We start from the raw sequence: 72,089 nt of genomic DNA, 5'->3' as shown, positions 1-72,089 counted from the left end.
TTTTCCCCTATGTTTTCTTCTAGTAGTTTATTAGTTTATGGTCTTACATTTAGTTCTTTAATCCATTTGAAGTTAATTTTTTCAGCAGTGAGAGATAGCAATCTAGTTTCATTCTCCTGCATATGGCTATTCAGTTTTCCCAGCAATGTTTATTAAAGAGACTGTCCTTTCCCCATGTGTGCTCTTGGCAATGTGTGTGTTGGCTATAAAAATGTGGATTTCTTTTTTAATTTTAAATTTTTATTGATAATAATTGAACCTCTTTATAAGGCACATGTGATATTTTTTTACATGCATTTATTGTGTCATGATTGAATCAGGGTAATAAGGGATATCCATTGCCTCAAACATTTATCACTTCTTTGTGTTGGAAACATTTCAAATCTTCTCTTCTGGCTATTTTGAAGTATTATACAATGAATTATTGTTAATTACTGTCACCCTGCAGTGCTATCAAACACTAGAATTTATTCCCATTATCTAACTGTATTTTTGTACCCATTAGCCAACCTCTCTTGTATGAATTTACTTCTAGATTACCTATTCTGTTCTATTGATCCATGTGACTGTTTTTATGCCAGTGGCAGTGGCCTGTCTGTAGCAGCCGCTGAGGGGGTGCCACTTGTCATAGGGGTGGCATGGCAGGGGCTATGCACAGAGCTTTGTGGAGCTAGCAGGGGTGGAACGGGGGGAGCCCCACCCCTTACTGAGCTAAAGGGATGGAAGTCCCATGCTCCCTGTCACAGCTGCAGCCATCCAACCAAAGCTTCAGACCTGGGCCTCCCTGCATTCTCAGGGGCCTGGGAAGACCCCCTGCCCCTGCAGGCTTGGAAGTACCTGCCCCCTTTCCCTGTCCTCCCCCAGCTCCCTATACCCACTCTGATTTCAAAGCAAAGTTATGGCCCAGCCTGGGCACTGTCACAACCTGGCTGGGTGTGCATGGACTCAGGGTGGTGCTAACACTCCGGCCTCCTGCTGCCTCAGCCACCTCTGGACTTTGGGCACTGATGAGCACAGGACAGAGACTGAGGGGGGCTGAAGGCAAATTGGCATGGGGCTACTGGAGCCCCTCTGCATGAACAGCCTGGGTACCAGAGACAACCTGCAGATGGCAACAGGAGGCAGACAGGCTCCTAGGTGGAAAGGGGTGGGTCCCTAGTGAAGCTCCACCTTCAAGTCAGGGCCCACCTGAAGCCTGGGTGCTGGGCTATCAGTTCCAGGTGGAGTCCATGGCCTGGAGTGAGAACTTATGTGCTTTTCCAGGCCTGCCCATGGCTATCCATGGATCAATAAGCATGCACTTCCTCCCTTCTGAGCCCATAAAAACCCCAAACCCAGTCAGACTCTCACAGACATTGAGACAACCTGCCTGCAGAAAGGAGCTACCCACTGTGTGTCTCCTCTCCACCGAGAGCTGGACACTTATAGGGACAACCTGCCTGCAGAAAGGACCTACTGACTTTGGGTCTCCTGAGAGCTGTTCTGTCACTCAACAAAGCTCTTCTCTGCCTTGCTCACTCTCCAGTTGTTTGTGTACTCATTCTTCCTGGATATGGGACAATTAGGACCTGCCAAATAATGGGACTAGAAAGAGCTGTAACACAAACGGGGCTGAAACAGACCCCTGGCTTGCCATGTTGCAGTCACCAAGAAGGACAGAAGAGCTGTAACCCTTTGGGGAGCCCAGACCCAGGGGCTTCCAAGCCAGGGATGTAACACCCTCTTTGGGGCTCTGCAGTTCCTGGCATCTCCAAGCTTCTGGGCACCACCATATTTCCTGGTCCCCACAGTGGAACCCTTTTGCTGTACACCTGCTCCAGCCTCAGCCTAGCACAGAGACAATGCTTGCGCTAGCACATGGAGCTGCCTGCCCCACCGCAGCTAGCACACTTGCTCTCACTCACAGTGGCTGGACCCTGCACTCACTCACACACCCCTTGCTGCTCCATACCTGGCCCACCCTTGAAAGGCATGGGATCCAGGCCAGTAGCAGTCCTGAGTGCAGCCTGCTGGGCCGAGTGAGTGAAACGACACCAGCAGGCCCAAGCAAAACTCAGGCAAAGGTGCACCAGCCACAGAGGTTTCCAGGTGGAAAAGTGACATCCTACAGATCCTGTGACACCAATGCCATGCTATTTTGATTACTATTGCTTTGTAGTATATTTTAAAGTCTGATAGTATGAGGCCTCTCATACTTTGTTCTTTTTGTTCAGGATTGCTTTGGCTATTCAGGATCTTTTGTGGTTCCATATGAATTTCAGGATTGTTTTTTCTATTTCTGTGAAAAATGTCATTTGGTAATTTGATAGGATTTGCACTGAATCTGTAGGTCACTTTGGGTAGTATAGACATTTTAACATGTTAATTCTGCGAATTCATGAACACAGGATATCTTTCCATTTATTAGTATCCTCTTAAATTTCTTTCATCAATGTTTTATAGTTTTTATTGTAGAGAACAAATTGTCTTATTGGCCACATAAATTGAATACAGTGGTTACTATCACTCTCATCTTTGTATTGTATATCTTTGGGATATGTAGACACATTTCTTATAGCTCTTCAAAAGTACCCAATATTGAGAAAATTCCCAAAATTGTAAACCTCAATGCTTGAGAGGTAAGGCATGTCATATAATGTGAATGAGTAACAGTAGCTAGATCAGGGAGCGGTGGGGACTGCGTGAAATTGAGCTCTCATGCTTCATCCAAGTGGGCATCTGCTGCTCAGTCCTTATCATTTGTTTTGTGTAGAAATAAAAGCCAGGTCTTATTTTTCAAGACAAACAATGTTTCTCATTTTTACATAAAAGTGATAAGCAATCAAATAAAGCAAACGAAAAGTTCCCATTGTATGGACCAACATTAAGGGTTTTATGCATGTGAGCTAGATTCTATACTCAGTCCTCCTGGGCACAAACTCCAGGGTATTCCTGAATCTTCTCACTTCTCATCTCCTCCTTAGCGGAAGGCTTAATGAAGAGAGAGGTTAAAGCAGCCTTTCTCTTCCCCAGCAGTAATATAAGCAAGGCTTCAAGACACCACCTCTTCTACTAGCTTTCCAAATCGAAATCTTACTTCCATAGCTCCATGTCCTTGTATTTTTGGTCATTTTGTTTCATCTTCTTTTATCAACCCCACTCTGCCTGACCGTATCTTACTCTTCCTTATAAACCCCTTTCCAGGATCACCTCCTTCTGGAAGCCTTTCCTGATTGCATCTCCTTCCCCAATCCTCCTCAACTCATTCACCTTAGGTTATGTGTCCCATAGCACCCAGGGATAATATTCCCAGCACTTAAAAAACAGTGTCTCAGCCCCAATTCTCTAGAAAAAAAAAAGATAAAGTCTATGCAAACATATTTACAGGGGTTAAAATCCCAGGACAGCAAAATTGAGAGAAAGAAAATGAGGCAGGAAAGGACAAATAGCAAATACAGCTCAAGCAAATATTTTGTTACCAAGTAGGCCATAGTCTCTGGAGAAAAGTCAGCTGCTCAGTCCTGTGTAATACATCTCAAGAGGTAATATGAAATCCCTGTACCTCAAAAGAGCCACTTGGGAGAAGGAGCGAGGCATTGATTTCTTGGCTCCTTCTTGTTTTCAACCTCCCATTGGCCAAAATTGGAACTATGGTATGGTAATGCCCCCATACCAGAATAAGTACCCTGGTGCACACAGGCCTAACAGCAGGTTTGCCTACACCATAGCACCTTCCATGTTGTAGGAAATGATGCTTGTACGTCTTTTTCACCAATGATGCAATCAGTGATATCAATAATGACTTTATCATTTACATTGTTAGAATCTGCATAGTGCCCAGAACATAGTAGGCAGGTATGCAGGTAAGTTTGGTTTAATTCAGCAGACATTTACAGGACACCTGGAGGTTACCAAGTGGAATGAAATGCAGAAGAGAGTTAAAATAACTTTGAAATACCAAACCCATCTTTCAATTCAATAGTACAGCTATAGAGAACTTTGCCAATCCAAGATGCACTGACTTCTGGTCCTCACCTCTATTCCAAACACCCTCAGGCACCTTGATTATGGACCACAGGACACCCTCACCTTGGGTGGTTGTCCTATACACAATATCACCAAATGAAAAATCCAGCAGTGGGTTGGGTGCCATGGCTCAAGCCTGTAATCCCAGCACTTTGGGAAGCTGAGACGGGTGGATCACCTGAGGTCAAGAGTTCGAGACCAGCTTGACCAATATAGAAAAACCGCATCTCTACTAAAAATACAAAATTAGCCAGGTGTGGTGGCGCATGCCTGTCATCCCAGCTGGCCAGGAGGGTGAGGTAGGAGAATTGCTTGAACCCAGAAGGTGAAGTTTGCAGTGAGCCAAGATCGTGCCATTGCACTCCAGCATGACCAAAAAGAGCAAAACTCCATTTCAAAAAAAAAAAAAAAAAAAAAAAAAAAATATATATATATATATATATATATCCAGCAGCGTAATGATATCTATAACTAGGCCACTGAGGCTTTAATATTTTTGGTGTTAAGCAATGTTCACATGTCTACACAATGCAGCTGAATTTTGTACAAGAAGGTTTTTGCATATCTTCTCAACCAAATAAAAATGTTCATTTTAACTTAATGATCTTTATCACACTAATTAGTTTTAAACAAACTTTGCCTTAATAGGGGTCCTTCTAGCCCCAGAATGCTCCTAATGACACTGAACCAAGAATAAATGAATATCATGAATGTATTTAGCAGAAAAGGAGTCCCTGAGGCTTATCTACATTGTCACAAATAGCAGGATCTCCTTCTTTTTTAAGGCGAACTAACGCCCTATTTTTTATGCACATACATGTATGCCGCAGTCTCTTTATCCAGTCATCCATCAATGGATACTTCGTTTTTTCCATATCCTGGCTGTTGATAGTAATGCTGCAATGAACGTGCGAATGCAGATATCACAGAGTGAAATGAGCCAGACAGAGAGAGAAAAATACTGCATGATCTCACTTATGTGTGGAATCTTTTAAAAAGTCAAATACACAGAAACAGGGAGCAGAGCATGGTTACCAGAGGTGAAGGGGTGAAGGGAATGGGGAGACATAGGTCAAATTGTACAAACTTGCAATTACGTAGGATCAATAAGTCTAGAGATCTAATGTACAACAGGAGGGCCACAATTAATAACATCATATTGTATCCTGGAAATTTGCTAAGAAAGTAGATTTTAGGTGCTCTTAACACACACACACACACACACACACACACACGCACACACAAAGGTAACTGTTAGATGAGATGATCATATGTTAATTTGCTTCACTGTAGTAATCATTTCTCTGGTACATGTAATTCAAAACATAATGTTGTGTACCTTATGTATATAGAATTAAAAAAAAAAAGAAAAAAAAAGAAAAGAAGGCCAGGCATGGTGGCTCCTTGCCTGTAATCCTAGCACTTTGGTAGGCAGAGGCAGGTGGATCACTTGGGATCAGGAGTTCGATACCAGCCTGGCTAACATGGTGAAACTCTGTCTCTACAAAAATACAAATATTAGCCAGGTATAGGGGTGCATGCTTGTAATCCCAGCTACTCGGGAGGCTGAGGCAGGAGAATTGCTTGAACCCAGGAAGCAGAGGTTGCAGTGAGCCAAGATCATGCCACTGCACTCCACCTAGGCAACAGAGCAAGACTCCATCCCCCCGGCCCCCCCAAAAAAGAAAAAGAAAAGGAGTCCTCATTTACATGGGGATTTTTATATTTGCTAGGAGGAAAAGGGTACCTTTTCAATTTTTTGTTGTGATTTACCTAGGTGTAGATACCATGCCTTTTCAATTTCTTATCCCTGTTCATTTTGTGCATCCACTGAGCACGGGATTACTTTTTTGTGTGTGTTTGTTTTCTTAGCTGTCTACTCAACACCTGCTGGGACACAGCACCCAGCTAGGTATCACTGATGGTTTAAGAGGCTTCAGGTTTTCTAACTACTTAACACACACCTCGAACGTAATATGGAAAATCTTTAACTTGCTCTTCTCAGGGAGCTGACAAGCCTATGACTGGGATAAAAAGGAGAATTTTTAAAATAAATTCAGGGAAAGAAAATAAGTCACTGGATCTAAATTATTTGGTTTGTGTGAAAGTAACTGAAATTTTCACCATTATTTTCAATGGCAAAAAGCACAATTACTTTTGCACCAAACTAATAATTTTACTTTCTAGTAATTCTTGATTCCATTTCTCACAAGAATTCCATCCCTAAAAGTAGTCTTGACTTCCAGGAAAGTTTAGGAAGTCTTAGTTATCTGTTAAGAAGTGAAGGCGGCTGGGCGCAGTGGCTCACGCCTGTAAACCCAGCATTTTGGGAGGCCAAGGCAGGCGGATCACAAGGTCAGGAGTTCAAGATCAGCCTGACCAGCACGGTGAAATCCCGTCTCTACTAAAAATACAAAACTTAGCTGGGTGTGGTGGCATGCACCTGTAATCCTAGCTACTCAGGAGGCTGAGGTAAGAGAATTGCTTGAATTTGGAGGCAGAGATTGCCCTGAGCCAAGATGGTGCCACTATGCTCCAGCCTGGTGACAGAGTGAGACTCGTCTCAAAATAAAAAGTGATGGTGACCTTTATCACTTTGCCATTCAGCAGCTACATTTCCCCAGGGCGTGTTAGTCAGCTGATTATTCATTAGCTTCCTGTACTATTAATCATTTATCTGCTATGAGTACACATGACTTAAGCTATTAATACAATTTTCTACAATTTTTACTACCTATTTAAAGATAGTTTGGAAGTATTCATGAGGGCTGAAGCAAACTGAAAAAAAGCTTTTCTGGAACTGCACTTCTGGGTCTTTACCTTTGCCATGTGTAGATCATCAAAGTTTAGTCTGACTCCTGAGTGTGGCCCACATGGCCTGGTGACAAATCACTTTCAAAGTGTACCTTCTTGATAGGAAGTTCAGATCTTGAAGTTGGCCAGTACCATAGAGCCAAAATATGCGGAATTTCAAAAGACAAGGAAGTCTTATCGTAGGCGTCTTGGTCGTAATGTACCCTCATAAAGTAAAACTTAATTTATAACACTGAACAGGCTTTAAGATGCCATTAAAACAATAGCAGTCTAAAAATAGGGATCTTGCATCTTGCTACTGACACTGCTTTGCCTGGAATCATGAAAAGTCAGAAATGAATTTTTTTTTTTCACATTAAGGAAGGCAACATGAACCTTAAGCAACCTTTTGGAACCAAAACCAAGTTGTTGGGTTTTTTTTAATTGATGTTAGTAAATTTTAATAAGAAAAGACTAGATAAATGCTTCTAGCTAGGATCATAGAATCAGAGTAGCCTTAAGATGGAAGGGAATTTACAAGCAGTCTGGTCTACTCCCCGCTGTAGAGTTATAAAAATGGAAGCCTGTGAAAAGGAAGGGGCTTGCTCAGTCATCATCCAGCTAATTACAGAGAAGCAGAGTCATGTAGTGAGGTGGACAGGGGGACCTAGAGGTCCCTGAGTGACAGCTGTCTGTTCTCCCTCATTCCAATCAGGCTGACTCTGATTCTAATCAAATGTCTTTGCACCTTTTCTTTTTTTTTTTTTTTTACCCAGGCTGCTTTGGCCTCACAAAGTGCTGGGATTATAGGCGTGAGCCACCGTGCCCAGCCAAGACCCCATTCTCTACAAAAATATTGTTTGGAAAATCAGCCAGGTGTGATGCATGCCTGTAGTCCCAGCTACTTGTGACGTGGGGGACTGAGGCTGGAGGATCAATTGAGCCCAGGACTTCAAGTCTGCAGAGAGCTACAATTGTGCCATTTCACTCCATCCTGGGTGACAGTGAGGCTGTCTTAAAAAAAAAAAAGTCCAAAATCAAGGTGTTGGCAGGGCCATGCTCCCTCTGAAACCTGCAGGGGGAAATTCTTTCTCGCCTCTTCCAGGCTTCTTGTGGCTGCTGGCAGTCCTTGGCATCCCCTGGCTTGCAGCTGCAGCATGCCCATCTCTGCCTCCATTGCCACACGGCCTTCTCCCTCTGTGCCTGTGTCTTCATAACACATTTCCCCCTTCTTCTAAGGACGTTCATGCAACCATTCTGTTTCTCATTTTCAGTACAGTATTCAGTAAATTACATGAGATATTCAACACTTCATTATAAAATAGGCTTTGTTAGATGATTTTGCCCATCTATACACTGATATAAGTGTTCTGAGCATGTTTAAGGTAGGCTAGGCTAGGTTATGATGTTTAGTAAATTAGGTGTGTCCAGTGCATTTCCAACTTAATGGTATTTTCAATTTATGATGAGTTTAACAGATGTAGCGGCATCATATCGTAAGTTGAAGAACATCCTGTAGTATGTGATCTCATCCCACCATCCTTTCTACTAACTAGCAGGCTGATGTTGGGTGAGATATGGTAGCTTTCCAGGACTGGAGTTTCCTAATCTATAGAATGAAGAAGTTGGTCCAAGTGATTTGTCTCTTCTGGTCCCACTTGTCCATTTACATGTTCTCCATCTTTCATACCTTTCCAGTTGTCACAATTAAGCTCATAGCATTGCAACTTCAAATTATACAGACTTTTTTTTTTTTTTTTTTTGAGACAGAGTCTTACTCTGTAGCCCAGGCTCGAGTGTAGTGGCACAATCTTGGCTCACTGCAACCTCCACCTCCTGGATTCAAGTGATTCTCCTGCCTCAGCCTTCCAAGTAACTGGGATTACGGGCGCATGCCACCATGCCCAGCTAATTTTTATATTTTTAGTAGAGACGGGGTTTCACCATATTGGCCAGGCTGGTCTTGAACTCCTGACCTCGTGATCTGCCCGCCTCAGCCTCCCAAAGGGCTAGGATTACAGGTATGAGCCACCTCGCCCAGCCAGATTTTACAGATTTTTAAGACCCAGGAGCACTGCAGAAGTTCATAAACTCGTCTGCCAATAGAGCCCTTCGTAAAAGGAAGGTGGGAAAGACAGAAGTGGGAGTGGGGCGCCATCGGCTTGAGGACTGGACAATTCTTTGTTGTGTGGGACCGTCCCATGCAGTGCAGGATGTTTATTACCCCTGGGTTGGGCTCCAATCCCCACTCAATCACGCATTCTGGCCACCCAGACACTCCCACACACATTGCCAACTGCCCTCTTAGTGGGCAACATCATGACTTTGAGAACCAAAAACCAAGAGATGTAAAAAGTAGATGTAGCCCAGTCGACTAGAGGAACCTATTACACAGCACCTGTTATAATTTATAATTGCTAAATATTTACAATAATACAAAAACCCCTCCCACCCGTCTTGTGCCCTCTCTTCACCCAGATTGGGTCTTCTCATTCTTCCCTCCCAGATGGTTTTCCTCCTTCTCCCCTCTGGGCCTCCAAGCATTACATCCTTCCAGAAATTGCCTGAGGTCATGGGAATGTCCCTTCCTTCCCCACTGCTGCTGTTGATGGTAATTATCCTAGCCACTTTCCCAATTATCCATTCACCTCGGGAAGGAGAAAAGGAGGGACACTAGGGATAGCTCCATCTGTGTCAAATCAAAATATGACTATGATCAAGTCTAAATAATCAAGAGGTGCCTATGCTGGTGGTGATGTCAAAAAGTAAAAAGACACTTCCGCTTCTCAGCTGTCTAGCTTGCATCTCCCTGGAACCATAAACTGTATCTCTTCTTTAACTAGGCATTTCTTGTGCTCAGTAACTCAGCACCCTTGAACAGCACTTATCTCTACAGTCAGCACTGCACATCAAATTGCCCTGCCCCTCTTGACCTTTGAGACGTCACTGATCAGGAGTTCCTGGCAGGTGTGGTTAGTGACACAGAGGTGTGGCAGAGAGGACATGGCCCTGAGAAGTCTGGGCTGGCAAAAGGAGACAGTGGACAATAAAACAAAAACTCAACACTAAAGAAAAAGTAACAGTGAGTGTTTGAAGCAGCAGTCATTAACCTACACCTCCTTGTCTTCTCCCCCATTCTGCGGTCAATTCCTGAAGGAAGGAGTTTGTCTTGTTCACCACTGTATTTCCACACCTGCCACCCTGTGTGGCACCCAATAGTCTCCAGTCTCATTGGCATCTATTATGTTCTCCAATTCACAAAGCTCTTTCCTATTTTGAGCCTTAGCACAAGCTAAGAACATCCGATTTGGAGCACTTTCTCATTTTAAATGATGAATTCCTTCTTACCTTTTAATTCACAGCTTCAATGTGAGCTCCTTAAAGAGCCCTAACTCCATTTAAAGCAAAGTACACACACACACACACACACACACACACACGGGTCAGTTTATTCTAGCGTCCTGCTTATCCTCTCCATAGCCCATATGACAATTTATAATTACTTATTTGTTTGTTTCCTATGTAGAAATTTGACTGCAAGTTCTAGGAAAGGAAAATTTATATCCATCCTGTCCATCTTTCCAGCATTTAGCATATCCAAAGCACTCAATAATTAAAAGAAAAAAATAATAAATATATAAAATCAGAATTTAATAAACCCTATACAAAATTTTACATGGGAAATTAGCTTTATGTTATATGGGAATGTAGCTTTAAATAAAAGTGGCATCTTAGACCAATAGAGGAAAAGTATATTATCCAATATTCATCTAGGTTTCACTGAACAACAAAAACTAAGCTGACTCCTTTTGATATAGTTTGGATGCATGTCCCCTCCCTATCTCCTGCTGAAATGTAATTCTCAATACTGGATGTTGGGCCTGGCAGGAGGTGTTGGATCATGGGGGCAGATCCCTCATGAATGGCTTGGTGCCATCCCTTTGGTGATAAGAGAGCTCTTATGCTGAGTTCAACAAGCTTTGGTTGTTGAGAAATGTGTGGCACCTCTGCGCTTCCTCTCTTGCTCCTGCTCTTTCCAGGTGACATACTGGTTCTCCATTGCCTTCTGCCATGATTGTAAGCTCCCTGAGACCCTCCAGAAGGAGATGCTGACACCAAGCTTCCTGTACAGTGCAGAACCATATTCCAAAATAAAACCCCTTTTCCTTATAATCTACCCAGCCTCAGGTATTTCTTTATAGCTATAGAAGAACAGCCTAACACACCCTTCCTTCCTTAATCTAAATCAAAATCAATTCCAAATGAATCAAAGATATAAGCCTTAAAAAAATTAAGCCATTAAAAGAACTTGAAGGAACACTTGTATAAGAAATTTAAGCACCTTAATGCTGAAATGGTTTTTCTAAGCAAGTCAAAGAATAAAAGATTGATATAGTTGAATACATCAGAGCTAATACTTTCTTCACACATATACCCTCAAAACATAAACAAGGACAAAAGATAACAAACTGTGGAAAAATAATTGTCACACTTCACAAAAGCCTAGATTTGATTACAAATAAAGTGTTTTATAAACAAATAATGAAAATACTAATAATTCAACAGAAAAATAAAGGACACAAGCAAACCACAGGAAAAAAAATCACACAAATGATTTTAAAGAAATGGGAAAAATTTCAAGGATATCAAATAAAAGAAATGTAAATTTAATAAAATACCATAGTTTTATCTTTGAAATTGGCAGACATGAAAAAGTTTGAAAATATTTAGTGTTAGCCAATATGTGGGGAAAAGTACACTGGTATATTAATAAAGTAAGAATGAAATTTTCATCTTTTGAAAGTCAGCCTCATGGATCAGCTGGCCTTTGAGAGTGGTCCAGCATTTTATGTCAGTGTGGAGGACACCTTGGCAACATCTATTGGAATTTTCAGTGCACATAGCCTTTAGCCAGTAACTCTATTTTAAGATTTTATTCTACAGATGAGAAAGCATAAGTGAAGATGTATATGAAAGATTCACGCAAAAGACCAAAAACAATCTAAATGACCTTTAATGGTGGACTGATGAAATAAGCTTTGGTTAGTATCCATAACAGATTACTACATAGCCGCAGAAAAAGAAATGTGCCAATGTCATATATCTCTTTAGTATATGAAACGTACAAGCCATGAGACCACTATATTAAGTGAAACAAGCCAGGCACAAAAAGACAAATATCACATGTTCTCCCTTATATGTGGGAGCTAAAAAATTTGATCACATGAAAGTAGAGATGGGGTAGATGGAGAACAGACACAGGGCAGGGTGAGTTGTGGGGGTGAGGGGAAGAAGACACGTGAGTGAAAGGGTACAAACACACACTAAGATGGAAGGAATAAATTCAATGTTGGATAGTAGAGGAGGGTGGCTGTACTTAACAGAAATCTATTGTACTCAGGTGAACCCCTCAATACCCTGACTTGATCAGTACTCATTATATACATGTAACAAAATGTCTTATGCTCCCCATAAATTTGTACAAATAAAAAAAGGAACATGTTATAATAACCTTCTCAGAAAAAGAGGAAAGAAAAGAAAAGGCATGGAAGAGAATGCATTGTATAAATCCACTTGATGAGGGAAAAAAGACAAGTCAGATAAAGATAAACAGAGAGATAGGTAACTAGACAGACAGACATGGATGAATATGCATGGACCACTTCTAGAAGGACTCACAGAAAACCTCTGAGGAAGGGATAAAAGGTATGCAGATTGACTTTTCATGGGACCTTTTTGTATTATTAGAAACAAATTTACCATCTGCACATATTACTTTTTTAATTAAAAACTCAGTAAAATTTTTAAAATGATCTAGCATAATGCAATGTAGCCTCTAAAAAATTCTCTGTAATAATAATAACAATGTTAGTTAAAAAAAAATAGTAAGATTTTTCTATCTGGTTAATGCTGTCATTATTAAAAGGCATAATATTTTAAACAAACACCCAAAATATGAAAGAATAACTCTCTCAACAATTCAGTAGTGAGGCAGATTTAGTCTTTTAGGTGATAAGAAGCTATTCAACTTTAAAAGCCTAAACTTTATTTATTTAGAAGTATATTATTTTAAAAACGTGGCTAAGGAAACTTGGGCAGTCTAAGTTCATCTGCAGCCAGAGCCACTCCCTACCCATCCCCAACAATGTATTCAAATTCAATGCCATAAGTTACTTATTAAACACAAGAGATATTATGCCCTGGGAAAACCATTGTAAACTTTGCCTGTAGGAGAGCTAATCTCTTAATAAAATACAGAAAAACCATCTCAGAAAAAGGAAAATGGGCAATCGTCATGTAAGTATTCATTGCCTTTGGGAATTGGCTTTAATTTTGGTTAGCATGTGGAAGAATTTAAATTATAAAATCATGACTGATACTTGTATACTTTATCATTATGATTACCCTGTAATATTGGTTTTAGAAACAGCATACCATGCTTTTAAAATGTATTGAGGCCAGGCGCAGTGGCTCACACCTGTAATCCCAGCACTTTGGGAGGCCAGCTAAAAAAAATATATATATATATGTATATAAAATATAAAATATATTTTATAAATATAAAAATATATATATATAAAATATAAAATATATATATATATACAAAAATTAGCCAGGCTTGGTGGCACATGACTGTAGTCCCAGCTACTCAGGAGGCTGAGGCAGGAGAATCATTTTAACCTAGGAGGCGGAAGTTGCAATGAGCTGAGATTACACCACTGCACTTCAGCGTGGGCTACAAGAGTGAAACTCTGTCTCAAAAAAAAAAAAAAAAAAAGTGCATTGGGAATATATTTTTCCCTCATTGGCCAAAAGTCTCTTAAGAGGGCTAAAGGGAAAGAAGTATATATAATAAGGCAGTAAATAGTACCTTGCAGAGAGCAAATGGTTAATATGTACCTGTAGAATGTATAACTAAAGCTGTTAGTTGGTAGCAAATTCGTATAAAACTTCATAAACTGAGCAAAATCAGAGTTATGTGGGAAAGTTAGGTTCATGTTGCAAATATTAATAGACCAAGGTAAATACTCCTATAAATCCATACAACTTGGATTGAAAGGTGAAAATATTCCAGTATTATTTCTAAACATCCAGATATTTGCAAATATCCATGGAATGGACTTCATATCTTTAGGCTCCTGAATGGTGTGTCTGTAAGTTGTTAATGACTAAAAGCTGACTAAAACACAACTTTTTGGAACCAACTACACACAAGACAGATCAGAATTGAATCCTGATTTTTTTTTTTTTGCATTGAAGTATATCTAAAGCTATTCCAATACAAATCTTTAAAAGGTTTTACACACCTGCTGTAACTTCCCACAGCAAGAATGATACATTTTGTGCACACTATGGGCAGAGAATAAAACTCTAAAATGCTCTGAAAACTGTTACTTTGTCTATACAGTTTTTCCTTTGCTATATATTAAAGCTGCACTCAGATGTTTACAATCGTACAAATATAGTCTTAGAAAAGGCATTGTTTTTTAAGTTATCTACAAATAGCATTTTAATATTAGAAGAGATTATGAACCATCCATTCAGTGTATCTTTCAGAGAAACTGAAGCCTACTTTTCAAATACTTCTGATAGATGCAGAGGACCCCAGGAATAATAATTGGCCCCTACCCTCACAGCTGAGGAGGACAATTTTGTCTTTTGAAAGTCAACCCCAGGGAGCAGCTGGCCTTTAGAAAGAGACCAGCATTTTTATTTATTTATTTATTTTTAATCCTCAGAGCCAGTCGTATACCCTCTCAGAAGGCAGTCAGCAGTTGCCCAAAGGGAACACCCAACCCTCGACAGCCGTGCAGCCTCTCAGCCACCCATCAGGAAATGGAGAGCCAGAGGCCCCACAGCCTGTAAGCACTTTATTTTCCCTCCAAATCGTAGGTATGACCTCTGCTCTCTCATGGGTGCAATGTAAGTCCCCAGTGACCTGTCATGTTGGAGCCTCCAACAGCCACCAGCCATCATCAGGCATGATTTCCAAGCAGGGAAATTTTTCCCTGCAAAATGTTCATTACTGTATTTGCAGGTAATGTAAAAATGAAATCTTACCTATGGGCTTTGTTTCTATTCCCAACAATGTCTCATTAACAACCTCTTGAAATCGAGCACATGAGGCTAGACCAGGGCCACTATGACATTTCGGAAAATAGGAAAGGAACTTAACATGTGCCTGAGGAATGAATAAATGCTAAAAAGTAAATACAAAATATTTTCAAAGAACCAAAAATTATCCCAGTAATGGCTTCACTTATTTGCCTTAGAAAGTTACTAGTGCAACTTACTAAAGAATATGTACAGACATAAAACTAGAATGCTGGTGGTTTTGAAACAACTATACAGCCAAAACAAACATATAAATTAAATGATAATAAAATACAAGTCAATGCTGTTTAAATGTAAGTTATCAACATAGTATAATAGACAAGATTATTTTGTTGAGATTAAATGGCTGTGCTCAACATGAAACGGTCCCAGTCGCTATAATGCTGGGATTTTGGAGTTTTTTTGGGTTTTTGTTTTGTTTTGTTTTGTTTTCTGAGTCACAGCAAATCTAAAATATGATGTGGTATGTGACCTCTGAGTTCCTCTATCATATTTCTCTTATTGAACCAACTGAGAAATTTGTTTGTAAGTCTCCCTGTAATGCTGTGGGACCTTCTTTTGGCTCACACACGTGATGTTTCTATTAAACCTCCCTCTGTTCTCTCTTCTTTCATCATTAGCTGCAATAATTGAAGTATGGCTATTTGGCATATAAACAATCATAAACACAAACAGAAATGCAGACATTGAAGTCATGAGCCAAGACTTATTCATCTTGAAAATCTAGTATGCTTTATATTAATTTTTAAGTTGTTATCAGCATGAAATACACTATTTCAAAAGACTCCTAGAAAAGTTTTGATTCCCCAAGAATATGTCCACAGACCAGGGCCCATGATAACTGACAAATATTATCACAGAACCGGTAGAATATTGGCCAGGAAATTGCATTTTTCAAGGTACTGTCATCTAAAATCGTAACCAATCCTGAAACAAAAATTACTTTTGTGCTATCCTCTAACCTTTGGTCACTATTAATGATTTTTCTGAACTGAAGACCTAGTGTTTGTGAGTAATCTATTTGGAGCAGCAGTAACCAAGATACTGGGTCATTATCATTCACCAAATCACACAATTTTCAAAGAATTTCCTTATCCTGGAGGACATGTCCTTGTGTTCAATGAGCTTTGCAGATGGAGTGTACCTAGAGAGAAAGACCAGATCAGTGGAAAAATCTGCTTAGGTTTAGCTAGATGACTCTTCTACTGTCTGAGTTGTTCTAACAAGAATCACTATCTAGAGAAAAATAGAAAAGTGAGATCAATATTAAGATTACTTTACCACGGGAGTGTGGCTATAGGATATGGGCAGAACGAAGAGGGAGCGAGACCTAGTGGAGCCACTGATAAATGTGGACATAATCACAAACTCAAATGGACTCATGGGTCCCTGGATTCATGGCAGCATCCATATTGCCTGGGCACTTGTTAGAAATGCAGATGTTTAGCCCACTCAAATCTATGGCCTCATAGTCTGCATTTTGACAGACTCTTCAAGGGATTTTCAAGCACATTAAATCTTAGAAGCATTGGGCTAGGGAATGCTTTCTCAAACTTGCCTGCATTGAGATCACCTGAGGAGTTCTCAAAGCCACCGATGCCTGGGTGCCACCCTAGAGTCTGAATTAATTGGTCTGGTGGCTGTCCTGGGCATCAGGGTTTGTAAATGCTCCCCAGGTGGCTCTAATGTGCAGCAGAGTTTGAGAAGCACTGAAGTGGAGAATACGACTAACCTTACAAGAAGAGCTTGGCACACCGGAGACACAGGCAGATGGTCATTGCCCATGCTCATAACTGAAAACCAATTTGTAAATGTTAGAACATCTGTTCAGCGGTCTGCCACGTTGTTTGTGAACATGCCCAGTTTATGACTTGCTTGTGCCAATATTTAGCCAACATATATATTGTCTCCAGTGGAAAATAGTTTGGGACTTGTGGCAGGTAAATACCAGGCGAGCTCAGATGAAGGTGGACCAAGAACACCGTGCATGACAGGTGGGGTTCCTGAGAAAAGAAGAGAGGCTCTGAAGGCAGGTAAAATATGGCTGGGAATTTGAAATTAAAATAAGTGTGCTCTGAACCAAGGATGTGCATTAAACTGTGATCCCAAATCCAGAAGACCCATGGTCAAGCCTTAGCAGAAAGCAGTCTAGATCATGCAGTCATACCTCCTCTTAAATAAATAAATACGATCAGGAAATATTACTTTTCTTTTTGAGACAGAGCCTTGCTCTGTTGCCCAGCTGGAGTGCAGTGGCTCAATCATGGCTCATTGCAGCCTCGACCTCCCTGGCTCAAGCAATCCTTCCACCTCAGACTTCCAAGTAGGAGGGACTACAGGCATGTGCCACCATGCCCAGCTAATTTTTTGTAACAACAAGTCTTCCTGTGTTGCCCAGGCTGTTCTCAAATTCCTGGGCTCAAGTGATCCTCCCACCTTAGCCTCCCAAAGTTCTGGGATTACGGGTGTGAGCCATTGCACTTGACCTCGGGAAATCTTTTAACCCAGAAAGTTGGTCCTTCAGAACACCACTGCAAAAGTTCAGTTCAGTATTCTTTTAGAGAAACTGCCTCAAGCCAGATGCTCTTTGAGGATCTGCAAATAAGAAGAATAATTAGACAAAAGGCCATGGTTCATGCTCTCAAAATATCTCAGTCTTATGAGAGAGGCAGACACATACATAATTACAATGATGTGTAATGGATGCTCTCATAGAAACATGGCCATCATCACACAGTTCAGAAATAGGACAGTGGAGGGAGTGATTCTGCACAGGAGAAATGAGTAGAAGCAGATTCTTAAAGTGGATTGTTTGCAGAGCAGGAACACTTGCAAAGGAAGTATAGAGAAGCAAGTACATTCATAGAGCTACAAGAAGACAAGTGCTGCTGGCATGTGTATCTTTAAGCACTTAGTACATCATAGGGCAATTGCCTATGCAGCTGTTATCCTCTCCTGCTAGGCCGAAAGTGTCTACAGGGCAGACACTGTGCCTTAGTCATTGCTGCATCCTTTGGACTTGACACATAACAGGGGTGCCATAAATATTTTAGATAGAAAGATCTATGAACAAGGAGATAGACTAGTAGATAGATGCACAGGGGTGAGACCCAAAAACCCTTGTATGCTATGCCAAGTGTGTTAGTTTCCTAGGGCTACCACACAAAATACCACAAACTGGATAGCTTAAGCCAAAGAAACATATACTCTCAAAGTTCTGAAGTCTAGGAGTTCCAAACCAAGGTGTTGGCAGGGCCAGGCTCCTTCTGCAGGTTTTCAGGAAGTATCCTTTCTTGCCTCTTCCAGCTTCTGGTGGCTCCAGGTGTTCCTTGGCATGTGGCAGCATAACCAACCTCCGCCTCCATCTTCACATGGCCTTTTCCTCTGTGTGTGTCTCTAGGTTCTTTTCTTATAAGGATATTGATATGGTTTGGCTGTGTCCCCACCCAAATCTCATCTCGAATTGTAGCTCTCAGAATTTCCAATGTCATGGGAGGGACTCAGTGGGAGGTAATTGAATAACAGGGGTGGGTTTTTCCCATGCTGTTCTCATGATAGTGACTATGTCTCAGGAGATCTGATGGTTTTATAAAGGGAATTTCCTCTGCACACACTCTCTTGCCTGCTGCCATGTAAGACGTGCCTTTGCTCCTCCTTCACCTTCTGCCGTGATTGTGAAGCCTCCTCAGACATGTGAAACTGTGAGTCCATTAAGCCTCTTTTTCTTTATAAATTACCCAGTCTGGGGTGTGTCTTTATTAGCAGCATAACAAGCTGATAGAGACACCAATCATTGGGTTTAGGACACACTCTAAATCCAGGATGATTTCATTTTGAAATCCTGAAGTAATTACCATCTGCTAAGACTCTCTTTCCAAATAAGGTGACTTCTGAGGCTGTGAGTAGACATGAGTTGGGATGAGTGGGTGGGATGGTACTGTTCAAACTATGATAAGGAAATAAGGTTTTATTACCTAAGGCTAGTAGTGATTTTAAACTTTAGCACATTAGATTTCCTTGGAAGACTTACTTAAATAGAGAGCTGGATCCAACCCCCCAAAGTGTTGATTCAGTAAACACTCCAAGGTGGAGCCTGAAAATTTGCATTTCTGAGTTCCCTGGTGATGTTGATACTGCTAATCTAGAAGCTACACTTTGAGAACTGCTTCCTTAGGCATAGGAAAACCCTAATCAGGATCAGACAAAGGAATAACAACTTCAGAGCTGCTTTTAGCTAGACCATGCTGGAAGCTGGTGGAGAGGGGCTTGGAGAGAAACATGACCAGAGGCAAATCAAGCATTTGGGAAGCAGTGGCCCTGGAGAGAAATGAGGACCCTCTGCCACCTCCACCCTCATCAGCTGAAATAGCAACAGTGGCATTGGGGAGAAGGAGACAGATGAGAGTCAAATGAACATAACTTGCTAAGTGGGTGTGCAAGGTAAGGGAAAGGAAGATGACAGAGTGACTCCAGGTGTCTTGTCTAGATCGTGTGCCCAGGTGGATGGTGGCACATCCCAGGGATGTAAGGCAGTGACAGGTTCACTTTGGTTTGGGGATCTACAGAGTTTGAGATATCTTTGGGAAGTATGAGTTCACAGTTGTTTTCGTTTGTTTGTTGAACAATTAGTATGTGTTTGATCACAAGTAGCACACCACAGGACTCACTTTGGCTTAAATAACAAAGACATTTGTCAATTCTAACAGGAGCTCTGAAGGGAGCTGATTCCAGTGTTGGTTCAGCAGTTCAGTCACATCATTAAGGACCCAAGCTATGTCTACTTTCTGTCCTGCCGTCCTGGATGTATTATCAATGTCTTCCCTCATAGGCGCAAGATAATGGTCATGTGTTCAAGTTAATGATCTCTCAAGGTAGTCACAAGCAAGAAGGAAGGAGATAGAGGAAAAAACACCTCCTTACTTATGTACCACTCCCCTATAAGGGAGGAAAATCTTTCTGCAAGGCTCCAAGCAGCAGACATCACTTTCCATCTCACCAGCCAGATCTGATCAAAAGCCCAACCTAAGACTGGCAAAGAGGGAGAGGAGAGCCTTGAATCATAATTCATCCCTGAGGCTGAGCAAATAATCTTCTCAGTTCTCTATATATCTGTCTGTCTCTTTCTTTCCATGTGTTGGCCTCTTTCTCTCCTACTAAAAATAAGCCTTTTCTTTTCATGGTGTGAGAAGCAAAGGGTTTGGTAAGAGGGAGGCATGACCAGAGATAGTTCGGGCACCAAGAGAGCTCCATCGCCTCACATAGCTCCAGATTAGCAGCCTCAAGGAAAATCTCTTCTTTTTCTAAGTATCTATAAGATTTCAGGGAAGAATTCTGGTTGGCTTGGGTCATGTACCTACCCCATGTATAATCATAGTAATTAAGGTTGGCCTTATCTATCCTTGGGGATGGGGTATATTGCTTTATCATCACTACTTTCTTGTAACTATTCTATTTATTAATATTACTACTGCCATTACTACTACCATGACTAATACTAATACTACTAGATGGACTGAAACAGAAAGAGAATGCAAACTTCAAGATCAGATAGAAAGGCAGAAAAATAATTCTCTTTCCAAATAATGGGGGCTTAGATGGTTATAGCAGGAAAGAAAAGGAAGATAAAAATGTTAAAGAGAATTTTAAAGAAAGAATTAATAGGTTTGGATCCAACGCATATTTAAACTCTCTACCAGGGGAAATAACATTCATTGTTTGGATACCGATGGAGACAGAAATTTGCTCAAAGCAAATTGAGCTATTTCACCTTGTTTCCTTTTCAGCAAATCAGAACTTGTCCACATTCTGTTGATTGCACTTTTGATGCCATGAAGGCCCTGCTCAGCCCCCAATATTTTCGCTTTTCAATTCCATCTTCCCACTTAATACTGACTCTTGAGGATTCCAGAGCACGCTTGCCACTTTTTTTCCTGCAAGTAATGAATCCCAAGTTCATACTCTCACTGAATTGGCAAAAGACGACCTTTGGCAATATAAGAAGGAAATGGATAATTCTTTTCTAATGAGAAATGTGCTTCATTTTTCATAACTCCTGAAGGCATGGTTCCTTTCACGGTTGAGAAATAGCCATCATCTCCCCACAACCACTTTATCCTCCAAGTTCTCTTTTGTTGCTGCAATACAGCAGTAATTGGATATCTGGAAGTTCAGCACTCTTCAGAGGTCTCTAACTCCCCAAACAATCTGTGGACAACCTCAAAGCAGACAGTCATTTTCCCCAGGACACAAAATCTTGTTTCCAGATAATGAATGTTATTCCACCTCTACTAGAAACTCCAAGTTCTCCAGCCCAACATAGCACTCAAGGGCCCCTAAGAATGAGTCAACAGAGAGATGTCACTTAGCCACATCGCCCTGCCAGGGTAGGCTGGGATGTTCACAACAATCTTGTTGCAGACAAAGAAGCAGGAAGTGACAACAGGTTTCTCACTTTGAACTGACCTCAGCTCACACTCTTCCTCCTAGTTACCTTATCCCAGCACTCATCTTTCAGATTTGTCATCTGGGTTACTTTGTAAAAAAATAAAATTAAAGGAAGTAAGACATCATGGTCCACTTCTAATCTTCCCTTTTAAGTCACCATGGCAGTTTGCCCTTGGTGACTGGAGGCCTTGCTTTAGTCAGTACCTATGTGCTGTTTACCAGCAGAGGCTTGGCCTTCTCCACACTTTTTAAAGAGACCCGTCAACAGAATTGTTACAACCATTCAGTCAGGGTTGCAGACCCTCGGCACATTGTCCTTGGCACTGCTGACATTTGGGCCAGGTAATTCTTTATTGTGGCGGGGAAGGGTGCTGTCTGTTCTGTGCATTATTGCAGGATGTTTAGCGGAATCCTGGCCTCTATCGCTAGATATTCCAGTAACACTCCCCTACGCGTGCCAACCGAAAATGTCTCCAGACATTGCCAACTGTCTCCTGGGAGACAAAAATTGCTCCTGGTTGATTAAGAACCAATGCTGAAAGGGGAAGACAAGGCTGGAGGGCAGATGTCCTCAGAGTGTCTTTACGTCTCTGAATCTCCACCAGCGATCACCATTCCTGCCCTTCTGGCCCAGGCACATCCTGACACTGATTCCCTCTCTAATAGCAGGGGAAAGTCAGTTTCTCTTGAGGACTGACCCTTGTCCTCCTGTTGATAACAGCAGCAGCCAAGAGGCAGATGTTTTTCTCAAAACTGGTAGCCCACAAGTAACATCTTTTCTAAAAAAATTTTTTATTTCCATAGGTTTTTGGGGAACCAGTGGTATTTGGTGACATGAGTAAGTTCTTCAGTGGTGATTTGTGAGCTTTTGTTGCACCCATCACCCGAACAGTAGACACTGAACCCTATTTGCAGTTTTTTATCCCTCACCCTCTCCCACTCTTTCTCCCAAGTCCCCAAAATCCATTGTGTCTTTCTTATGCCTTTGCCTCCTCATAGCTTAGCTCCCACTTAGGAGTGAAGACATGTGATGTTTGGTTTTCCATTCCTGAGTTACTCCACTTAGAACAGTCATCTCCAGTCCCATCCAGGTTGCTGCACATGCCATTAATTCATTCCTTGTTAGGACTGAGTAGTATTCTATTGTATGTATATTACATACCACAGTTTCTTCATCCACTCATTGATTGATGGGCATTTGGGTTGGTTCCATATTTTTGTAGTTGTGAATTGTGCTGCTATAAATATGCATGTGCAAGTATCTTTTTCTTACAATGACTTCTTTTCCTCTGGGTAAATACTCAGTAGTGAGATTGCTGGATCAAATGGTAGTTCTGATACCAGAATGACAAGAGTTTCACTGCAGAAACCCTCAGTAACAAGGCTGCTGGGGTGCTGGGCTACTGAATTTCCTGCCTAGATGAGCAGTACGCCCCTGGAAGGACACAGGCTGGAACCATCAGGAGCTGATTGGCTCGCCTCTCCTCTGATTGGGCATAGCCCCCAAAAGGGCTACCCCACTTGGACCAGAGCCCAGAGCATGGCAGGATGACCACGTTGTTTATACTCCTGAAGATGCCATCAGTACCTTCAGGGACAATGGTGCCCACCACTTTAAGGCACAACATATTGAAGGGCCTTCAAGTAAGATCTCCCAGCTCCTACTCAGCCCTGCAGTCACCTTTGACAGGTAAATATCACATCAACGCATGTAACCCAGACAGCAAAGCCTAAGGAAGTTTGTCTTTCTGGACAATGATCTAACTATAACAATCTTCATTGAAAAGCACTAAAATGCCAACATGGAAGCAATCCTAAATGTAAGAGAAAGGTCATGTTTTAATCTAAAGAATTACACTCGTTTTTCAGAACGTATAGTCAACATATGTAAGCAAATCATGTTGAGCTGTGATCCAAATGGATGTTTCCCTAGCTTTAGTTTTGTCAAATGATACAAATATTTCTGCCCATTTAGAGTGATAGCCAAACACTTAATCACCATGTATGTCACTATAAAACTGCATCTTGGAAAGGTGGTGTTAACAGCAACGAACAACTCTGTAACATTCCAGCACCCTACTAAGGTGGGCAGAGCTCAAGTTTCCTAACACACTTTCCCAGGAGTTCTCTGGTCGACCCCCACAGATTAATAAACTTCTAATGTGGGAAGAGGTTCTAGGCAGGAAGGAATTAGCTTTAATTTTAGCTGGTGTGAGATCATGGAGAATTTTAATGAAAACAGCAATAACTACATGATGAAATACCAAATATTCTTATAAGATTCAAACTGTGCTTAAATACACCCAACAGAGCATACCGCAAAATATATGTCTTTTTCGGTTAAGCAGTTTTGCTTTTTGCCCTGGCAAACATTTAAGTGGATTCTGATTTTTTTTTTTTTTTTAAAAAAAGCAAGTCTTTTTAAAAATCAAATTTATTGTTCCAAGGAAATCGTGCCCAAGAAGGAAGCAACTTAATGAAACCAATATGTCACTAATCACCCAAGATTCACGTTTAAGATGTGAATGGCCCCTCTATTTTGTTTCGAATTGCTCATCAATGTCTGTGGAAATGTAACCATGACTGTGGAAATGTCACCAAGATATTTTCTGGCTCTGTATTCGTGAACGTGAAAAGCACCACAATTTCCATTCATACTAACTGGCTTCAAAGTGCAAATGAGTAACCAGTTAGAGGTAAAAACAGTGTTCTGAGAGAGACAAGGGACGGGTTTTTCCATAAAGTGACCCTGGGCAGGTGACTTAACAACCAAGCTTCAGTTTCTTTCTTCGTAAATGAGGAGATTGGATACCTTCAATGTTTTCCAAACTTCAGATTTAAGTACAATCTTCATGAGTGTTGCCAAATATATGTGCCACCTCTTCTACTCATCATTCTATTAATTATTTTTAAATATCCACTTTTTAATATAAATTTATCTTAAAAGGAAATTCTATACTGGTACTATAAATGAAAAACTAATATCAGTTGACATAAATGTAGATAACTAAATGAAAGCAAAAGAATGTATTAAATTCTAACTAAATTTGGTGTTGCCAGTTGAAGACTAAGGTCCTATTCTCTGACTAAAAAGGGACCTATCTACATCATCTACATGGGATACAGTGGGAGTCCACAAAGTACATAATGAGGCTTTGTGGGCCACAGAGCCTCTGGTGCAAGTAGGTAACTCTGCCATTGTAGCATAAAAGCAGCCATAGGCCAAATGTAAATGAATGAGTTGGCTATGTTCCAATAAAACTTTATTTACAAAAATAAGTAATGGGCCAGATATGGCCCTCAGTCTGTAGCTTGCCAAGCCCTGGATTAGATGAGTGTGAAAGACACACTATCACTAAGCAAAGACTTAATCAGAAGAGTTGAGAGAGAATTATAAAAGGAGTTCCTTTCCCAGTTGAAGATCCAATGGCTTTAAAGCTTTTAGCATTCCATGTCACCCGTTTGGAAAAACCCGGGTTGAATTTTCAATCTAAGATTTCATGCTAAACCTCGTCTCTTTATCTTTAGCATCTTGGATAAGGTCACGGATTTCTTACTTGTGTAAACCCTCAGCATGTTTTTAAGTTGTCTTCCTCCTTTACTGGGATGTCAATGGGGAAAGGATCTAATTTTTCTCAGACTAAAGGTTCCCAACCCTGGTAGTTTGTTAAAATGGTCTGGGGAGTTTTAGAAATATTTATACCTGATATATCCCTATACCTCAGAGATTCTGATTTTGTAGAATCAGATTGGGATCCCAAATAATTTTAAGTGCAACCAGGGTTGAAAGGCTGCTAAACTATATCTTGGCCAGGTCACCTTCCTCAGAGTCCATTATTTCCTCCATTTGGTATTAAATTCTAAGAGCACCAAACTATATTTAGCTCAAACCGTTTCACACCTGAAGGTCTTAGGGCTTCACTTTCGTTTGTGATTCCTGTTATTTCTCCAGCTGAGGTCTGATTGAGCCCTCCCAGGCACCTTGGTTAAATTTACTGTTCCTCTTTTCATTCTCTCTGCTTCATCATCCTAGAAGACTTGACACTATTCTCAGCTCAAGATTTCTAGCCAAATAAGTCTCCTGTTCCATTCTTCTGTCCCTACCACTGCCAGTGACCTTGACATTAATACAAACTGGACACAAGACCAGGATGCAAAGGGAAAGGCATTCAGTGTATTCTGTAACATACAAAGAAAGAAGATTCCTCGTCCCCTGGAAGGGAAGAGAACATTTCCCAAGTACCTACAATGTGTGAGGCACCGTGCTAGATGCTGGGGATATGAGAGTGAACATGACATACGCCTAACCTCCAAAAGGCTTACAGTCTAGGGAAGGAAATAGACTAGTAAAAAAATATGCTAATGTATCTGTAAAAGCACCTGATAGAACACTCTAGAATGTAGTGTAGCACAAAAAAGAAAGTCAGTGGTGTGCTAGAAAATGTCTCACCACCAGCTCTCTAGGAGAAAACAAAAGCCTAATTTATGGTACTTGCCAATTTCCATGGTGTAAATACTTTCCCCTTGGCTGATTTCAAGTTATCAGCATGACCTCCCTGAATGGAGTTGGGAAGAGATCACACAATTGGCTCTTGCCAGCATGCAAAGTCAGCTCCAGCTAGCGGGGCCAACCATCCTGGTTTCCCTGGAACTGTCTCAGTTTTAGCACTTAAAGACGCACATTCCAGGGAACCCCTCTGTCCTGGGCAATCAAACAGTTCAGCATCAGCACACCACTGGAAGAATTCAATTCTTCCCAAGAGGATAGGAATGGTTTCAGAAAGGGGAGGCTTCAGCTTATTTGCTGAAGTAGAAACATTCTCCACAGTTGCCAATGGAATCAATGGAAACCAAATGTTTAAAAAAATGGAGGGTCACAAGGCTCTGTGCTGTCAATCCCAAATTTCTTTGGTTCTCTGAGGACTCGGGAAGTGGCAGGGAGGAATCCACTTGGAACATTCCCCTTTTTCCTCCCCTACCTCACACTGATAGGCACCTTAGGAATAAAACAACTCAGCAATCCATTTGCATTGATTCTGTCAGGCAGGGAGAAGTGATGTTTTACCTACAGATATATTTGGCAATTTATCAGGCTGAAAAGCAGGCACCCATAAGAAGTAAGCATATTGAAGCCGGGCGCAGTGGCTCATGCCTGTAATCCCAGCACTTTGGGAAGCCGAGGCAGGTGGATAACCTGAGTCGGGAGTTCGAGACCAGCCTGACCAACATGGAGGAACCCCCATCTCTACTAAAAATACAAAAAATTAGCCTGGCATGGTGGTGCATGCCTGTAATCCCAGCTACTCATGAGGCTGAGGCAGGAGAATCTCTTGAATGCAGGAGGCGGAGGTTGCGGTGAGCCGGGATCATGCCATTGCACTCCAGCCTGGGCAAAAAGAGTGAAACTCTATCTCAAAAAACAAAAACAGAAACAAAGAGGTAAGCATATTGGAAACCTTGGCCATCCCACTGGCTCCATCTCTTTTCAGTCTTCAAAACGTGTCTGCTAAAATTCAGTCCCCTGGCACACTGTCGTCATTTAGCTATGATCCCTCCCCTACCTGAAAGAAAAGATACTTTAGGAAAGGGAGAACTGGAAGGCTTGGTGTGAAATGAGGAGGAGAGGAGAAGAAAGAAGCTTCCTACGGGCCTTTGAAGGGCAGAAAGGCCGCTTCCTCCCCTGCCAGCCCTGAGTCATCATAATGAAATCTCCCTGTCCAGCACTCTGACATTGTCTTATTTAATCTTCCTGAGATGCTTCAGGGTGGGCAGGTATTAGAACCAGTTTACAAATGAGAGGCAGAAAGCATGATTCCATCAGCATTGGAAGGAATATTGTGAGCAGAATGTGACAGCAGTGCCTGTCCTGCATACACACTTTGCCCCCGCGGGAGATGGTTGTCTGTTTTGCCTTGCAAATAGTGGTAACTTCGTTTTTCATTTTACTTTCTAGTTTCTCATCATTAAGAACATTTATTGATCCTACAGCTATGCAAAGGGTTCTTGGCTTTCCTGGTCATTGACAAGTCTCAGGTCCCAACTAGTGTTTCTGTAAAAGGTTATCATTCTAAGAGTTGAACTGAGCTTTCTTTCTTTCTTTCTTTCTTTCTTTTTTTTTTTTTTTTCTTTGAGACAGGGTCTCGCTCTGTCACCCAGGCTGGAGTGCAGTAGCACAACCTCAGCTCACTGCAGCCTCAACTTCCTGGCCTCAAATGATTCTCCTGCTTCAGCCTCAGCCTCCCAAGTAGCTGGGACTACAGGCACACACCACCATGCCAAGATAAATTTTTAAAAATTTTTTGTAGAGACAGGGTCTATGTTGCCCAGGCTGATCTTGAACTCCAGGGCTCAAGCAATCCTCTCACCTTGGCCTCCCAAAGTGCTGGAATTATAGGTATGAGCCACCGTACCTGGCCCGGCTTTTCTATTATTAAATTTTAAAAAATAATTATTTAGACAAGAATCCAAAAAATCCATTAATGAGAACTCAAGAGTAGAGTTTCTGAATGCACACTGTGTGGGTTTGAATCCCTATTAGACAAGAACCCCCAAAATCCATTAATGAGAAGTCAAGAGTAGAGTTTCCGAATCCAGCCTGCGTGTGTTTGAATCCCTATCTCATCATACTTGTGTGTCTTGGTTTTTCTTATGTGCAAAATAGGAGGTAATAACACCTACCCCATAGGGTTGTCGGGAGAATTAAATGAGTTAGTCATTTGTAAACCGTCTGGACTCATGCCTGGAGCATACTCAGTGCTCTATATTTTGCTGTCATTCTCAATTTTAAGTTTCCCTTCCATATCTCTCCCTTAGACCTTTGGCCCCCGCTACTGTTTATCTATGAGTACAAAGCTATTTCTACTTTAGGACAAGCTACGTAAACAGTCATTTTGAGCTTCCTATAGTAAACTTCCAGTTTTAAAGGCACTACACAAAGCACCATGCAAAGGACTCACTCAACACTCAACAAGAATCAGGTCAAGATGGAAGGAAGGAGTAAAAATAACACTCAGCACTTGCCACGTGTTGAATATCCTGCCAAGCGCTCTTGATACATATTCTTCTAACAACCCATACGAGGTGGGTACTATTATTACCATCTTTCAGATGGGAAAACAGTCTTGGAAAAGATAAGGAGGAAAAAATAGCATCATGCCTGCTTCAAAGGTAGATGTCTGTGAGAGAGGAGGCAGAACTTACATGACCTCCAAGAAGTCCCTTCCCCAAACTGGCCTGTTTCCCTAACTCTGTAGTGTTCTTAAAATCTATACTAGGCAAGTTTACAATGGAATATTATTCAGCCTCAAAAAAGAAGGAAATTCTGCCATTTGTGACAACTTGAACAAACTGGGAGAACATTATGCTTAGTGAAATAAGCCAGAAAAATAAATACTGCATGATTCTACTTACATGAGGTACCTAAAATAGTCAAGCTCATGGAAGTAAAGGATAGAACTGTACTTACCAGGGACCAGAGGGAGGGGAAATGAGGCACTGTTCAACTGGTACAAACTTTTGGTTATGCAAGATGAATTTGTTCTACAGACCTGGGGTAAGGCACACTGTACCCTATAATTATTATGCACTTAAAAAATTAAGGTCAAGTGCAGTAGCTCATGCCTGTAATCCTAACACTTTGAGAGGCCAAGGCTAAAGGATTGCATGAGGCAGCAGGATCACTTGAGGCCAGGAGTTCAAGACCAGCCTGGGCAACATAGTGAGACCCTCTCTGTACAAAAATTTTTAAATACAAAATATTGTTTAATGGGTTGATGTCAAGTTAAGTGTTCTAAACACACACACACACACACACACACACACACACACACACACACACATACAGAGAAACTGTCATAGCTGATGAAATATTTATTACCTTGATGGTGGTGATGGTGTGATGAGTGTCCGCCTATGTTGAAATTCGTCAAATTGTATAATTAAATATACAAATGTAGCATATAGAAATTATACCTCAGTAAAGATGTTTAAAATTTTTTTCAGGAATTTTGGAAAAGAAAAGTCTATACAAGGCAAGCTTAACCAGAATCGCCAATATTGGCGCAAGGTGCCATTAACCAGCAGCGGCAATGTTAACAACTGAAACTGAGGAGAGTCAGGTGTGTCTGAGGCTCTCTCCAGCACACCCTTCACCTGCCTCCATTTTGCTCCTGCTCAACAAGCCCAGGCCACCACCTGGTTCCAATCTTGGCCCTTGTATTTTGATCTCATTTCATGCCAGCTCACATAGCACCTCTCTGTAGATCAGTGTACAGCAAACTCTCTGCCCTCTGCTCCCTGGCTCTTCCCAGGGGCCCTCCTGGCTCACAGCCCAGATACCAAGCAACCATTGTCAAATATTTACTGAGCAGAGTGCAGCCAGCCAAGGCTTCGGAGGAGCTGCACTGGAAATACTAAACAGTCCCAATGCCACTCCCACTGCATTTTGATAATACTCTCAGAGTTTACAAATGACCCTTACATCCTATGTCACTCAGCATCCCACCTCCTACGTGCCACCTCCTGAGTGCTTACTGTAATCCAGCACTGTGCTGCTACATCCCAAACACCTCACACAACCGCAAGAGCAGGTGCATCTCCACTTTAAAGATGAGACAGCTAAGGCTCAGAGACGTGGATCTTGCCCAAGGTGGAACAACCAGCAAAGGGCAAAGCAGCAATTGAACAGAGTAGGTCTGACTCCCAAGTCCACACGATGTGGACTACTATGTCATGATTAGATGCAATCATGTTAGCACATTCATAGGTCATAGTAAGCACGCACGTACACAGACTGAAAGCATCAGGCTGCCGTCTCTCCCTGGCATGGCTTCCTTCCACCTCCACCTCTCCCTTTTATTTAATTGCTTGCCTAGTTCCTACTGCCCTTCAAGAACCAGCACAAATGTCAACTCCTCCATAAAAATTCCTTTCTCCTTTCAGCTATTTGCACCTAAAAGTGCTTACTGTATCATAATGCAATTGTCATGTGTAAATGGACAGGTTTATTTCCCTGGGAACAGGGATCTAGGGTAGTGCTTAGCATACTATAGATTTTCAATACTTGTTTGTTGAAGGAAGATAAGGGAGGAAAGAAGGGAAGAAGAAAAAGAGGAGGAGACAAAGGAGAAAGAGAAGGAGGAATAATTTAGAGGAGAGTTTAATTTGCCTGCAACATATTTCTTCTTAATTAATTCACATGTCTCTCATGAGACAGTCTATTCTTATTGTCCAGACTTGAAGCTATCCGAATAGAAAATCAGGACACAAGGACTGACAAGTATGAATGTGCTTAAATGAGTGTATTTTTGGTGGTGTTCTGGAAGATGCTGGTTACTGTATAATACATAGAACAACCAATTTGCAAATCACAACCCTCAACAGACTCCTTCACACACTCCATCCCCAGAATTTGCTGCAACCTGGAAGATGTTCCTAGAATGTTCCATTTCTATTATAAGAGTTAAGACTTCCTTGAATTGGACAGAGACAGAAGGCATGTGATCAGGGGTCTGTTTTTCCATTCTGGTTCTTCTGGCTGGGGACATCAGAATCTTGATTCAAGAGAGCTGACCTCCCTCCTGGGCAATCTGCTCTGTGGCAGCAGGCACATCCCTGAGTTATTTCTCAGCATGGGTGTTTTCTGCATTCTTTCTGCTAAGGTGACACTGCTTCCTAGGATCAGAGCATCTCAGTTTATTTTCTATGCTTCCTCCTTTGAGAAAAATGGAAATCATTCAGGTTCTTGTTTTAGATAAGGGAACACAGGAACATAGACACACAGAGAAGGGCATGTAGATGTATTAGAAGGAAGAAAAACCAAGGTAGGAAGTCCCCCCCAGCCCCAAGGGTGCCTTATTCATGTACCAGGCAATGCCTTTCATAGAGCTGACAGCACTTGCTTCCATTCTGGACCTGAGGAACCAGCACGTCACCAGAGTGGTATCCCAGGGAAAGCCTCACACCCCATGAGGTGTGAATTATCACACTTGTCAAATGAGACAGCTAACAAGATGTGATGTTGGGACATCAAGCCAGGCCACCTGGACTCCACAGCATGACTGCCCCGTGTGACATATGTGTCTGGAGCTTCAGATCCAAACTGCAGGTGACCAGTGAGAAACTGATCTTTAGAGTGCCATTTACAAGGTGGAAACTCCTCAAGCAGGAAAAGAGTTTGAAATATTCTGGAAAGTTTATTGCTGATTTGCCTTCAACAAATAATCAATTGTTCACATTTACTAAACCCATGCTGTCAGCGAGGCTTCGTTTTAGATGCTTTGCATGAATAACTTTATTTAAATTCTTCCAGGAGCATTACAAGGTAGGCACTATGATTATCCCCATTTACCACTCTTAGGTTCTAACTGAAGGCCGGAAAAAGTCAGTGGGGTGGCAGGTAGCTGGAAAAACACTCCAGGAATCTCAGGGAATTTCAACGTGGCTTTACTCTCTCTGGGCTCAAGCAAGCCTGGAGCCCCAAGCCATAGGTACAGTTAGCAGGGTAATTATACCTTTTACAGACAATAGTGGCTGCCAGCCAAGCACTAGTGCATGTGAGTGGTTACTTAATGCGCCTCACATGGCGTGGTTACGTAAAGTGCAGAGTTGTGCGTCTGCACTGCAAACCCTCTAAGACATGCTGCGTCAGAAAGCCACCTCCCCTCCTCCCGACTAAAACTCAGCCATCTCCCTTATACCCATGAAGAAAGCACATCACAGAGAGGCTCTGTAATTTGCCTGAAGTCACACAGCTAATAAGCAGTTATGCTGGGACTCAAATTCACTGACAATAAAGCCACATTCTTCAACTTTACTATTATATCTTCAATGGCCACCTATTATAAATAATGATGCTGCTTGGGGCATTATAAGATAGGCATTTGACAAGTATGGGAGACATCTATCCAACTGAGATCAAAATGTATGAATTAGAAACCTATATATCTACATATGGTACATGTGTGTGTATATAAGTATCTTTGTATACATATCTTCCAAACCTGTTAAATCTAAATATGCAGAACTGAAATCTCCATAAATATCACTTTTGTGAAATCTTATAAATATCACAAGGCAAAAAGCCAGAAATGCAAAGAGGCAGGGAAACGACTAACGTTAATGTGCTCCCTGTGTATCTGGCATTTGAAGTTATTTCACGCAAGCCTCAAGACTTGCAATGCAGAGGCTGCCCCCATTTTACAGATGAGGAAATGGTGGCTTAGAGGTTCATGGCCCAAGTTCACACAGCTGCTAAGAGGCAGATCCACATTCAAACCAGGATTCCTGTGGGCTCAAAGCCCAGACTTCTAAAATCATTTTTACTGACATTTAATATCTTGTGCTGTTTTTATCTGTCTCCTGAGTGTCAGTGCAAGCACTGTTAAAAAATAAACAAATGGAAAGAAAACAGAACAAGGAACGTTGCCCTGCCTCTTCAGTGTCTCATAGTTGAAAACAAGTGGAACATCCGTATGGTCTCCTAAAGCCTCACAAGCACGGCTGAGCCCATCCTGGAGCCCCTGCAGCTCGTTCTGTACCTGACTTGCATTCTCGCTGTATGCAGAACTTCTGCTCAGTTGCTCCAGGTTTCAAAAACTACATCTCGTGATAAGCACACAGGCCTGAGGCCCCATGATCAGCTGTCTATCCCATTAACAATGAACAATGGATGGGGAATGTCCGCTCCATATACATCCCGGAGAATAAGTTTAGTACCCAGCTCCTGGGGACAAGCCATTGGACACCAGTTGCATCAGCACTGAGCATCACTTCTGAATGCGACCATTGTGGAGGCAGCCCCACCACACAGAGGGGACAGCGCCAAATGGACTGTTTTCTTTTTCTTTCTGTCTTTTAAAATCACATCACATGATTCCTTCACTTCGACATCAAATATCCTGCTGTTATAAGGAACAAGCCTGAATTATCTTCTCAAGCTGATTAGGAAAGACGACCAACGTGGTTACCAGTGGTTCCTGCAGGGAGTCAGGGGACTGGGACCTCAGTCTGCCCTGCCGATGGTGGTGCCTCTGATATAGAGTCCTACCCACATTATTTGTAAAGAAAAAATAAAAAGAAGGCTGGGCATGGTGGCTCATACCTGTAATCCCAGCACTTTGGGAGGCCGAGGTGGGTGGATCGCTTGAGCTCAGGAGTTTGAGACCAGCCTGGGCAACATGGTGAAACCCCATCTCTACTAAAAATACAAAAATTAGCCAGGCATGGTGGCATGTGCTGGTAATCCCAGCTACTTGGGTGGCTGAGGCAGGAGAATAGCTTGAACCCGGGAGGCAGAGGCTGCAGTGAGCTGAAATTGTACAACTGCACTCCAGCTTGGGTGACAGAGTGAGACCCTGTCTCAAAAAAAATTTTTTTTAAAAAGGAAAAAAAGAAAAAATTAAGTCCCAATTTTATCTCCATTCATAACACACGACTCAGCACTCTCCTGCTGCACCTCCCAGATATCAGAATTATTTTGGATCAAATGACACTAATTTACTAGGTTTTTTGGTCTTGGGCATGTTAAGAGCATTCTTTTGTCTCACCCCTGAGTTCCTACAACTCTATGATATTTGTATCATGGAACGGCCTCCCTAAAACAGGAAGCGGATGAGGGACAGGAATGTCGTGTTAGGTCTGGCAGAATCGGAAACTCTGGTTCTAGCCCCCGCTCCCACTCAACCTGCCTGGCCAGGTGGCCTTAGACAAGTCTCCACACGGCCTCCATAAGCCCTCCCAGCTCCTTTGTGCTAATGAGGAAAAGGTGACCCTCAAGGGGAAGTGGTCCTGCCAGCACCAGTCTTGGCAAGTGTGCCCCCAGCTCGGTTCTGCCCCAGCCCCTCAGTCAGGACATAACCCGCACAGCCATTGGCAGAGCTCCGTGTCTCTGTTTCAGCTTGTTAGTTTTGGAGGGACAGATCATGTGTCCCACCAAATTCTCTGCACTGATGAGGCAAACAGGACATAGAGAACAGCTTCTGAATTAGCCTATTGATAGATTTCTGTTGCCCTGCTTCAGTTCGCCCTCACTTCCCGGGCACTCCATAATACTCTGGATGAAAAGCAAAGACACCGTTATGATTTTGAAGTTACTACTTCCACACTCAGAGGACCAGCCCCTTCAGAATTTGATCAAAAGTAGGGTGGGCTTTATAAGTGGGCAACCTGTGCAACTGCACGGGACCCCATGCTCAGAAGGGCTCTGTGCTTGGTTTAATACTCTCATGTTACCCTGTTGAAATTCTTAGTGCTTTTTGAGCAAGGAACCCTGCACTTTCATTTTGTACTATGCCCAGCAAATTATGTAGCTAGTCCTATCAACAAGACTTCAAAAGCACCAAATAGCTTTCTTATATCTCACAAAAGATTTCGATAAGGAAAACAGCAGGTGTCATTCTGCTACTCCAGAGTCATCTGACCCCTCTGTCAGATCATGGACGCTCTAATCATAGTATGCAAGGCAGTATTGAGTACTGCTCAGAGCCCAGGCTTTAGGAGGCAAATTGAGCTGGGTGCAGTCCTGCATCCTGCAAGACCTCAAACAAATGATCTAACCTGCCTGAACCCAGGTTTCCTTATTTGGCAGGTAGACTAGTAATGCCCACTCTTCCCTATGCATAATGAAGAAAGATCTATAAACTGCCTGGCACACAGCAGGTGTACAACAATGCCAGTCCCCTTCCTGGCTTGTTTCAGGGACAGATGCTTCCAGATGGGCCATGCCTTCACATTCCAAAAGGCAGGGAGGTGATAGGTGGCCCTGAAGATCCTTTCGGCTCTAGGAGTCTATGATTCTTCATTAACCAAAGCCTGAAGCCAGCTCGCCTTCAGTCCACAGATATTAGCCAGGATACTTTGGATCACAAGGATGGACACCCAACTTGTATTAACTTAGACCAAGGAAGTTTGCTAGTTAATGAAACTGGGAAGCCCAAGGACAGAGACACTGCTGTGTCTGAGGATTTGTACAGTGTTATACTCTCTCTCTCTCTCTCTCCCCCCCCCCACCCACTTTATGTAGTGGACAAAATGCCACTAAGAGCCCTAGACTCACTCACTTTCACCCTAGTAGACCCAGTAGGAGAGAGGCATGTATCTCTCTCAGTATCTATATATCGGCCAAGGGAAAGACTCTAATTGACTCTAATCCTGCTTGGATTACATCTACACTGCTGAACCGATCCTGACTGCCAGAGTCACAGGGCACGTGCCCACATGGGTGACCAAGGGCAGGACAAAGGGGTTCAAGCCTCATGACTGGCAGCCCCCAAGAGGCCATACAATGGGGGAAGGGGAAATAAGGAAAATAAGGATGCTGGGCAGAGAAAGGCAACATCCCCACTGAGCAGCATGCAGTTTACTGTTCACTTCCACTAGGTGCTGAAGGAAATGAGGCCGGGGAGAGTTGAACCGCGGTGGTACCGCCAGCAGCGCTTAAACCAGCCTTCACAGAAGGATAGAAAATATACGGACACGCCGGGCGCGGTGGCTCATGCCTGTAATCCCAGCACTTTGGGAAGCTGAGGCAGGCAGATTGCTTGGGCTCAGGAGTTCAAGACCAGCCTGGGAAACATGGCAAAACCCTGTCTCTACTAAAAATACAAAAAATTAGCCAGGTGTGGTGGCATGCACCTACAATCCCAACTACGGGGAGGCTGAGGCATGAGAATCACTTGAACCCAGGAGGCAGAGGTTGTAGCGAGCTGAGATCACATCATTTCACTCCAGCCTGGGCAAGAGTGAGACTCTGTCTCAAAGGAAAAAAAAAAAAAGAAAGAAAGAAATGAAACTATATGGACACATATCACTTAGGAGAAGCTCTGTGAGGAAAGGCAAAGACAGGAAACTCAGGGTGTGTTCCTAGCTACCAGCTGCATAACCACAATTAACCTCACAGGTTAATTGCAGTTTTTAATAGTTATGTGTTTATATTTATGGTTACCTTTCATTTATGCGAGCAATACTGAGTTTCCATTTTTGTGCTCCCCAAAATTTCCTTTTTAAGAAACTTTAAGTAAAAATGAATGTCAATTGAAAGGAAAATAATAAGCAAATAATAATTTGCTTATTATTTAGACACAGGTAACTGTGGGTGCAATAGTGCATGTATTATGCCAATGACCGAAATATGGGATACAGCTCAGCACAGTATATAAACATGACTTTATCTTCCTAAGGAGCACTAAAACAAAAACTGTGCTTTCACTGGTTCCTATAGTATCTCCAACAAACCAAAATATATGTCTCTCCTTGTATGGATGGCAAAGATCCAAGTCAGCAAATGAACCTGTAGTAAGATCCTAGAACCCTCAGCTTCTGACCTATTCCTTAGACATAGCCATGTCTCATGACAAGCGGGGAGAACCATCAATCCAGGACACTGGCCCACAGTATTATTCTCTGTATCAGAGGCAGACACACAAAGGTGAGGTTGATATGAAAATCCCTCATTGCAGAGCTGGCCAGGATGATTGTCTTTGAGAACAGAGGGGCCCATTCTCCTGGTCATCCAAGGCCAGCTGGCCCCAAGGAGTACCAGTCACCTCTCTGGGGCCAGAGTCTCCCCAGCTGATTTCCACATGTGCCAGTGTGTGAAGTGATAGCTGGTCCCTCGTTAGGATGACTGCTTGGTCCTCTACTTTGCTACTGATTTTACCCAGAGATCATTTAGGCATGTCTATATTGTCATCTCACCTTTTCAATCATTTTTCCAGGCTAAAGCAAGCAGTCCTCAGGGTTTTGATGTGGATCGAGATGCCAAAAAGCTGAACAAAGCCTGCAAAGGAATGGGTATGAGAGATATTTTGTTGCTAATTTACTTCTGAAGTTGATTAAACTTGGTCTCCTGTCCAACTTTCCCATGATGTTAGGAAGGGGACATCTCACCATCTTGTGTATTCCAAGCTAACTCAAGTCGATCACTTCCATTGACCTCTTTATTAAAGTTCTCGAAATTATAGTCAGATCCTGTTACTTTTCAGGATTCTATATAAGAGTTAGGAGTTGGATAGTATGACATTTAATTCGACCTTGAGGTGAGAGAACCCTCATGAGAAGTACAGTTCATACAATCCTGGTGTATTAGTCTGTTCTCACTCTGCTAATAAAGACATATCTGAGACGGTAATTTATAAAGAAAAAGAGGTTTATAGGCTTGGTGTGGTGGCTCACACCTGTAATCCCAGCACTTTGGGAGGCCAAGGCGGGCAGATCACCTGAGGTCGGAAGCTCAAGAACAGCCTGATCAACATGGAGAAACCCTGTCTCTACTAAAAATACAAAATTAGCTGGGCATAGTGGTGCATGCCTGTAATCCCAGCTACTCGGGAGGCTGAGGCGGGAGAATTGCTTGAATCCGGGAGGCAGAGGTTGCGGTGAGCCGAGATCNGTCTCAAAAAAAAAAAAGAAAAAAATTCAGCAAGCGATTTATGTACTATATTGTTTTTAATTTTTCTTAATGAGATTTAATGGACTCACAATTCCACATGGCTGAGGAGGCCTCACAAGCATGACAGAAAATGAAGCAAGAGCAGAGGGACTTCTTACATGGTGGCAGGCAAGAGAGAATTGAGAACCAAGTGAAAGGGGTTTCCCCGTATGAAACCACCTGATCTTGTGAGACTTATTCACTACCACGCAAACAGTAGGGGGAAAACCAACCCCATGATTCAATTATCTCCCACTGGGTCCCTCTCACAACATGTGGGAATTATAGGAGCTATGATTCAAGATGAGATTTGGGTGAGGACACAGCCAAACCATCTCACCTGGTATGATCTAAACCCCTCTGATCCCTTCCTTGGGAGATGATGGGGAAATTGAGTCTGATGAGAGCTGGATTAGGGACCTTGAAGTGGCATGTACAAGTAGATCAAATAAGTGCAAAATTGGCCAAGAGCAACAATCAAGAGTTGAAAATGGAGAAGCTGTTTATATCCTAAGGGTCAGTGCACAGCCAAGAGTGGGGAACTCAGCAAGAAGTCAAAACTAAGGCAGACCAGGGACCAGGGTGGGATGAGGGAGAGAGCATCTCGGTCTAGGGCCACGAAAAGAGATCCTTTGATTCAAGGAAGCTGCTCATGATATAAGGTCTAGTCCCAGAAGCCTGGGAGAGGGTAAGATCCAAAGCACAGATGCAAGGATTTCCCTTGAACAGGACAGGGAGGGAAGGCGCCGGGACTGACAGCTGGAGTAGACACCTTCATGGTGTTGTTGAGGGAGAAATTGAAGGCACCCATGCCTGGCAACCTGACATTGCTCAGTGAGTGGGAGGTGAGGTTATCTGCTGAAGAGAAGGGTTTGACAATTGAGTATGGGGCTTGAGTGGTGGCTTGAAATAGCCCTTGAGTAGCAGAGAAGGGGTAGACAATCAACAGAAGACAACTGATGAACCCTGAGGGGCACGCTGAGTAGGGAGATCATGGTTTCTCGTGGCTCCAGCCCATGTGGTTGTGTGATTTTCCCCTGTAGCCTTGAAGGTAAAACGAGAAATTGATTGACCCAGGTTTGCTGATCAGGAGTTCCAGGACAACAAGCAAGTGAAATCACTGAAGGGGACAGAGGGGTCAAAGGGCAAAGTGAATTTATTTCTCAGATTTTCTTTTTTACATTGTTGAGAAATGGTTAAGCTCTCAGGCATTGGGCTAAGCACTTGATTTACAAAATCTTAACAAGTTCTTACAAAAATCAATTTTCCAGCTGAGGAAACTAAGGCTCTGCCATGTTAAGTAAGACAGTCAAAGTCACCAAGCCAGTAAGTGGGGAACACTGGGAGTGAACCTATTCTCAACACTCACTCCAAATGCCACCAGTTTAGAGACATCCTAGCTAGGGCACCTCAGCCACATGGCTGCAGTCCTGGAGGGGATGGGGACAGACTGAGAAAACATTGCTCCATATCATTAACAACAGGTAGGAGCCATCTCAGTCCACAGAATGTTTTATCAATTTTTCTGCTTATTGTGATATAATTTGCAAACCATGAAATTCACGCTTTCACAGCATGCAATTCAGAGTTTTAGTATATTCACAGGATTTTGCAACCATCACCACTAATTCCAGAATATTTCATCACCTCAGAAATAAACCTCACACCTATTAGCAGCCCCTCCGTCCCTTCAGCTCCAGGCAATCACTATGCAGAGGCCAGCACTTCATTGTGCATATACATGGAGCCCAGCAGAGCCTATATGAATTAATGTGTATGTATCGAAGAATGAATGAATGAATGAATGAGGAAGTTTGTATGTCATCATGACAGAACCTTGTCTCTGAAGTGGTGTAGGCTGCATGTGATACTCAGATGGGTCTCTGTAGCAAGGACCAATAGAAATCCTCCCTACTCTGATGCCATATGCAGCCCACATCTGGATAATCAGGAAAATGAAATTCATATTTCCATCTCTACTAAAAATACAAAATTAGCCAGGCAAAGTGGCACATGCCAGTAATCCCAGCTATGGGAAGCTGAGGTAGAAGAATCGCTTGAACCTGGGAGGCAGAAGTTGCAATGAGCTGAGATTGCACCATTGCACTCCAGCCTGGGCAAAAAAAGCAAAACTTTGTCTCAAAATAATAATAATAATAATAATAATAATAATAATAGTAGTAGGACTTTTTAGACTTTCTTCCTGGGAATGCTTTAAAAAAAAAAAGAGAGAGACCAATCCAAATACCCATTATTGATAGACTGGATAAAGAAAATGTGGCACATATACACCACGGAATACCACCCAGCCTTAAAAAAGAATGAGTTCATGTCCATTGCAGGGACATGGATGAAGCTGGAAACCATCATTCTCAGCAACCTAACACTGGAACAGAAAACCAAACACTGCATGTTCTCACTCATATGTGGGAGTTGAACAATGAGCCCAGCACCTCAGTGGCCCTTGTCGTATGTGGGTTGCCTCCTTTGGAACAATATTGTTCTGGGATCCAAAATCTTTGTACTGGGATCCAAAATCTGCACAAAGCCAATGAGATTGGTATGAGCATCAAGTAGATACACCCTTGTTCTCCATTACTGAGGGCGAACTGAGTTGAATGAGGGCTCCCCAAAAATATATCCCCCCAGAACCTGTGAACATGACTATTTGGAAAAAGAGTCCTTGCAGATATAATTAAGTTAAGGATCCTGAGATGAGATTATCCTGGATTACCTGGGTAGGCCGTAAATCTAATGACTAGTGTCCTTAGAAGAGACAGAGGAGGAGACACACAGAGAGGCCATGGGAAGATGGAGACAGAGATTAGAGAGATACGGCCACAAACCCAAGAATGCTAAGGGTTCCCGGCAGAAGCCAGGAGAGGCAAGGAACAGACTCTGCTGCAGGGCAGCTGGTGGGAATGTGGGCCTGCCAACACCAGCATTTCAGATTTCCACCTCCCAGAACTGTGTAGGAATAGGCTACTGTTGTTTTAAGCCACCAAGTTTGTGGTCATTAATCAGCAGCCTCAGGAAACTGAGACAGGGGATGAGTGGGAAGCAATGACCTGCTCAGGCAGGCAGGACTGTGCCATTCATTACTTCCTCTTTCTTCCCTGCACTCCCACTTCCCAAGGAGAAATGAGGGACTTCGCAGCCCAGCAGTGCTAGCAGAAGAGAATGTCCCTTGAGCACCAGAGTGGGGGCTGCAGCCTCCTGGGCTCGGCAAGGCAGACTGGGCTGGCATTGGAGCCCAAGGGAAAGCTGAGCCTCTACCACGGCCCCGATCACTGCTCTGGCTCATGGGCCTGGGGGGCTTCCCACCCTGTCTGTGGCCCCCATTCCTGCTGAAATGTGACTCGGTGTCATCCCAGAAAATTTCTGGGAAAAGCAAAACCAAGGAGGCCAGGAGGCACTTCCTGAGGCTGATTATTGTCCCGGCTATGACCTCTGCTGTGAAATTACAGTGTCCAGTGTGTGGCTCCTTCTTTTCTCATTTTAAAAAAGGCCTTTCCCAGAACCACTGGGGACTAGCCCTCGTGCCTCAAACCATTGTAAGTATTTACAGGAAATCATTCAGCAGTACTGCTTATATGATACACATATTGTGAAATGTAGAGTTAGGTCACTGTTCAGTGACCGGGTGTAGAAACATCCCCAACAGCCTGAGACCTGGACTCAGAGAGGACTTCGGGGAAACCCAGTGTTGTTTTCACGGCCTCCCCCACCTCAGGTTGCTGCTGGGCCACCTCAGGACTTTCGCAATCTGGTTTCTCGCTTTTTTTTTTAGCTTTAAAATTTCTAGACGTTTGTTAGGTTATTATTATTATTCTACTTTAAGTTCTGGGATACATGTGCTGAACATGCAGGTTTGTTAGATCGGTATGCCCGTGCCACGGTGGTTTGCTGCACCCATCAACCCGTCATCTACATTAGCTATTTTTCCTAACGCTCTCCCTCCCCTATCCACCCCCCTCCCCTATCCCCCCACCCCCTACAGGGCCTGGTGTGTGATGTTCCCCTCCCTGTGTCCATGTGTTCTAATTGTTCAACTCCCACATATGAGTGAGAATACGCAGTGCTTCGTTTCTGTTCCTGTGTCAGTTTGCTGAGAATGATGGTTTCCAGCTTCATCCATGTCCCTGCAAAGGACATGAACTCATTCCTTTTTATGGCTGCATAATATTCCATGGTGTTTATGTGCCACATATTCTTTATCCAATCTATCATTGACAAGTATTTGGGTTGGTCTCTCTCTTTTTGTAAAGGATTCCCAGAAAGAAAGTCTAAAAAACACTATTATTTTTAATATTAATTTCATTTTCTGATTATCCAGTTTTAGGCTACATGTGGCATCAGAGTAGGGAGGATTTCTATTGGTCCTTGCTATGCAGGCCCATCTGAGTATCACATGCAGCCTACACCACTACAGAGACAAGGTTCCGTCGTGATGACATGCAAACTTCCTCATTCATTCATATATGCACGTTTAAGCATCCATTCATTCAGCAAGTCATCTGATAAATACTGACAGCCTTCTGTTGGAATATGATAGTAAACAAAACACTCTGCTCCCTTGGAACTTGGAATGTGTCCCGGTAGAGACAGGAAGAGCAGGCAGCATGAGGGACACAGAGGCAGAAAAGCCTCATCCGTCCGGAAGTGTGCAGGGAGTTGAGACCTGAAGGAGAAGTGAGAGTGGATGTGAAGATCGGCGTGTTCCAGATGGGGCAACAGCCTATGCAAAGGCCTAGAGGTGAGAGAGAAAGTGTTGTTTGTTCTAGGAGCTGCAAATCATCCACAAGGTGGGTGGAAAGTAGCTTGGGAGAGAACAGGTAGAAGGATGAGACTTTGAGAGGCCAAAAGACCCCATAGGCCCCACTGGATAGTTGAAGCCTCATTCTGCATTTGAAAGGGCCTATACTGAAAAGTTTGGAGCAGAGGGGTGAGCAGGCCAATCCGCACTTCCAAATGGTTGTTCTGGGGGCGGTGAACGCTGATTGGAAAAAGTGAGAACAAGAGAGGAGCCTGCATGTGGGTGGCATCCATTGTTCTGCTGAGTGATGGGGTGGAGGTGAGGATGGAGAGAAATGTGTTCATCTGAGAGGCACTAAGGAGGTAGGATGGAGAGGCCTTAGTCTGAGTGAATGTGGGTGAGGGAAAAGGGAGAGCCAGGCTTGAGCCCCAGCTTCCTGGCTGGCCCAGTGCAGTGAATGGGCAAAAAAGCTCCTTCCTGGCCTGGCACCTGCCAGGATCCAGGACCGAGAGGCCAAGGCCCTTACCTGGGACAGGAGTGGCCTGAATGGAAAGAAAGGGATAGGTTCAAGACATATTTACAAGAAAAAGAAATCCCTTTTAAAGTGAGATTTCTGGCACTCAGAAGTTTTTTTAAAAAAAAAATCACAATAGCGTCATAGAATGAGTAATTGGATACCCATGATGGAGGCGAAGCTCCGGAAGGAAATGAATGGGAACAACGTAAATCCTGGTGTTGGAACCAAGCCAGCACCAAGCAGACAACTCACTCCTGCTATTTTCGCAAGTGAGTTCATCCTAGAATTTTCTGTTTCTCCCGTTGGAACCAAACAGCTAAACGTTCCCAGAGCTGTAGAGGTGAAAATACTCCTTGAGGTTAAGTGAACGGTTCAAGGACCCAAAGGTTTGGAACCCAGTTCTCAAATCAGATTCCTGCTCAGAACTCTCTTTCTAAGTCCTGTCTCTGTCATTCCAAAGCTGACTCTGAGGGCTGGTGCCGGAGTGGAGGGAGGGTAAAACAGCTCACATTTTTTTTTTTTTCCGGGGCTCCCTTTTTTTCTCTTCCCCATCTCCAGCCAGGTTTCCTCCATTCATTTCCCATTCCCATGGCCTAGACTTTTCCTGCTCTCAACCCTTCCATCAAAATGCATCTGCACGATCTTGTTTCTTCAGGATCCCGATGGCTCAGCTGGGTAGCAGCCATCACCCAGGTCCATCCACCAACCAGAGCAAGACAGCAGTAAGTGGCACTGTAACAGGACAAACTGCCATTCAGTGGCCCCTCCCGCCCAGGTGCCGGGCTCAGACTGTCCATTCTGCAGTCTTAGATACTCACTGCAGTGATCCTACAAATATACATGTACATAGTGTGCTGTGGAAGAACAGAGGAAGCAGAAACTTAAATATGGCCGAGATTAGATGAACAAGCCTTGGGCTGCCGTGCACAGAGATGGGTCCAGAAGAGTAGTATGACACCAAACTGCAGGCAGCCTCAATGTCACCGTAAGGGCTTCTGATTTCATTCTAGGAGTCAAGAGGAATCACTAAAGGTATTTGAAGTATGGCATGAAATGAACACATGTGAGCGTCCCAAGGTGGATGGCAGAGAACAGAGCCTGATATTGGGGTGGGGGCTAAAAACGCTTAGGGCCTGTAAGGCAAGGACTGTAGCAGTGAAGGAGAGGAACAGGTCAAAGAGTGTCTTATAGGTGAGAGAGATGGGACTTGGTAGTATTTGAGAGTAAAAGAGACAGGTGGGCCCTCAAAGGTGACTTCGGATTTTCTCTAATACAGGTCATGCCAGGTGCTAAGACAAAGGAACACGGTGGGGAGTAGATTTAAGGATAGACAAAATGAGTTCAGTTTAAGCTAGGATGAAAGTTGAAATGCCTTGGGAAATTGGGAAGCTGGCTACAGGGAACTGAAAATCAGGTCTGAACTCAGAGGAGACATTAGGGCTAGAGGCACTGATCTTGGATTCACCAGTGAAAAGGCGACAGTGGCCTGGGAAAGGAGTGACTCCAACTAAAGAGGAGAACTAAAAACCGAGTTCAAAAGGCAAGTGGAAGAAGAAAGGCCAATCAAGGATGCTGAGAGGGAGGTGATGAAGAAGAGAAAGAAAGAACCAGGAAAGGAGGTTCAAAGCCATCTAGGAAGGTGTTTCACACAAAGAATTGTCAACTGCAGGCAGGACGTGGTGGTTCACACCGGTAATCCCAGCACTTTGGGAGGCTGAGGTGGGCAGACCACCTGAGGCCAGGAGTTTGAGACCAGCCTGATCAACATGGTGAAACCCCTTCTCTACTAAAAACACAAAAATTAGCTGGGCATGGTGGTGCGTGCCTGTAATCCCAGTTACCCGGGAGGCTGAGGCAGGAGAATTGTTTGAAACCAGGAGGTGGAGGTTGCAGTGATCATGCCACTACACTCTAGCCTGGGTGACATAGCCAGACCCTGTCTCAAAAAAAAGAATTCCCAGCTGCAGAATTCAAATGCTGCAGAACGGTCAGGTATACGCAGGAACGGAGAAGAGGCACTGCATTTTGCCTCAGCTTCCTCATCTGTAAATAATAGCTTGGACTAGACTGCCTCTGACGCTTCCTCCAGCTCCTGTGACTACTAAGTGCTGTGCCTTGATCCCAGCGAGCTCAGTCACTGGGGCGAGCAATTCATGGAGGCTGGTCCCTGTGCAAGCCCTGCATGGATGTGAGGCAGTGCCAGGCACCTGGTCATTTACATCCCCTCGTGTCCCAGCTTTCCCAGGTGTGCTCTTAGGACCACCATGGATTGGACCCATACTTGGATCCTCACATTTCATTCTCACAATAGCCTTGTATACTATTATCCCCATCTTACAGGTGGGAAAACTGAGACTTGGCAAGGCAAATCCAGTGTCATGTAGTCTGTACAGGGTGGAGCCATGATTTGAATCCAGTCTGAAGAAATCTAACGTGGGGTTTGATGTTAAAACAGTCCTTCTCCTCCCCACACTGGCAGTACCTGGGTCATCTTACCAATCCTGGTTCCTGGTTCAAACAAGGATTTTCTCCCCATCTCTCTTATTCACTATAGCTTTCAGTACTGATGAAGTTGCTGCCACGAGCTTGCATTACTTTGAGCATCAGGGAAAAATCTTTTTACAAATAGCATAATTCAGAGGTAATAGGAGCAAAAGGGGGCAACCCCTCTTCATGGTTTCAATCAGGACTTCGCTCCTGAAATTAACAAGTACATGGGTGGGATTAATATTGTAACAATTTGAGCCTGTGTCCTAATCTTGTTCATGCAATTGTAAGCATCCAGAGGCCAAGGAACAGCCCATACTTTTCCTTGTTGTTTTTTTAAAAACGTTTTTCTTGAGATAGAATTCATGCACCATATAATTCACCCTTTAAAGTGTTTAATTCAACAGTTTTTATTAATACTCACAGACACGTGCAACCGCCACCATAGTCGATTTTAGAACATTTTCATCACTTCAAAAAGAAGCCCTGGACTCCAGCTACCATCCCCCTAGGCAGTCCACCCACCCCCAGCCACTAGTATACTGCCAGCCTCTGTATATTCTCCTATTCTGGACTTTCCTATGAATGGAATTATATAACACGTGATCTGCAATGATTGACTTCTTTCACTTAGCCTCGTGTGTCCCAGGTTCATGCGTATTATAACATCTGTCAGTAACGTATTCCTTTTTCTGGCTAAATAACATTCCATTTTATGGAGACTCCACATTTTGTTTATTCATTCTTCAGGTGATGAACATTGGGGTTGTTTCCACTTTGCAGCTATTATGAGTAATGCTGCTATGAACATTCACGGACAAGTGTTGTATGGACATAGGTTTTCATTTCCTTAGGAATAAAATTAGGGAACCAGCCATACTTGTTTCTCTTTCCAGCGACGCCTAGCACTGTGTGCCATGCGCTGTGAGGCCTCAATGGCTATTTGTCTAAGTGAGTGAATGGAATACAGTTTGCAGCACAAGGCATCAAAGCTGAGGGTCCATCTGGTTCCATAGACGCCTCTAACCACCTTTAAGCTGAGTCCCGACTTCCTCACCCAGGACTGAAAAAAACTTCCATCTTATTTCTTGTTCACTGTGGCTTTGTTTGTTTCTCCTGTATTTTAGGAACCAATGAAGCAGCTATCATTGAAATCTTATCGGGCAGGACATCAGAGGAGAGGCAACAAATCAAGCAAAAGTACAAGGCAACATACGGCAAGGTGATTCCAGGGGTGGTGAGCAGGCGCGCACCCGGCCGTGGCCTGGGTGGTCTCAGCTTCCCCACGTCTCCACAGCTGCACAGAGTACCTTTATAGCTTTATCGAGTCAGCCCAGGAAGAAAACTGCAATAACCACTTAACAGCGTTAATGAAGTTCAGAAAAACTGAAATTGCTCTGTTAACTTAATAGTCTGTAAAATCAACACTCTTAAATTCATTATTTCTTAAATTGACTTCATTTTTCTATTAAGACCCTAGTCTTTTTTTCGCTTAATTTGGACTAATTGTATATATGTAGATAGATCAGTAATTTGAAAATCAGTTTCCACAAGTGGGTCTTTATACAGGAATTTTTCACACGCAATTGTTACAGAAAACTGAAAAAAAAAAAAAAAAAAACCCTCCATTTCATTAAGCTAACGACACCTTTTTTTCCTTACATTTTCTCCTTTTCTTTCATTCTTGTTATTGCTGAAAATAATGTTATATAGAGAAGTCTTCAGTTATGCATTAGGCTTTCTTATTTCTTTATTAATATATAATGGACACAACTTTTTCTCAAGTCATTAGAATTATTATTATGCAAAATGAATATCAATTATTATGCTGTATTCTCATTTATATTTATCAAACCTTGACCATTTCAATCACTATATATATATAAATAGATATCTAGAAAGATAGAGATGGGTTTTCCTATTTATTTGATATTGAGCAGGTAACAATTGCTTCAGGCCTTGGTCTTTTCAAGGATAGAATGAAGATGATAACTTAGCTCCCTTCTCAGGTTGCTGGGAGAATCAGTCAAGGTAATGCCAGCATGTACCAATACTGAAAAGCTATGATAGCTATGATTGTTCCCATTTTACAGACAGGAAAAGGAAAGCTTATATGTATAAATGCCTTATGGAAAATCACACACCTAACAACAACAAAAAAAGAACCAGGACTCACATCCAAGTCTCACACCCAAGTCTTCTGACTTCAAGTGTCCATTCCTGAAGGACCCAAATACCCATAAGTAGAGCTATTTACACACACACTAAATGGCCCCAATGGTTGTGCTTTTGTGCTTTTTCTCCTCCTCTCCTTACTATTAGGCTGGTCAACATAATTTTTGATGAAAGTAAGCGTATCTTCAATTCAATTACATTTAATTAAATGGATGAAGCTGATTTTTTTTTTTCAGACAGAGCCGCGCTCTTTTGCCCAGGCTGGAGTGCAGTGGCAAGATTTTGGCTCACTGCAACCTCTGCCTCCTGAGTTCAAGTGATTCTCCTGCCTCAGCCTCCTGAGTAGCTGGCATTACAGGCACATGCCACCATGCCTGGCTAATTTTTGTATTTTTAGTAGAGACAGGGTTTCACCATTGTCGTCAGGCTGGTCTTGAACTCCTGACCTCATGATCTGCCCACCTCGGCCTTCCAAAGTGCTGGGATTACAGGTGTGAGCCACTGCACCTGGCCTGAAGCTGAACTTTTATCCCTGTCAACATCCCTAACTCCAGTAGCCTCCCAAGACACATTCACCTTACCAATATGAAAAGTCAGGCCAGGCAGGGTGGCTCACATCTGTAATCCCAACACTTGGCCCGAGGCAGGAGGATTGCTTGAGCCCAGGAGTTTGAGACCAGTTGAGACCCTCATCTCTACCAAAAATTAAAAATTAGCTGGGTGTAGTGGTGTGTGCCTGTAGTCCCTGCTACTCAGGAGGCTGAGGCCAGAGGATTAAGACCAAGAAGTCGAGGTGGCAATAAGCTGTGATTGCACCACTGCACCCAGTCTGGTGGCAGAGTGAGACCCTGTGGAAAGGAAGGAAAGAAAAGAAAAGAAAAAGAGAGAACGGGAGGAAGGGAGGGAGGAAAAGAAGGGAAGGAAGGAAAGGAAATGAAAGAAAGTAAGATAGAAGGAAGGAGGGGAGGGAGGTAGGGAAGGAAAGAAGAAAGAAAGAAAGAGAGAAAGAAGGAAAGAAAGAGGGAGGGAGGGAGGAAGGAAAGAAAGGAAAGAAAAAAGGAAGGAAAGAAGAAAAAGAAAGAAAGAAGAAACAAAGAAGGAAGGAAGGAGAAATAAAAAGAAAGAAAGAAAGAAAGAGAAAAAGAAGGAAAGAAACAGAAAGTCAGATATAATGCTTCTAAATCTTTAGTCTAAAGAAGAGTGAATGGGTTCCAAGTGAAAGCCTAGGGGTCCTGTTAAAACTTAAATGGGGCCGGCGTGGTGGCTCACGCCTGTAATCCTGGCACTTTGGGAGGCCAGGGTGGGCAGATCACTTGAGGTCAGAAGTTCGAGACCAGCCTAACCAACATGGAAAAACCCCGTCTCTACTAAAAATACAACATTAGCCAGGCGTGGTGGCAGGCATCTGTAATCCCAGCTACTCAGGAGGCTGAGGTAGGAGCACCGCTTGAACCCAGGAGGTGGAGGTTGTGATGAGCCAAGATCATACCACTGCACTCCAGCCTGGGCAACAAGAGGGAAACCCCATCTCAAAAAATAATAATAATAAAATTTAAATGGGCATGTTCTAGCACAAAATTTGTGATACGTCATTTGCCAATCGTTTGCTTACTTTCTAGTTCTCAGCTGTGTTTCAGAGAGCTGAGACTGCCAAAGAGATGATTTAGAATCCCAACATTGCAAAGCTAGAAAATGATATGATCCAATCTAAACCCCGTGTCAGTTGACCTCCAAAGAGAATAACCATCCCATGGTAACACAGAGTTAGCAGGAAAACCAGGACTAGAGCTGAGCTCTCCTGAGCCTTCTTCTCTGTCCAGACAGAATGTAAGCACACAGCGTGTGTTTTTATGCCTGTGGCTTGTAAGAGTGGGAAGCTGGGATTTCTCTTCTCTGCAGCTGTATAGAATGCCCACCTGGCTTGAAAATATATTTCCAGTTTTTAGATGGCTCCACATCATAGACAACTGACCTCAGACCTGCCTTCACAAGACGGGATGTTGGCTGGAGCGGCCACTCTGGGATGGAGGCATTGCATTACACCCTCCTTTAGGACTCCAGATCCCAGGGCTTTGGACAAAAATATTCCAGGTTTTTCTCCCAGGCCAAGAGCTCAGAGCTTCATTTGAGAAACAGTTGATTTGCCTCCTCTTAGAAAACCTTTTTTTCAGCATGGGAGATTAATAACAATAAGCATTTGTTGGCCATTTAGAATGTGTCAGGCACTATGCTCCGTATTTACAAGGATCGTCACATTTACTTCTCCCAACAGCCCTGCGAGGTCAGTCTTGCACTGTCTCCATTTTTCAGAGCTGAAAACTGGCAGTTGGTGGAATTCAGTACATTTCCAAGGTCACAAAGCTACTGTGGCTGTGTTCTCTGCCACCATGCCACACTGCTGGGGAGCTGCCCACCCTATGCTATAGCTTGTGTCCTTGAAATGCCAGCTGGTCTGTGGGCCTCCAATCTGAGCCACCCTGGGCTATCGCTCTACATGAAGGCTTTTGGTTTAAGTTGGGGCATTAACCACTCTAGGTAGGCTGATGCCCATTCTTGACCATTTCCTCTGATTTTGTTTTTGTTTTTTCCAAGACGGAGTCTTGCTCTGTCACTAGACTGAAGTGCAGCGGCATGATCTCAGCTCACTGCAACCTCCGCCTCCCAGGTTCAAATGATTCTCCTGCCTCAGCCTTCTAAGTAGCTGGGACTACAGGCATGCACCACCACGCCCAGCTAATTTTTGTATTTTTAGTAGATACAGGGTTTCACCATATTGGCCAGGATGGTCTCTATCTCTTGACTTCATGATTGCCCCGCCTCAGCCTCCCAAAGTGCTGGGATTACAGGCATGAGCCACCATGCCCAGCCCATTTCCCCTATTAAACCACATTGTCAGAGGGAGATAGGGAGAAGGGATTTAGCTCACTTGTCAGAATAGATGCCAGGCTGGGGGTCAAGATGGCTCACACCTATAATCCCAGCACTTTGGGAGGCTGAGGTGAGAGAATCGCTTGAGCCTAGGAGTTTGAGATTAGCCTGGGCAATATGGCAAAAACCCACCTCTACACAAAAAAAATTTTTTAAATTAGCTGAGCATGGTAGTGTGCACCTGTAGTCTCAGCTACTTGAGAGGCTGAGATGGGAGGATTATCTGAGCCCAGGAGGCAGAGGCTGCAGTGAGCCATGATTGCACCATGCACTCCAGCCTGGGTGACACAGTGAGACCCTGTCTCAAAAAAAGAATAAGCAGCTGCCAGTAAGAATTCCATGCACTTCCCCTTCTACATGCCTGCATTCTTCCTCACTTGTGCCTCTTCCAGGATTTAGCGAGATAACTGGAGTGACGGTACAGGCTGTCAGGTTTTCCACAGCAATCCTCTTTATTCCTGTTGTCCTCTGCAATTACTCATAGTGCCCCTTTCACAGTGAAAGGCATCCCAATTTGGATGGCAAATTCTCTGGTCCTCCTAGAGATAACAGCCCTGTATTTCGGTCCTTCCTAGCTGAATATTTGGGGAAAATTCTTCAACTTCTGAGGTTCAACAGATCTTGAGGGCTTTTCAGCACTCTTGAGGATTGGCTGAAAAAGCTCTCTGAGCTCTCAAGTGTTCCACAGATACTGTTGTTATTGTGATTCATCTGTGAGGTCTCCTGAGCAGGGAGCTCCTCTCCATCTCTCTGCCAGCCCCAGGGGGAAGGTGGACGGGCAGCTGAGAGCAGATGATGTGTGCCAGATCACTGCCTACATGTCCACAGCATCTTGCTTGTCAACCAGAAGCACTTGCAATAGTGCAAGCAGACACCTGCCCCTCTCCTCCTGGGCCGTTCCCAGCAGGTCTCTCACTGTCTTCCTGCAGGACCTGGAGGAGGTACTCAAGAGTGAGCTGAGTGGAAACTTCGAGAAGACAGCCTTGGCCCTTCTGGACCGCCCCAGCGAGTATGCCGCCCGGCAGCTGCAGAAGGCTATGAAAGGTCTGGGCACAGATGAGTCTGTGCTCATTGAGGTCCTGTGCACGAGGGCCAATAAGGTCAGTCCCAGCTGAGCCCGCAAGGGAACATCACACACCCAGTAGAGATGGATGCAGCCCCCAGAAGGGACCCTACTTCCCAGCGTTTTATCCAAGGAGTGAGCAGGTGTCTGGGCAGAAATGTGTGTGCTTGGTCCATGTGGGAGGACATCTCTTCCAGTCCTCCAGAGGTCAGTCTTGGGGTGGCTGCCCCTTGACAGAATAGATCTTTCCAGAAGAGCTGTGTCCAGTGAGCTTCTGCTTTTCTAAACTGATGCTTTTATATGCAGGAGGCACAATTCTACTTTCCCCAACCCAGCCGGACTTTGTGGCTCTTCCGGCATGAAAAATCAACAAGCAGCCCAAGCATGCCTATGCCGCTGCCTGGGCCACGGCTGTCACCTGGCACCTAGCGTAGGGTACAAAAGAGACTATGATGAGGAAGACAGGTGAGTGGTGCTGGGGGACGCCAGTAACACGCCAGTGGCTGCCAGTACTACCCTGAAGGGTTGCGTCCTTCTGTCGTCAGACAAAGGCATGTCCCTCGAGCACATGCCTCCCTTTCAGGGGCTGAAAAGAGCATCTGTGGAGGCCCCAGTGGAGGCCTATTTGTCTCCAGAAGCCAGGAGAACCAAGGGATTCATCAAGGGTCAAGAAGGTCCACGAATTATTCATAGGAGAGACCCCTCTTTCTTCAGTTCCCACACGTGACAGTGGAATGGGGCAGCCCAGCAAGGAAAATGCCAGAAGAGCCCAACATTCTTGAGGCCTCTCAGCAGGAAGTAGAAGTAGAGGTTGGAGCAGACAGAAGGCTAAATGGAAACAGCACCCTGACGCAAAAATAGCTAGAGAAGGCCTGGACACTGGGCCCCGCTCACGCTGCTCAGCTGCTTTTGCCAAAGGGCCGCTGGGGTCCAGGCTATAGCTGCAAACCTTTTCCAGAGCATTCCTGGACTTTTTTTCTCCCCACAAGATAATAAAAAATCCTCCATTTCAAGGAGTCTCAGGTTGGGATGGTGCTTTGGAGGAGGGTTAACACAGGACCCCCGGGCCGTGAGTCGAGGTCAAGTGGCACCAGCTTCCCCCACTCAGCATCCACCCTCCCCAGAAGCACTGAGGTCCCAGCAGGGAGGCAGCCATTGCCAGGGTGGTCAGCACCCGCCTTTGTGTAAAGGTTAATTTCAATAATATTTTTCAGGCCAGGTGCAGTGGCTCACATCTGTAATCTCAACACTTTGGGAGGCCAAGGCAGGCAGATCACTTGAGGTCAGGCAGAGTTTGGGACCAGCCTGGCCAACATGATGAAACCCCGTCTCTACTAAAAATACAAAAATTAGCCAGGTGCGGTGGCATGCACCTGAAATCCCAGCTACTTGGGAGGCTGAGGCAGGAGAATCACTTGAACCCGGGAGGCAGAGGTTGCAGTGAGCCAAGGTCACACCACTACACTCCAGCCTGGGCAACAGAGAGAGACTCCAACTCAAAAAATATATCCATGCATATTTTTCTTATTTGACCATAGCTTTTTCTCCCTCATCCAAGTTCTTTAAGGTCCTGACTTCAACCAATCAGTAAGGCCTCTCTTTCAATCAAATAGATCTGATGGGATGAAAAGAAAAACCCGCAGAGAGCAGGTGCCAGGGTCAGGAAGATCCTGGTCGTGGGTTGGAAAAAGAAAGGGGAGGGAGCTGCACAGGCACAAGTGATCGGCCTCTCGGGGACCTGACCTGCCCCTCCCTCCACCCAGGAGCACAGCAACAAGGCTTCATCCCCCACCCCTTTCATTTTAACCAGCTTGGGGGTACAGGGGGTTGGGGGGCAGCAGGAAGCCTGCTCTTACATGCTGCTGATTCAAGTGCAAACTGAGGCAGCTTCTGAGATGCACCCCTTGGCACCAGAAATTGAAATATAAAGCAGTTCCTCTCAGAACATGCCCTCAAGAGAAACCAGCACTCCTGCCCATAGCCATTTGGTGACTGAATGAAGCCTTGTTTGAAGGAGAGAAAACTTGGAAACGACCTAAGCCTCCATCCATAGAAGGTTGGCTAAGCAAACCATAGCTTATTGTAGTATGGAACATTTTGTGCCCCTTTAAAAACCTCTAGGTGACTATCCATGTCCAAGCACAGCTAGATCTCCAGGATGTTATTATTGAGAGAAAAAATAAGTCAAAGAATGATAGGTACAGTATTCCACCTGCTAAACACTCGACACCTATACAATTCTGTTTTCAATAGCACATATATATGTATACAAATGCAAAAAAAAATGTGTATCTTTCTGATACATACCAAACTTCTAACATGTGTTACCTGGATGGGGATGAGAGAGGGAGACCAGGTGAGGAGGTGGTGAAAGAAGGCGTTAGTTAGCCTAGCTGTAAACGTTTCACTTTTAACAAAGGAGAACGTACGCATATGTTACTTGCGTGTTTGAGATATTTGCAGAGAGAGAGGGGCCCTTCACATCCCCAGGGACTCACTCCAGGCCTGCATCCTGGACCCATAGGAATGATCGCCTTAAGAGGAAGTCACGAAGGCACCCTGTGTCCAGACAGTCTCCCGCCTCTTCTCTCTGTATGTCTTGGTGTCTCTTATTGATTAATCCCTCCTCGGAGTATTGATTTTTTTTAAATTACCTTCCCTAGGAAATCATCGCCATAAAAGAGGCCTACCAAAGGCGTAAGTAACCTTTCATCCTGGCTTTGGATAAAGTATGTTTCTTTCAAAATACCTCTGGGAAACTAAATCGTCTGCTTTCTTCCCTCCTTTTTTACTTCCTTCAAAGTATTTGACAGGAGCCTCGAATCAGATGTCAAAGGTGATACAAGTGGAAACCTAAAACAAATCCTGGTGTCCCTGCTACAGGTAAGAGTAAAGAGATATTACTTGTTTTATCATCTTAGGAAAGAATCCTTGGCAACGTGGCACCATGATGAAAAGGGTAACAGAGATAAACATTTCTCTCTTTTATTAAAAATGTTATCTAAGGATCGTCAACCCATCCTCCATTGGCCCAGCTCTGGTGAAATTATATCCAATTGGGATTTCTTCCTTAAAAACAATCTGCCTAATCATTTGCAGTTTACAATTCCTTTTTGTAAACAAATCAGCTCATTAAGCATCACTTTCTCATTTTGCCTAGGAGGAAATTTTGGCCATGAGAGGGTGGGTAACCTGCCCTGGTTCATGCAGCCAGTAAGACACAACCCAAAGCAAGAACCAGACCATCTGACCCCAAGCGGGGCCGCTCCCACAACACAACTCTGCAGTTGCTCCCAGGATTCACTACTGCTCCCAGTAAGAACTACTGCAGGAAACTCAGCCAGGAAATCGGGGCTTTTAGAATCGGCCCTGCTGGGACACACACCCCCCACCAGGACCTCCAGATAGACACATCTGTATTCTCATGGACACACACATCTTTAGGAGCTCTGTGTGTTTTCTCTGTTTTGTTTCTCCCAGTGGGATAGATGGACAGCAGAGAACAGAAGAGAGAGACTTCCACGGTAGCAGGAAAGGTGCCTAAGTTTTCTCTTGCTGCATAACCAGCTGCCACAAACTTAGCACCTCAAAACGACATAGATCTATCATCTCACAGTTTCCATGAGTCAGGAGTCAAAGTGATATCTTGGAGATCCCTGAGTAATATCTTGGTTTAGCTGAGTCCTTTGGTCAGGGTCTCAACAGGCTGAAATCAAGGTGTTGGCCAGGGCTGCCATTTCATCTGAGGCTTGGAGTCTTCCTCCAGCCTCACTAGTTGTGAGCAGAATTCATTTTCTTATGGCTGTGTTCCTGATGTCCCCATTTTCTTCCTGTTGACCAGAAGCTACTATCATGTCCTAGAGACTACTGGCAGCTTCCTGCCACATAGTCCCCCAAGGCAGAGCACCACATGGCTGTCTGGTTTCATCCAGCTCGTTTCTGACTTCTTCCATCTCTGACCTTTTAAGAAAAGCTCACTCGATTGGGTCAGGCCAACCAAGGATAATCTCCCTTTTGATAAACTCGACTGATTGGAGACCTGAATTATATCTGCAAAATTCCCCTTTGCCATTGAACATAACACAATCACAGCAGTGACATCTCCTCACCTTCATAGCTCTCACCCACACTCACGGGAAGGGGATTATGCAAGAATGTGGGCCATTGGGTCATCTTAGAATTCTGCCCACCACAGAGGGCTCAAGTTAGACTTCCACGACCAACTCTCAGGGTTCTTTAGCACTGGGACCATGAGTGGAGAAATCTGATGTTTTGAAACGAAGATGACTTACTTTCCGATGGACTCACTCTAGGGAACTTAGAGATCGCATCCAGTCTGCTCAGAGGTCAGTGGGGTTTGTGGGTGACTCTGGTTTCTCCAAAATAAAAGGCAAAAAAACAAGTGTTGCCACAGAAGCTACTCTTGTTTATCCGTTGAGCCCAAAAGATGGCAGCAAAGAGCAGGTGTCGCCTCCTTGCCAGGCTGAACTGAGCTGAGCTGAGCTGAGAAAGAACTCACCTCTTTCTCCAGGACTTTGTCTTTCTGTTTTCTGTGGTCAAGCAGGAATGCAAGTTAATAACAATGTGTCAATTTTTCTAGGCTAATCGCGATGAAGGAGATGACGTGGACAAAGATCTAGCTGGCCAGGACGCCAAAGATCTGTACGATGTATGTGCGCAGACATGCCAGTCTCTGAAAATTCTTTTTTTAAATTTATTAGCATTATTTTTAACAAATGTTTATTTCATTCAAAGAGTAGTTACTTGGGAAATAAGTATGACCTTTAAGAAACAAAGATATGCTTAGATCTTTATAGAACACATATAGAGTCTCCATGAATCTAAATGAATGGTTTCTATTCTTATACTCTGGGGTTGACCACATCAGATCCGTTTTGGAGCAAAGAATGGTATAAACAATATAAATAAGTATGCGAAATATATTTGTGGGTTAGAAGCTGAAAGTGCTTAGTCCATTTGACTTCTATTCAGTGCATGGTTTATAATTTCCTGTAAGTGAGGCCTGGTCACAGCACTGTATAATCAGTCTTTTCACAAAAGCCCTTTTCAAAATGTTTGTAATTTGACCCTTGAGGCAGGGGAAGGCCGCTGGGGCACGGATGAGCTTGCTTTCAATGAAGTCCTGGCCAAGAGGAGCTACAAGCAGTTACGAGCCACCTTTCAAGCCTACCAGATTGTAAGTAATAAAGTATTGGGGCCGAAGAGTTCACTCTGAAAGTGCCTTAAGTTATTAACCAAAGAAGCCAAGATCTGCAATAAAGAATTGGGGATCCTTTGCAACAGTGGTTCTCAATTGGGGGCGATTTTCCTGTGCCGGGAATATTTGATAATGTCTCAAATGATTTGAAGTTGTCACAGCTGGGGTGGTGGCCCCGGCATCTAGTGAACAGAGGCCTGGGATGCTGCTGAACAGCCTACAGTGCACAGGACAAAGAATCCCCAAAGAATTGTCTAGACCCAGATGCAGTACCCAGGCTGGACACTGGCTTCACAACAGAGGCCAGGGAAGCAAGTGTCCCATCCAGAGGCAAAGCTTTAGAGTCCAAGAGCCCAGGTGCAAATTCTGGGTCTACCACTGGCAAGTGACCAAATCTCTCCATCCTCTTTTGTAAAACAGGGACCACGAACATCATCTTCACACCCTCAGAGTGATTTTAAGGTTAAATGAGATGAAGACTCAGAACAAGCCAGGAGTGGTGGCTCATGCCTGTAATCCCAGCATTTTGGGAGGCCAAGGAGGGGGGATCACGAGGTCAGGAGTTCAGGACCAGCCTGGCCAAGCTGGTGAAACCCCGTTTCTACTAAAAATACAAAAATTAACCAGCTGTGGTGGCAGGCACCTGTAATCCCAGCTACCCGGGAAGCTGAGGCAGATAATTGTTTGAACCCGGGAGGTGGAGGTTGCAGTGAGCTGAGATGGTACCACTGCACTCCAGCTTGGGCAACAGAGCAAGACTCCATCTTTAAAAAAAAAAAGACTCAGAACAGTAGTTGGCATGTGGCAAGCATACAAATATTTGCTATTACTACTCCAGTTTACAGTTGGCTAACGGTGCCTACCTTCGTCAAGACAGATATGATGTATCTCAAAGACAGGCTCCTAAAAAGATGCATATAAATTATTTTTTAATCCCAGGATAAATTTCAGCCCACAAGGTGAGTTAGTTATTTCAAGGTGCTTAGCACAAAGTCCTTCCCTGAAAAGCAGTCTTTAATTGCAGAAAGCCTGGAGTGGAATATCAGATTTTTTTTTTTTGGCATCCTATTTTATATGTGTAGTGCTTTTACCTATTCAAAGCACTTCTGTGTCATGTGTCTCATTCAATTTCACAACAACACCATAACTACAACGTAGGCTGAACAGCTATTGTGACCCACAACTGCTGGGCAAGGAAAGTCTGTTGAGTAAGGAACCATCTGTAACTTATCAGGACCACACAGCAAGTCGGTAGCAGAGAGTGGATGAGAACTCCAAGAATCCCCGGCCTGAGCTCCTACCTCAGCTGAAGCTGGCTGCTCCTCACTCCAAGTTGCATTTCCTATGTGTTGCCAGCAGATAAAAAGACAGTAAAGCTCTAAAATTTTATCATGACTATATATAAGCCTTTAGGGTCCACTGCTTTCAAATCGTGCCCAGAGTCATGATCAAAGACAGCTGACCTGCACTCCCCTGGTCTCTTGTTCCTGGAGCTGTGTAGCCTCTGAGCTGGAGGACTTCTCTATGACTGAGATCCTCTTTCCACACTGTGGAGACCACAGGTGAAGTTTCTGGGTACATGCATGTGTGTGTGTATGAACTGACCACCTGAAAGTACACTTTCCAGGCTAATATCTCCAAGTTGATCCTGAAACAGCAGCATCAGCATCACTTGAAAATTTGTTATGAGAATTCTCAGTCCCCATCAGACCTGTTGAATCAGATTCCATGGGGCGGGTCTTACCATCTGTGTTAGAGCAGATGCTCCAGGTGATTCTAATGTATATTACAATTTAAGAAGTCCGCTTTAGGCTATATCTGTATGGGTCTTACGCAAGTTATTAAAGGTTCTGTGCCTCAGTTACTCAAACTGTAAAATAGGGATAATAGTACCTACTTCATAGGGTTAATAAGGATTAAATGAATTAACAGAAATAAGCACTTAGTACCTGGCAGGCAACAAGCATTCAATAAACATTAGCAATTGTCAGGAGTCTCCCTGGATGAACAAACAATGCCATAAATCAGAGCAAAAGCTTAAATGTACAATAAGGTAATCTGTGGATTTCATGATTCATTACATGAAACCAGCTCTAAAATGCTATCTATTCATCCATTTCAAAAGCCTTGCTCCAGCATCATTCATCTTGGTATTTATTGCTGATGTTTTTAGAGTTCAGTCTGCTCTTAGACCCTGGTTCTATGAGTTTTCTGATGGCTTCTGACCAAAAGCACAGAGATGCTAGTCTGAGATCAGCAACTGGAATTTCTTATGTGGCCTGAGTGGTCCTGGCTTAGGGTTGAATTTTTAATTTTTGGCAGAAAAACTCAGAGTTTTGCCATTTATTTTGCTCTAAGCCTGAGTCTTAACTTCTGACACTCCCAGCAATCCCAGGCCAAACAACAGAGTTTCCCAAACTGCTGCATCATGCAAGATTATTACAGTCCCCAGTGTTACCAAATATGAAAGACTCATACAGTTATAAAGCCAAAGTCAAGTCCCCGAACAGGGCTCAGTATAAACGGTAGGTACGCACACTCGTAGCCCACTTTGCTGCCTCCTCATCACGTGCCTCGCCCCTTGCTCCTCCCCTGTACATGTTCCTCAGCCCATGCCAGAGGCTTCAGCCTCTAACTGCTATAGTCAAAGCCAGAGTGCGTAGGATTCTGTGGTCAGCGTGCCATCCATTTGGGGCAACCAATTTTAAGAGAAAGAAATGTCTCTCCTGCTCTTCTAATAACCCCCCAACAGGCATTGCTACCTGTCTAAATAGAGTCTTAGAGACTTGTTTGGAATCTAACCTCATAATGTGTTTTTCTACTGAGATCAGAAAACCTGCTCCTATACAAAGAGTCCCTAAGAATCATGTTCTAGAAACTAAAGTAAGAAGTATGCAAAGTACAGTCCCAAGAGCTTGGGCCAGACCATTGTTTCAGATTGTATCCCGTGGAGGTGCCTCAGCAGCTACCAGGAGTGGGGTGGTGCAGGAAGCAGACAGACAAGTACCTTCTTGTTGTAGTATATGAATAGCGCCTCCTAGAGTTGTGCAAGGAAAAAATCTGTGAGGGCAAAAACATGATATTGATGCCAAAGGCTAGGGAAACGAGCCCACCTCCCGCCTCTCACCACAGCTCTGCTTTCTGTTTTCATTTGTTTTGTAGGCTGAGATTCTACAGAAAATTTAAAATCCCTGTTCTAGCCTGGTATTAACAATAGAAATGGAAAATGGTTTAATGTGAGGATTTTTTAAAGTAAACAAGACCTGTATGAACAAAATGTTCTCTTGCAGTATGATCTCAGTCTACAGAACAAGAACCTTGTTTCTGGGAAAGGGATACCCGTCCCTTCCAAAATAACGACTCCCACATTAAACCCAAGAAAGACTGGGGGCAGCTAAGGAAGGGACAGTTCCCCCACTCTTCTAATCAGGTTTCTATTGCCACACACCAAGGCCTCCAGACATGCAAACAATGACTAGGAGATCGACCAACAGGGCTTCATTAAATCTGGATACAGGTCCTCCCCCACACATATTGTGCTTACATCACAAAGAACATTTTGTTTACCTGTGTTTTCAAAATAAACCACATAAACTCCACTGGTGCATACTCAAAGACCCCAATTATTTATAGAATCAATTGTGTCATATGCTCAAAGCATATTTTCTAAGAAATAAGTTTCAGTATTTCTGGTGCTTAATTGCATTTCCCCAAACCCAGAAAAGCATTCTCCTTTCTCTTTATGTGCCTGCCCTGAGCTTGGCCCAGGCAGTATTTGTATTAAGGATAGTCACAATTTACTCTGAGCTTCAGCTTCTGTAAATATTTAGAAAGAAACCTAATGTGTAATGCTGTGTTGAACGATATGTGAGCCAGTGGTGAATATAGCATCATTTGGAATTACCCCAGAGTGAAGACAAGTGGCATTTTGATGTGGTCAGCAACCACTCCCACCCCGGCTTCCAGCCCTTGCAGACCCACCCTATCAGGAACTTTAGATCAAGTTGTTATCATGAACTTCATCCTCCCTACTTATTTCACCCAAACTGGGGCTAAGTCCCTGGTTTCCAAGGCAAGGGAGAGGATGGAGGTGCAGGTCACATGATCATAACCACAGCCTCCAGGGAAACTGAAACTGGAAAGAGTGAAGAAGACATTGGAACTAAACTACACATCAGTGTAAAAAATGTCTATGATTATAGTATATTAATTGTTTCTCCACTCTCCCATTTTACAGATGAGGAAATTGAGGTTGAGGGAGTGGCACTGACTAGAGTCAAGTCCATTAGGAATCATATCTAGACTGACTCCTCAGCAATGAGAGCCCCCTCTCAAATGAGTGGCAAACACCCCAATCCTGCAAGGCAAGAGTCGGGATAGGAGCTCCCTGAAGCCACAGGACTAACTCTGGAAACAGTTAGTGCTTTTTATAGAGGAATGACCCCAAGAGTGCCAAAGTCAAAGGCAAACCTGGAATAATGGCTGATTTTGGTTTTCTCTGCAGCTCATTGGCAAAGACATAGAAGAAGCCATTGAAGAAGAAGCATCAGGAGATTTGCAGAAGGCCTATTTGACTCTTGGTAAAGTAAAGTTAGGAGAGTTCTTGTCTGAGGTTGGGCTGCCTGGAACCAGATGCAGACAGAGGTTTGTGTGTAGGAAGATTTGAGGGAATAGCATTTGGGTGTCAACACATCTAAGCAGCACTGAGCAAGAGGGAGAGTGACTGTGATGTAGTTGCAACAGGGGCTTTGCTGGTCCCACAGGAAGCCCTGAAGCTGGGATGTCCAAAGTGGAGCAAGGGGCCCAGGCTTTTGCATCCCACATTGACCAGTCATGGGACACTGGCTGTACCAGGGGAACATGTGCAACTTTGGGCAAGCCAGCTTCTCCCTTGGAGGGAGATTCCTGGGGAGGGATTCCGCTGTGAATGACTGCCTCATCCTGAATAGGGCATCTGAGTGGCACACCACAGCATCCATTGCAGTCCCGCTGTATTAGTCCGTTTTCATGCTGCTGATAAAGACATACCCAAGATGGGGTAATTTATAAAGAAAAAGAGGTTTAATGGACTCACAGTTCCATGTGACTGGGGAGACCTCACAATCGTGACAAAAGACAGAAGGCACGTCTTACATGGTGGCAGACAAGGCAGAATAAGACCCAAGCAAAAGGGGAAACCCCTTATAAAATAATCAGATCCTGTGAGACTTATTCACTACCACAAGAATAGCATGAGGGGAGACCACCCCCATGATTGAATTATCTCCCACTGGGTCCCTCCCACAACATGTGAGAATTGTGGGAGCTATAATTTAAGATGAGATTTGGGTGGGGATGCAGCCACACCATACCACCCACTAAGACCATGGGTCCCTGAGGGCACCTGTCAACAACCTGGGACCATTATCCAGTTTCAGGCAGCCTGATGGCTCATAGATTTCCTTTTCCATTGGGTTCCTTTCAGTGTTTTCAAAGAATGAATTCTGTTTGGAAAGAGATGGGATGGAGATCAGATCTTGATTGTGCCAACCAAACCCCAGGACCTCCTCTCCAGGTGTTGCCCAAAGGCAGGAAATAGCAGAGAGATGGGCATGGCACTATGTCTGGCAGCCTCCTTTTTTTCTTTCTGCAAGCCCTGGAATGAAGGCATTGTCCATTGTCCGTGCTCCTGTGGTGAGGAATCCAGGGCACCATCCCAAATGGCAGAAGCAATGGAGAGACCTGTCCTCAAAAGAGGAAGGACCGAATAACCAGCCCTGGAAGTTAAAAAATGTGCTCCAGTTGCCAAATTCTTTTGTTTGGTTTCTTTGGGGGGTTTTTCGAACAATGTCAGCAATTGATTTTTTTTAATCCATCCTCATTTTGCATTCAATAAGCAAGACCTCTGCTGTGATATCCCGAGGCCTAAAAATCCCTGGTGTTGCTCATGACCCACACTGGGTATATATAGGAGCCCTGGTTCAAGCAACTGTACTTAGGGCCTTAACCCATTTATGCCAATTTTTTAAACTGCAGACATGTGTGAAAAATTAGACCTTGGCGATGACCTTGAGCAGTAGGATATAAGTAACCCCCACATGCTTATCATTCCAATAATGGAACACTAGGCATAATTAAGAAGCGTCTCAGGTAGATAATAGGATCTACTCATGGCCTGGTTCTGAGGCTCTACGTCCTTGCTATGCTGTACTTGCAGTGCAGAGAATCATGAAAACACCAGAGTACAGTCAGGAGATGGTATTACAACCACTCAATGATTTAACATTTACCCAACACCTGCCTGGGCCCAGAGTTTGCGCTGGGTGTGGGGATAAGAGGTAAATAAGATCAGTTCTTGCTCTTCAAGGAGCTTAAAGCTTATGGTGAATTGTAAGCTGGTGGGTACAAAAAAATCAACAGATTAGGCTAAAGTTAAAGATAAAAAACGAAGGGCAAAGTGGGTACGGATGAAGGAAAAGCCAAGTCCCTGGGTTTGGGGACCACACACTCTCAGAGTGGGCAGTACTCCAGCGCTAGTGAAAGCCAAAGTAATTAGAAAAGACCTTGAGAATAAGCCACACAACAGAATATGGCTTCATGACTACTCTAGACACTTCCCATCCCTCTCCCAGCTAACTTATAGCTATGCCAGTTTATGACTAACATCTAGGAGCAGGGGGCTGAGGCCAAATGACTCCCACCACATGCAGTGTCTGGAGCAGCATTTCTCAAAGTGAAGTCCAGGGACCCCCTGCCTCAGAATCACCTGTTACAATGCAGGTTCCTGGGCCCCACTCCAGGTTCCCTTTGAGAACCTCCAGGAAGGGAGCCCAGGAAGACACACTATTTTTTTTTTTTTTAAGAGAGAGTCTTGCTCTGACACCAGGCTGGAGTGCAGTGGCATGATCTCGGCTCAACATAACCTCCACCTCCCGGGTTCAAGCCATTCTCCTGCCTCAGCCTCCCAAGTAGCTAGGACTATAGGCATGCACCACCATGCCCAGCTAACTTTTTGTATTTTTAGAACAGACGGGATTTCACTGTGTTTGCCAGGATGGTCCCAATCTCCCAACCTCGTGATCCACCCACCTGCACCTCCCAAAGTGCTGGGGTTACAGGTGTAAGCCACCATGCCCAACCAAAGCCACACTCTACCAGCTGTCCAAATGACTGTGTTATATACTCACAGCAAGTTCAGGAACTTGCTCTGAAGGCAAAGGGGAGCAAGACACGGAGCACAGGGCTGGCTGCCCTTCCTGCCACTCACTGTGAAGACGGTTTTTTTTTGCTTTTGTTTCTGTTTTTCAAGTCACAGTTTCACTCTGTCACCCAGGCTGGAGTGCAGTGGTGCAATCTTGGCTTACTGCAACCTCTGCCTCCCGGGTTCAAGTAATTCTCGTGCCTCAGCCTCCCGAGTAGCTGGGATTACCATGCCTGGCTAATTTTTGTGTTATTAGAGACATGGTTTCACCATGTTGGCCAGGCTGGTCTTGAACTCCTGACCTCAAGTGATCCACCTGCCTTGGCCTCCCAAAGTGCTGGGATTACAGGTGTGAGCCACCATGCCCGGAAGGTGTTTTATTCCACGTCTTCTCTAGCTATCCCTGCCCAGCCTTTTGAGGGATTCCTGCTGCTGCTAACAACAGAGGTTGTTCCCATGCATAGATTCCAGAGAGGAGAAATGTTGAGAGTTTTCTTCCCAAGATATCAGGTAGAAAAAATTGTTAAAGAAGAAGAACCCTATACAGGAGCAGAACACAGTGACTTTAGGCAGACAGTGATCCCCACATTAAGTTGTGCTACACGGAAGAGAATTTTCGGGAAAACTTTGTGGTGCTCACTAGCTCAGATTGTCTGCGGACCACAGTAAGTCTCAATATGCCACTCCCCAAAGTGGCATACAAGTTCCCTTGAACCACCAATCCGGCAGCTTTTGGGTTGTCTCAGGAGAAAGAGGCCAGACATCTTTTCTTTTCCAGTGCGATTTTCTTTTCCATTGTAACTGTGGCAGCTGCCACATGGCCTGGAGCAGGAGACTGGCCCCCAACCTAGACTCTGCTTCCCTCACCTGTCCTCTCCCCTGCTCATAGCATCAATCACACAGGCGGTCCCCTAGACGACAGCAGCTCCATTATGGGACATAGTCAGGTTGCACATTCCACATTTATGCTGAAATAATCACCTACTGTTAATCACTTACATCATCGAGTGTTCTAGAGAAATGTTAACAGCCTAAAGAGCAAATGTTTTTTTCTCTAACCTGTTGGTCAGGATGGATCCATATGAGCCTGGGAGAGGGGAAGGAATGATTTATTCCCAGGAGAAGAGAAGCACCCGATCACCTGCTTGATGAATACAGACCATGCTTCATTAAGCTGTGGATAGATCAAAGCTGGAAGGCAAGGGGAGGTCAGGAAAGAGCAAATAGCAGCATCATAGGAAAGTGATCTTTAAAAAGGATCAAACATTTCATCAAGCCCACATCCCAAACTGCAAACCAAAAGATCGTGGGGAACCTGGAAAAGGCTCAGAGATGAGACTCACAAAAAAAACCCAGCGAGGAAAAACAAAGGGTGGGGAGGCTGTTGAGCAGGAGAGCAGGCAGCTGTCCAGCTGGACACACGGTCAAGATGATGTTTTATTCCAGATGGTTGCTGGCCAGTCTGTTTCCTTTCAGAACCCTACAACAGCACCAGAGATTTCACTTAGATAGGGAAAGTTATTTCTGCTGGGAAATAACAAGAATCATGGATGTGGCTGGAAAGGCCCAAGGATACCACAGCTCTCCTCTGGAGGGTCTTCAGGGGACAAGGGAGGAGCTCTGCTTGAAGATTCCAGGTGCTCTGACCAGGGAATCTTCCGAATCTCACTTCACGACAGTGTCAAGTCAGTGCCTTTCAAATCTGCCTCACAATTCAGTCAGCTTGAAGGGGAGCAAGATGACATTCGGCAGGGAGGGTTCCCATGTCATTCCACAAAACTTGAAAGCCTCACATTCTCTTTTCCTTTATCCCGTTTAGTGAGATGTGCCCGGGACTGCGAGGGCTATTTTGCTGAACGTCTGTACAAGTCGATGAAGGGTGTGGGGACAGATGAGGAGACATTGATTCGTATAATCGTGACCAGGGCCGAGGTAAGACACACTCCCACTCTAAAGAGGCTGCTGTAGCTTCTGTTTTTTCCACCGCTGATGTCATCAACAAATAGTTTCTATTAAGGGCCTATTTACAGAAAAAGTAAAACAGAGACATCCCTTGCTTTCCCAGAATTTGTAGAAGACGTTGTGCTCCACTTCAATCTGTTTCTTTTTATAAAAATACGGTAATGATCATTGCTTCTTTTTTTTCCTCTGTGGCTCTGGAGAGCTCGTGGAGGAAAGCAGAGGCGACCTTGTAGAGCATTTCTGTGGGGCTGCAGCTACACACAGCTCCATGTTAAGGAAGACAAAACAAAGACACTTGAAAGAGGTCAGCCAGCAGCAGGGACAATAAGAGAATGATTTCCAAGTTCCTGAGCTAGGTCTTTCCTTAACAGCCACACTGCAGAAGAAAGCATATCAGCATAAGGCAATGGTTCTCTCTTTTTAAAAACTATTGCTCCTCTCAGGAGCCTTTTTAGACACATGTGTTTCCTCATTACCATCCCTTCCACCCAAGAAATTTTAATGCCAGAGATAAGGCTATAAATCTGTTTATATACCATGTGGATATCAGTGCTTTATACATAAAAATATTAAGGGTTTTTTCACCCCCTAAGAGCCAATTTGTGTTTGCTCTCCGAGAATGTGTGTGTATAAGAAAGAGAAAGGAGAGGAGGAGCCAACAGCTTGGGAGCAGCCGTCAGGCTCACAGCTGGCCGGGCGTGGTGGCTCATACCTATAATCCCAGCACCTTTGAGAGGCCAAGGCGGGCGGATCACCTGAGGTCAGGAGTTCAAGACCAGCCTGGCCAACATGGTGACACCCCGTTGCTACTAAAATTACAAAAATTAGCTTGGCATGATGGCACTCATCTGTAGCCCCAGCTACTCAGGAGGCTGAGGCATGAGAATTGCTTGAACCCAGAAGGCAGAGGTTGCAGTGAGCCGAGACGGCACCACTGCACTCCAGTCTGGGTAACAGAGCAAGATTTGGTCTCAGAAAAAAAAAAAAAAAAGTACTTTGGGATATGGGGCCACAGACAGAGGAGGTACAAAATAAATGGAAGCGGCATTTCATCAGCAGCAGGAGAAGCCTTAAGGAATGAAGTAGAAGTAAGAACTTGAAAACCACAGACATCTTCCCTCAAAAAAAAAATGTTGTTAAATGAAGGAGGAGGTGAAGGGGGAGGGAGACCAATGCAAATTCTCATCCATGGCTTCTTAACAAATAATACTTAACATCTGACACTGTTTTTAAATATAACTTTGCAACAAGACGGTTCTTGCGTTTTTACTTCTATTCCTGGAATTTCTCCTTTCTCCCATCTCCTCCTCCACCACTTTTTCTTTGTCTTTTTCTATTGAAGGCCACATCTCTCTCTCCACCCCCTTTCCCTTTGCTGGTCTCTCTGCTCTGCTCCTGCCATGCCTCTGCCTCTCTCTCCCATTGCTGTAAACCCCTCTCCTTCCCTTTCTCTCCAGGTCTTCTGCCTTGTCCGTCTCTCTGTCTCTTAGCAACTCAACCTCCAGCCAAAGTCACTAAGAGATGAGAGATTTTGAAGGTCTCAAAAGGGGCAGGTTGAACACAATGAAGACCCAGGATTCCAAAAGACTCCCAGAGAGATTGCATCCATCCAAAGGGCTTGTGAGGGTTCCATGATCACTCCAACCACAGAGTGTTTTATTCCAAAAACCTCTGTCCCAGCTCAGAATTAACCGCACGTCCCAGGCCATCTTAACATGTGGGCATTTCCCTCAGAAGGTTTCAGGTCCAGCTAGATAGAGTAGTTTGGCCAGATTTCCTAATCTCCTAAAGCCACATGGCACTAGAACAGAGACCTGGTGTACCCCATCCCCACCCACCCTCTACCTTCCTGCCCTTCCCCCAGCATGAGACAAGGAGCCAAGCAGTGGGGCAGGGGGACACACAGGCTGGGGGAGAGACAGACACCACCTGCCTCCTGCAGTCTCTGCTGCCCGCTCAGCATCCACTGCAAACCCTCCCTTACTCCCCCACGTTCTCTTGTCCTGATCATTCCTCTCACTCTCTCAGCTCAGCCCTGTAACTGAAGCAGAAGAAGAAAGAATCAGATCCCTGAGCCACGCTTTTTGGGTCTGGAGTAGAAGGTAGGGTCTAAGCCAGAAAAGAAGAAAAGAAAAGAAAAAGAGAAAATTTAAAAAGAGAGAAGAGAAGAGTGGAGAAAAGAAAAGTCAAGAAGATTCCTGTTTAAAAAGAGTTCTCTGCTTCTTTTATGAGTCCCATTACGTTCTACCTGGAATTCTATCTTTTCTGGTACAAGCCTCATCTCCTTTGCCAAGCTCTAAGAGTCTTTTGGCGGAGCAATCTTTGAATATATTTCTCTCCCAAGTCCTATCAACACTTCCAGCACCTAGGTTTTTCAAGCTTTGGATGAACTAGATTCAAAATAAATCCTGCAAGTTGATAGTGATTTGAATTGTGTTGACTGGCACTAATATCCTTGCCAATGAGCGTATGAGGGGAAAACCGCATAATTGCTTAATTTCACATCTCTGTGTTGACGATTTTCTTACTTTATACCAGGGGTCAAGTCAGACACACTGCCAGGCTGTGTACAGTCCTGCTAGCTTGGGGCGATTCATGTTCAAATAACTGTTGAAACTCAAAAGAAAAATAATATTTTGTAACATATAAAAACCGTGTGAAATTCAAGAGTTTTAGTGGAACACACACACACATGGACACCTCTGCAACCTTTGGGGAATTGACCTCTGCCTTCCTTTCCCTGGTCCCAAAATGGAAGTAATTATAGCACTATCTTAAGCGGCTGTTTTAAGGCATGAATGAGCAAATGAGTATAACGCGTGTAGAACAATGCCCACGGTTTGTGAACACACCATAAACATTCTTGTCCCCATTGCTGTTATTTTTCCTACAGGTGGACCTTCAGGGGATCAAAGCAAAGTTCCAAGAGAAGTATCAGAAGTCTCTCTCTGACATGGTTCACTCGGACACCTCCGGAGACTTCCAGAAACTGCTGGTAGCCCTCTTGCACTGAGCCAAGCCAGGGTAACAGGAACACAGGATGGAACCGCCTTTGTCAGGAGCACATTCCAAATCAAACTTGCAAATGACACTCCTGCATGAAAAACCCTCAAGAGTCCTGGATTACTTTCTTGGCAGCCTAAGCAGCACAGCCAGGCCAAGCTGTTTAAGTTAAGGGCAGCAATGTCAAGATGCTTGGGCAGGGTACCTTGAATGCTGGCTTAGCAAGCATCTGGGCTGCCTATTCACTTTCCTTTAGCATGATAACCGGATGCTTTCTAAACACAAATGAAATCAGCAGTTGATGAAAAAATAATGCATTTGTAATGGCACATTTAGAAGAATATGCATCACCCAAGGGTGTGTATGCTCTGGGTTAAGATTGAATGACTGAGGTACAGGAAAGACAAAATTAAACAATTTATTAATTTTCCTTCTGTGTGTTGTGTTCAATTTCAAAGCCTCATTGTTAATTAAAGTTGTGGTGTATGCCCCTATCAAGTGCTTTTCCAAAGATTGTCTTGATTAGTTTGGGCTCTTCTCTTGGAAACATATGACTTGTGAAATTCAAACATACATTTTTTAGTGGTCATTAATCAAGGCTAGTCATAAGGAAACAATTCACTTGCTTTTGTAAAATGTAACTAGGGGTAAAATTCCCTAATCTGCTACCTAGTTTAATTGGGTTTTCTTCTCTAGACATTTGACCCACTTGAGCCTTCCGTCTGATCTTCAATACAATTAGGTTGAGCAAAGTGCCAACAGGATCAAGGACAATGGTCTACCTCTGAAGTGAACTGGCTTCACACCAACAGATTCTGTGTTCCAAGACTTTAGTCTCATAGCCACGTGTTGCTAGACATAGAGGGATCTGTCCAGAGAACCTGGACACCTTGGCTCAATAATCATAGCTATCATTTATGGGCTGATTATTTGTGCCTGACACTACTGAGTAGCACAATTTCATTCTTAATCTTCCCCACAGCTCTCTGGGGTTAATATTACTCCCAATTATCAGTTGAGGAAACTGACACATTAAGTAACCTATCTAAATTCATTTACAAGTGCCATTTTCACATTGCTATAAAGACATACCCGAGTTATAAAGAAAAGAGGTTTACGTGACTCACAGTTCCACAGGGCTGGGGAGGCCTCGGGAAACTTACAATCATGGTGGAAAGGGAAGAGGCACGTCTTACATGGCAGCAGGAGAGAGAGAGTGGTAAGCGAAGTGAGGAAGATGCCCTTATAAAACCATCGGATCTCATAAGAACTCACTCACCGTGATGAGAACAGAATGGGGGACACTGAACCTATGATCCAGTCACCTCCCACCAGGTCTCCCCTGGGGATTACATTTGACACATGCTGATTACGATTCATGATGAGATTTGGGTGGGGACAATGAGCCAAACCATATCAATTAGCATTTGAATCCAGCACTGGGTGACACCAGAAATCATGCTACTAACTGCCTTTCTTGGAAAAATCACTTGAAGTACATGGGAATGGGTCTGTATTCATTCATCTGTCTAATTCTCTACTATCTGTCAATCACTGTGCTGTGCTCTGAGGATACAAAGATAAGTAGAACACTGAATCCCCTTGGGACTGTTCATTCCCAGCTCAATAATGTCTCTTTTAATCAATAAAATGCTGTAAGTGCATTTATAAAAGCAGTGTATTTGTCCAATTTCACACTGTTATGAAGAACGACCTGAGACTGGAGAATTTATAAAGGAAACAGGTTTAATTGACTCACAGTTCTACCTGGCTGGGGAGGTCTCAGGAAACTTACAATCACAGCAGAAGGCAAAGGGGAAGCAAAGCCCATCTTACATGGTGGCAGGAGAGATGGGGGCGGGAGGAAGTGCCACACTTTTAAACCATCAGATTTTGTGAGAACTCACTCACTATCATAAGAACAGCATAGGGGAACTCCCCCCCGATCCAATCACCTCCCAGCAGGTCCCTTCCTCGACACATGGGAATTACAATTCAAGATTAGATTTGGATGGGAATAGAGAGCTAAACTCTATCAAACAGGTAAAGGGCTCTACCGATAAGCAAGAAGAGAGAACACACAGCTCTGCATGGGAAACTGGGGAACACTTCCCAGAGATGCATTTGTGCTGGGTTTTAAAGGATGCATAGAAGCTCTCCAGAAAAATAAAGGAAGAAGGGCACAAGCAGAGGCTGGAGAAGCATGAGTGGGCAGGATGTGTTCAGGAAGAGGTGAAATCCACTCTCCTGGCGCATGAATATGTAGAAAGAAAGGAGTGGCCCCAGCAGGCAGGCAAAGCAGCTGCTGAAAATAGGTTTGAACCACATCAGCCATGGTTCTGCCTGCCAAGCATGAGTTTGGTCCTTTGGGCAACAGCAGTCGTTGGAGATGTTTAAACAAGAAACAGGATCATAACTGGGCTTTGGGAAATCACTTTAGTGGCTGCTAGACATAGAGGGCTCTGTCAAGAGAACCTGGACACCTTGGTCCAATAATCATAGTCATCATTCATCAGCTGATGATTTGTGCCCAACACTACTAAGTTGCACAATCTCATTCACTCCATTTGGTGGTATGATTAACATATAACAAACAGCCCAATCAGTCTAAGGATAGATGTCATAATTGTCTTTTTAATGGCTACAAAACAGTGATGGATGTATTAAGTTATGTAAGCATCAGTGTCTTCAACATCCAGGCTTATCTACTTAATAGTCATTGCCATCATTATAAGCTTTAATACACACAAAATTATTTTTTAGAACCAAGCTCAGTAACAAAACATACTTGTATTTACCTATTTGTTGCCAAAGATGATCTTTGCTTTTATAACCAGAAACAAAACAACCAGTTCTTGAGATCTGAACCCATGGTAAGAACAGAAAAACAAATCAATGGACTGAAAAGAGATCTATTAAAAACAAATAATTTGAGGTTGTTGATGGCCATAATTAACACAGAGACAAGCAAGAAGGTATTTCACAGGTGGAGAAACAGAGGCTGATAAGATGGAGAA

The 72,089-nt window shown here is 43.8% G+C and overlaps 1 protein-coding gene across 3 annotated transcripts; it reads left to right on the top strand.

The window, feature by feature from the left end:
* Window positions 1-13,003: 13,003 nt before the first annotated feature.
* ANXA13 (annexin A13) lies at window positions 13,004-69,502 on the top strand. 3 transcript variants are annotated; one of them, XR_005200707.1, is made up of 12 exons: window positions 13,004-13,095; window positions 14,538-14,660; window positions 37,071-37,146; window positions 46,671-46,765; window positions 51,576-51,746; window positions 54,373-54,406; window positions 54,513-54,592; window positions 56,310-56,378; window positions 56,805-56,906; window positions 61,432-61,507; window positions 62,560-62,844; window positions 65,927-66,013. XR_005200707.1 is itself a non-coding variant. In XM_017530740.2 (12 exons), exons 1-12 carry the CDS (start codon window positions 13,081-13,083, stop codon window positions 69,080-69,082), a joined length of 1,074 nt encoding a protein of 357 aa, XP_017386229.1. In that variant the 5' UTR covers window positions 13,004-13,080; the 3' UTR covers window positions 69,083-69,502. The 3 variants fall into 3 exon arrangements, 2 of the variants coding, with proteins under 2 accessions (XP_017386229.1, XP_017386230.1); XM_017530740.2 differs by lacking the exon at window positions 62,560-62,844 and adding an exon at window positions 68,963-69,502 and having other exon boundaries at window positions 65,927-66,039; XM_017530741.2 differs by lacking the exons at window positions 14,538-14,660; window positions 62,560-62,844 and adding an exon at window positions 68,963-69,502 and having other exon boundaries at window positions 13,019-13,095; window positions 65,927-66,039.
* Window positions 69,503-72,089: the final 2,587 nt, after the last annotated feature.

The sequence above is a fragment of the Cebus imitator genome, unplaced genomic scaffold (genome assembly GCF_001604975.1).
Source record: "Cebus imitator isolate Cc_AM_T3 unplaced genomic scaffold, Cebus_imitator-1.0 Scaffold68, whole genome shotgun sequence".
Classification (NCBI taxonomy): Eukaryota; Metazoa; Chordata; class Mammalia; order Primates; family Cebidae; genus Cebus; species Cebus imitator.
Note: the sequence above shows the minus strand (reverse complement) of the source record. Positions and strands in the feature narration are given on the sequence as shown.

Coding starts and splice junctions, on each gene's coding strand:
- ANXA13 (XM_017530740.2), top strand. Junction 51,747..54,372: donor TGTGCACGAGGGCCAATAAG/GTCAGTCCCAGC, acceptor TACCTTCCCTAG/GAAATCATCGCCATAAAAGA. Junction 54,407..54,512: donor AAAAGAGGCCTACCAAAGGC/GTAAGTAACCTT, acceptor CTTCCTTCAAAG/TATTTGACAGGAGCCTCGAA.